This window comes from Colossoma macropomum, unplaced genomic scaffold (assembly GCF_904425465.1).
Source record: "Colossoma macropomum unplaced genomic scaffold, Colossoma_macropomum, whole genome shotgun sequence".
Taxonomy (NCBI): Eukaryota; Metazoa; Chordata; class Actinopteri; order Characiformes; family Serrasalmidae; genus Colossoma; species Colossoma macropomum.
In genome coordinates this window covers 107,885-171,426 of record NW_023495286.1, presented here as the reverse complement: position 1 = coordinate 171,426, position 63,542 = coordinate 107,885, and the positions used below count along the sequence as shown (strand labels likewise).

Below are 63,542 nucleotides of genomic sequence, written 5' to 3'. Positions count from 1 at the left end.
TGAACGTATGAGTAATATATATGGTGTCACAGCAGCTCAGAACAAATCACCATGCCAACCTTGGATAGAATAAGCAGGAAAAACTTTGTATTTACATTTAAGGTTGTTCTTGGGTTGATGACAGAGGCCTAATCAATAGTGTCAGCCTTTGGAAGTTTTTTTTAATTCTGGATCAGATACATATCTGATTTGTGGCCATGTGACCTGAATAAAAACACTCAAATTGCAGAGGTATGTGCATCCATCAACAAGCATGTTCTGCAAAATCCATGAGCCAGTAATCCAAAGACTCAAACACTGGGAAATCCGAACAGAGAAAGACAGTATAACAAACAAAAAAACCAACACTGGATAGGGCAGTGAAAGCTTGCCACATGGTACAATGGGTCATGCTCAAGTTTTAAAACTGACAACTAGAGTGTAAATGGTGCCTGAATAAACTAGTGGAATTCCAACCTGCCTGGACAGATAGCTTTATAGAAACAAAGACAAGTGGCAGCAAAGATGGTGCTCATTGTACTCTCAACTGAAGGTGATCCAAATCCAAATAAAAAAAATCAGAATGTCAAAATAGAACATTTTATGAATGTTTTGGTGTCTTCTAACTAGTCACAAAATGTGAAAAGGTCCACATCATCTACTGTGGCTTTTTGTGGTCTTATTTGGGTTTAATTTAATGCAGCAAAGGTAAACCAAAACAAAAATGACACTGAGGTGTGCAAAGAAAATGAACAGTGCAAGTTCATTAAAATTATTCTTGATTCTGCATGATGCAACAATTTATGAGGCAGATATTAAGTTGAAAAACACATGCCTAGTAATATTTATAAAAAAAGAAACTGCAGGAATAAAGCTCAGAAAATATATACTGCGAATATGTTATACATCAATACATAGTCAGACAATAAGACCTTGATAATCTCTTCTACAACTGAAGCCTGACCAAAATACTAAACCATGTTTTCTTCTATTCAGTGAGAACAGCATAACTCAACTCAATCCATGACTAACACAGAAGTCCAATAACAATTCACCATTTAAGTTTAGAGCAGGCATTCCCAATCACCCTCTCCAGGTTTCCCAGTCATTGCAAACATGAGCACTGAAGTCTCCCAGCAAGACTATGGAGTCTGTAGGTGGGGCCCTTTCCAGAGCCCACCCACTCGCTCCAAGAAGGTTGAATACTCTGAACTGTTGTTTGGTGCCTAGGCACACCCAGTCAAGAGTTTTCCTCCTTGCGATGTTAATTTTTTATTGAGGCGACCCTCTCGTCCATCAGGGCAATTTCGAACTGTACATCAGCCAGCTGGGGACTTGTGAGTATCCCCACACCCACCCACTGCCTCTCACTCTGTGCTACTCCTGTGCTACTTTGTGCAAACTCCCTTATCAAGGAGTTTGGTTCCAGAGCAGGCATTGTGGGTGGAGATGAGCCCAGCGATATCTACTTGGTACCTCTCAACCTTCTGCACAAGCTCTGGCTCCTTCCCCCCGTGAGGTTACATTGCACATGCCAAGAGCCAGTTTCCAGTGCAGGAGTCTGTGCCGCCAAGGTCCTCCTTGCCACCTCCCACCACCTATATGGCACTGCACTGGTCCCCCATGCTGGATCTTGTGGGTGGTGGGCCCACTTGGTCCCCCCCACGTTGCATTTTTGGGCTGAGCCCGGCCAGGTGACGTGGGCTCCCCTGCAACCAGGTGCTTGCCAAGAAGTACTAACCCTAGTCCTGGCTCCGGAGGTAGGTCCATGTAACCCATTTCCCAGGCAGAGTACACAGTCTGTTGTGTCCCTTAATCATAAGAGGACTTTGAAACATCGAATCATGCATGTGTCTTAAAATTTGAAAGTCTGAAGCTCCTCCCACACTGAGCAATGATGCAGTTTCTTTCAGGTGTGAATCCGCTGGTGACTCTTGAGGGCACCACTTTCTCTAAAACTCTTCCCACATTCAAAGCAGTAATACGGTTTCTCTCCTGTGTGAATGCGCTGGTGTCTTTGAAGATTACTCTGTACAGTAAAACTCTTCCCACAATCTGAGCACTGATACGGTTTCTCTCCTGTGTGAATGCGCTGATGTATTTGGAGACTACTTTGTACAGCAAAACTCTTCCCACACTCTGAACAGTAATACGGTTTTTCTCCTGTGTGAATGCGCTGGTGTTTTCTGAGGTCACTACTTTCTCTAAAATTCTGTCCACAGTCTGTGCAGTGATAAGGTTTCTCTCCTGTGTGAATGCGCTGGTGTATTTGGAGATGATTCTGCGTAGTAAAACTCTTCCCACACTCTGAGCAGTAATACGGTTTTTCTCCTGTGTGAATGCGCTGGTGTTTTCGGAGATTACTCTGTATAGCAAAACTCTTCCCACACTCGGAACAGTAATACGGTTTCTCTCTTGTGTGAATGCGCTGGTGTGATTGGAGATGACTCTGTTGACTAAATCTCTTCCCACACTCGGAGCAGTGATACGGTTTCTCTCCTGTGTGAATGCGTTGGTGTTTCTTGAGGGTACCACCTTCTGTGAAACTCTTCCCACACTCTAAACAGTGATACGGTTTCTCTCCTGTGTGAATGCGCTGGTGTGTTCTGAGATGATTCAATAAGGTAAAACTCTTTCCACAGTCTGAGCAGTGATACGGTTTCTCTCCTGTGTGAATGCGCTGGTGTGTTTTGAGACTACCCTGTGTTGTAAAACTTTTCCCACACTCTGAGCAGTAGTGAGCTCTTTTTTTGCCTGTAATCTTTTGTGTTGGTTTGCAAGGTGAGTTCATGTGAAGAGCAGCAGAGGAAGTTTTCTGAATGCTGGAGCTCCTGGACATCATATTCTCACATTCAGCCTTAATTAAGTTTAGCAGCCTCTTCATGTGTTTGTGGATGTTACTTAGATATGTGCAGGAAGGCACTTGGTCATCCGGAGCAGGAGATCATTCTGGAGGAGAACAAGGGTAAAAAAAACACACTGGTTAATCAGAAAGTATAGTAGATCAGGAAAAAATGGACATGTTTGTCTCCAAAACATTTTTTTTACAGAGGTAACAGCATAAGTTATAAGCTTTTTACTGCAAATGACAGCCACAGACATTTTTAAACTGAAGAAGACAATGTATCTTCTCACTGTAGACTGCTATTCCACACATGTGCCATTGACTTGTGTGTGCATGCAGTTGAAATCTTATTACTTCATGGACCACATTACCCACAAACTAACAGAGACAAGCAGAGTGATGAACTCTTTTCCTAATCAGATTTACAGAGAGATGGCCAGGACTGCAAAGTGCAGAGTATCGACAGCAATGAAAACAAATTATTAAATTCTTCAGGTCCTCATTCAGAGCCAAAATTTAAAGAAACAATTTGATGCAATTGAGAAAATAACACATACTGCACTGACCTTGGTCTAAACAGCCAAAGAGAAATCTATATTAGTGGTCAGAGCACAGAAGGCATATTCAAATGTAGATGACAAATGGTCTAAGTTTCCACTGATCAAGGCAGTCAAAACTGCCTAATACAAATACAGAGATACAGCAACTGTCCTCAAATGAAATGTTCCCCCATTTGGAGGCGACTCCCAACCTTTACTAACCACAACTCAAAGTATCAAATACTGCAGCTCCCAAAACAATCTGAAAAACTTACTCAAGATAACCCCCCACCTGTGGCTATTTATGACAAACTTGAATTTCAATCTGAGTATGTTTTTAAGAAAAGTTATTTTTTAAGTTAAAAATGAGTGTATGCTTAAATATATAATATACATTAAATATACTGTATATAATATATACAATACACAAACTTTGAAGTGAGACTGATCGTTAATTAATAACAAATTGTCAAATTATTCAGTGCACCTGAACAAGCTTCTCAACTCCACTCATCTTCTAATTTGTACATTATTGTTTCCAGTAATAAATGTTATAAAGGAAAGAAAAGAATATAGTAAGTAAGACTAACAGTATGCACACTGGTTTAACAGTAAGAGTACTAAAACGATTTATTTATTCCTTCCTTGAAGAAAATACATAAAACACACCAGCTAAAACAATAATGTACATGTACAAAAGTATAAATCTACTTTAAGGGCTGAGAAACAGGATGGCCTCATGATCATGTATTAAGTCAGGCTGATCTTGAAAGATGATAGGTTGTTCTCCACAGGGCTGGGATTGTCAGGTTCTTAACAACACACCAGCTTATTAACTTGTTCATATTAAATGAATGGATGCCTAAATAAATGAGTAGTATTTGCTGTGCACTTGACTTTTTCAACACCTCTGTCATCATACCGGTCCCTAGAAAACAGATCATCTCCAGTCTGGTTGTCTACAGACCAGCTTCCTTGAACTCTGTAGTCATGAAGTGTTTCAGACACTCATACTACAGTGCATTAAAACCTTAACTGACACTCTCCACTCTTAGCTGGTCTCATCTCAAAACAAAGACGAGTTCACATAAGAAGATGAAGTAAGGAATTTGGGGAGCTAACACCTGGAGTCAAACTTATCATGAAAAATAATGTGGTTAATTAGCTCAATCTCACATTATTCAACTAAAATCGATGACCAAATTAGTTGGCAAGTAATTTAGTAGTCGATTGCTCTGTAACATCATTACACGTCTTCCTCACGCTCACTAGGAACCTTTTTACATTACCGCTGGAGAGTTAACAACAGTGTGATGGCTGCCTCAAAAACAAAATCCTCAAAAGTGCAGGAGCTAAACTCAGAAAAAAAGGTTCTCAGTTGTGCTATTCATAAAGTCCACCTTAGCTGGCATGAGAGCACATCCTCCATGCTGGAGCATCTGAAGAGGAAACTTGTTGGCTCACTGGATGAAGAAGATTCATCTTGGTAAGATAAGCCACGTGCCAAACTGCATACTAGCACACTAAATAGTGTGTAAAAATAGTGTATATACCATTAGAAGTGCACTCATTAATGTAGTATGTGAAGTGCAGAAGTGTGTGGTTTGGGATGTTGCAAAAGTTTTGCTAGCAAGTTAGTTAGCTAATGTTAAGTGTTAAATTCCATCCTACTTCATGTTCTGAGCTGAGCCGTAACATTTGTGTTTTTGAAATGCACATTCTCTTGATTCGTTAAAGGAGCTGGAACAGAGAAGCTAGTAGCTATTATTCACAGCGACCCTGTTCACTTTCCAGATAACATTTACATTTGTAAACATTGCATCGTTGTCTTTACGTCTATGGGAGGCAAATCCGGCCAAAAAAAGAAATACAACAATAAAACGTAAACGCAAACCTCTTTTTGCCATTTAATTTTTCAAACATTTGCACAAATATCCTGGCAAAATTGAAAATGAAATTAAATACCTACATTTGCAATTTCGTTTTTCACATGAGCACGAGCCATTTGTGACAAAAAAAAATTAAACTAAAACTGCTATTTGTCATTTCATTTTAGTCATTATTCTGGTATTTCATGATCATATCTAAAATGAAAAAGCGAATAGAAAAAGAAAATCCAAGCTTCACTTTGGCTTTGGCTTTTCTTCATGAAATACAGAATATGTATATATGTATGTGTGTATAAACTAAAATCAAAATGCAAAGTGTATGTTCTTATTTCTTTTTTAGCAATAGGCTGCATATCTAACAAAATGGAAATGCAAAATGGATAAAATCAACAGCAAAGTGACAGTTTGTGATTCAATTTTCAGCGTGGATGCACTTTAAGTGTCAGAATGAAAAGACTAATGCAAACGAACATCGACGCCACCTGCTAGTGATTTACTTTTCATTTGTCACTTTGCTTTTCGTTTTCAAGTTGACCAACATGCAAATATATGTTAATTAGCACTAGGTGGGGCTACATTTTAGGACATCCTCAGACCTCAGAGTCAGAACGGGATCATTCCTCAAGCTAAACGACTTCGGGTCTCGAGAAAAACCATCGTCATGACTCAGATCTGGTGAAACTGAACATCAGACCAAATGGCCTCTGAGAAAAGGTATCAGACCAAACGCAATCCTGGTCGAGCATAGACTGGTTTGTGTAACTTAAACTACTGTGTATTCTCAATATAAATGTCAGTATTTCTGAGGCTGTTTGGTCTGATGTAAAATGCCTTTAGCAAACGGTTAGGACCATAATCAAGTAGTTTAAAACAGCCAGAGCTGTAGCGAACCTACATGAAAGAAAACAACCTCATGGTAAGTACAGCCACACCTCAGTTCAGTACATTGTAGGATCTGTGATGGTTTGAGGGTTTTCATTCCTCCAATGGCCCAAGGGACCCTGTTAGGTGACACTGCCTTATAGACTCTATAAAATACCAAGAGAGTTTAAATGAAAATCTGGCTAAACAGTTTAGCTCTGTTGTTGGCCGCTTGTTTAGCATTTGTAACGGGATAGCCGAGCGCTCGTCACCAGACAGATCAAAATAATCTTCCTTCTTAAATTATGACTATTACAAAAACTGCGGTCGTGCTTTTCCAGCAGATAAAAACAGCTCACCAGACACTTTCTCCCACTCTCCCATGACAGATTTGTGAAATGTTCCACTGTTTGTCGAGGGTTTGTCATGTTCAGACCATAAAGGATAGTTTAAAACAACAATTAATCACCCAGGAGTAAAAATCTGCCTTCAACTTTATCGCGATATGTATCGATATCGAATTATATGAATTTTGTTTAACGTTATAACATTTTTTGCCTTATCGCCCAGCTCTACTTACACATCCTGTACTTGGCCAGGAAAGATTCTGATTCTAAAAGAGGCGTTAAAAGTGGTAATACTGCTTGAGTTCAATAAGCTTAAAGAACAGGGGGGAAAAGGCCTCCCCACCCAAACTAAAGCAGCAGCCCATCACCCAAACTAAACCAGCAGCAACCCCACCCAAACTAAACCACAGTCCCTACCCAAACTAAACCAGTAGCACAACCACCCAAAATAAACCAGAAGACCCACACACAGGCACCTAAAAGCATTCACATAAATGAAATAACTCAAGAAGTAAAACGAGCCTAACAGAAATGCAGTAGCTTTAAAATAAACATGAATATAAGCATGAATTTATCAACTCAATAATTACTTCATTACTGAGAAACTTAACAGAAAATCAGTATAGAATCTAAAGTTTGTTTCTCTCTCTATATTTCTGGAGGAGTGAGTTATACACACATTGTAAATGTAGCCCAGCGTTAAGTGTTCTGAGAGGAAAATTACCTGAAATTTTGAAGGATTTCAGGTAATTCTGCTGTAATAGCAATTAGAGTGACATGTGAGTATAGGAAATACAACCCTATTTCCAAAAAAAGTAGGGACGCCATGCAAAATACAAGTTCACCATGTAAATAAAAATAGAATGCAAATAACGTGACTTACAAATTATATGCAAACCATATATTTTTAAGGAAAATACTACAAAGACAACATATAAAATGTTAAAACTGAGAAATTATTGGGTTTTTTTTTATTGTTTTTTGGCCTTGTTCCTTACATAGAGTTTTCCAATAACTTTACCAATCTTTTACCAATGGCCCTGTCCCAACTTCACTGGAACGTGTTGTTCAAAATGGGCATATATTTTTCAAAAATACAATACAAATGCAATACAATTTCTTACTTTCAACATTCCATATACTGTTTTGTAGTATTATCAAGTAAGTGTAGTCTAAATGACTTGCACATCATTGTATTTTGTTTTTATTTACATTTTACGCAGCGTCCCAACTTTTTTTGGAAATGGGGTTGTAAAATAAAATAAGAAATGAAGGTATAATGTTCTCATAATGAATTCACCTTTCAGGAATATGAAAGACGTGTGAACTACGCTCAGGGAATCTCTTCACACCGTATCTCTGTCAGTTTTCACCTCTAAAGGACCTGTGAGCCCCTCCCCCACCCTCTACCAGCACCATAACACTGAGACCTTTAGCTTATTTTCAGAACAGCTGCTATTAGATTATTACTAAAGTTCAAAATGTCCACACTTTAAAATTTCCATGTAAAGAAAAAAAAGTCATTTGAGGCTTACTGCAAGAAGGTGGAAAAAGAAAAAGACGCATCGCGTCTCTAAAACCAACCTCAACCGCGTGCTGTCCTGCCCGTACGTTTCTATGGAAGCTCTCTGTGTTAGTCTTAAAGCAGCTGTTATAACCAGAAACTGCCGCAAATTCATTACGAGACAGCGCCTATTCAGTAAACACGCTAAGGCTGATTGAGCTACAGCTGGGTTACACAGTGATAAACAGCTCTTTACCTTCAGCAGATCCGCTCCTGTTTCTCTCTGATACCGCAGCGCTCTCCTTCTTCTCCGCTTTTTATTTTTGGAGAGCCACCGTTTTAGCGCCCCCAATTGACGTCATCACTGTGGATATGGGGGGCGTTATTTTTCTAATCCCACCCGTATTCCGATAAACCCCGCCTCCTGCGCTCCGATTGGCTAGAAGTTGAAAGAGAAGCAGCCCGTTTATTTACTGCAGCAGTTATGAATTTACACAAACATGACAAAAAATAGTGGAATAAGGATGACGGAGCTCATTCAATAAATAAATTATAATATAAACAACTACAGGACATTGGTCGGAATTTTGTCAGCAGATTATCAGACACTGTTGGGGGACAGTTTGTATGATTATAGGTGACTGTTGTTTTTATGTCTGTAAACAGCGAAGGATCTGCATTTTAGCTTAAAATAAAATTATTAAAACTAGCATTTATCACAAAACTCTTCAAATGTCTGTATTAATGTGGTGATTTTGGGCTGTCCCACCTCACTGACACTGAACTTCCCTATGAAACATATTCATTATTGCCACTGACACCATAATTACAATGTTATTTAATTCATTTATAAACAATAATGTATAAAGAATTATTTTCTCATTTCCATTTTCTATAAGTTTAATTAATTAAACAAAAATGTCATTTTAACCTTTATTTCACATTTTATGCACAACTCTGTGAACCAAACCTGTTCCCCTACAAAAAAAATGGAACATTATCTATTTATTATAATATAAATAGGAATGTTATCATCTTGTTGTTCTCTTCAGTGACCAGACAGGTCAGTATTCTCATTATATTTTCTCAATTTACACACAAAAACCTATTAGGCTGCATGAGTAAAGGTTGATCATTCAACCCTGACACCAAGGTTGTTGTTGATAAAAGATTATGTATTTATTGTTTATTTATATAAACTATATGGTTATTAGCCTAAGCTAACTGCTAATTTCACTGTTACCCAGTATTAACCTTCTTTTAAATGAAACTGAAAAGAAAACGACTTGAAACAAAATTTTCAGTAAGAACGAATAAAGCAATTTTCAACATTCCCGTCTGCTGTATTTTATATACTTAATATGTTTTTACTGCAATAATATTCCTGTCACTTGCTTCAACCCTATTAGCCAGGCTTCAGCACTGTTATTTGGTCATTTTTGATAAAAATAGTCCTGAAGCATTTATTTTTTTTAGTTTATGATACCAGAAGTGTCAATTTGGTAATGAGAGTCATTAGTTTGAATTAATAACAGAAGAAATCGATCACTGTTTGCGTATTTAAAAAAAAAACACTGAAAACGAAAGAGAACTTTGGGATTTTTATTATTTATTTGAAAAGTTCTGAAAGCATTTAATGAATTTGTATTTCTTGCTAGAAAACAATTAATTGAATTTACTTTTATACTTTTATCATTTATACATCTTCCTGAAATTTTATAACAGGGTTACATCTCTGATTTAACAGCCTGAGGTGGAAAATAACATTTTCTGAAGATTAAGCACTTACTTTGATTAAAACTCTGCCAAAAACACCAAAGTAAAAAGTACATTTTCAAAGAGGTTTGAGGTCTAAAGTGAACTCTATTCACAGAAAGTGCCAAATTCAACCCGACTGTCTCTTATGTCTATACTGTGATTAGGTTTATTCTGTTTCTTCAATAACTGTCAGTAAGTCAGGGTACTTTACGTTTGTTCCGTGTGATGATTTATTTTAGGTAAAAATTTTTTACCTAAAACTTACAGTGGACTAAAGAGATTCTGATTCTGAATTGGTAGTAAAATAAAGAGCACAATACAAATTCAAACTGAAGAGATGTCTAATGTACAGATGTCTAATTTTTGTTTATTTATTTCTTCTTTCATTTGTTACCTTTATTTATTTTACTGGATTAAATATATTATTTTACTCAGTACATATACTCAGATTCTATGTAAATAGCTTGAAAGTGAATGTTTCTCTTCCTGTTTAGTACGTAAATCGTGGCATGCAACTCCAAACACAGCCACAAGAGGGCACAGAGACTCCACTGAGCTCCTGACATGAATGTTGGAAATCTAAAAAACAATTCATTAGTTCATTAAAATTTTAAAATGTTTATAAATTACATTTAATGTTAAGTATGTTTATATTCACATTTATCAATTATCTACCTGGTATTTTCCTGTATGTTATTAAAATACCCAATCTTTAATAAACAGAGTTGTATATCCTCTGTCTGTCATATTTGTAGTGTGATGTCATCCTTCAGTTTCTGCAAGGATGGCTGCATTTGAACTACAGCATGTTGGAGATTAAAAAAAAAAAAAACATTAATTACTTGTTTTTATCTCCATCTCCCATTTTATTTTTATTTCATGCACAATAGATCAATCATAGTGAATATTTGAATAAAATAGTTATGATAAAACAATGAACAAAACAGGGAAATTACAAAAAAAGCATTAAGGGCTTGTACTAGGCAATTTCGCAATTAGATTAATTTACGAAGAGATACATTTTGCGGTTAAACAGATAGAATGAAATGTGAAAAAAAGGATGTAAAAAAATAAAGAACATCATAAGCCAAAATAGACAGAGTGTAGTTGGGGTAACATTAATTAGAATAACGTTCAAAAAAAGATTATTGTGAATTAGGATTTAGCTAGTATTTTGAAGGAATTCAGACTGTTACAAGTTCTCAACTTGGGTGAAAGACAGTTCCAGATACAAGGTCCTCTGTATGAAACTGTATGTTGGCTTAGTGAAGTTCTGAAGAAAGCAGGATGTATGTTGTTGGAAAATATGATGGAATAGTGATGGATTTTTTTGGAGTTATATTGAAAAATATTTTTGAAACAGTCTGAAAGGAAGTTTTTTAGAATGAAGAACAATTTGGCCGATTTGAAAAAGGTTAATTTAATACATATTTAGAATCAAAATCAAGTTCAAAAACAGGGAGCAAGAACAAGCATAATATGAAGAAAATGCCATCATTCTGACATATCACTTTTGAAGTATATGTAAGTGTCTGAGATTTTGATACGTGCCCAGATAATGAATAGTATGACAGGTATGGATAGATCATTGTATAATACTAGTTTCCCTGGTTTAACTTTTTTCATTTCATATTCCACCTTATTTCAGTCCCGTTCTTTCCCTGCTCTAGCCTTACAGTAGTTCATACACTTTCCCTCACCATTTTTATCAGCTAATGCTGCCGTTTACTCTCTTATTGCAATATCAACTTTTGCTAGTTTGGTACATAATATCACCTTTTACATCTTTATTCTAGCAGCAGGTTTATAACATACAATACTTACATAAGCTTCAATACTTCCTGGTCTGAGAAAAAGGCCCAAGCTTGGTTTTAGCTGTCCTTAAATAATGCTTGGGCAAATTCTGACATGCTTAGTAGAACCCTGTTGCAGTGATCCATTTGGAGGGGGGGTTATGGGGTTCATATAGTTATATATGAAATATATATTTTTTAAATTTTATCTTGTTCATTCTGTGGGTTTTTAGCTTCTGATTCAAGTATCCATTTGTGAACAAGCTTTTGTTGGATTCTTCATTTACTTTATAAGTTATTATTGATGGTCATTACTGTCTCCCCCTGCAGAGGAGAAGGATTGGTATGGTAGGGTAGACCAGTGGGAGTCTATTGAAAGAGCTCACTGCATTTCTGTAGAGAGAGAGGATATGGTTGGTTGGTTGTTCTGCCAACGTAGTTTGAGGGAAATTGTTGCTTCCTCAAAGTTTAAAAATATATTCTGTAAATAGTTTTTTTGTTTGTTTTGTTCTTTTTTGTCAACATTTTGGTTTTTTTCCCCACACCTTTCACCAACTAAACACCCTTGCTGTGGATGTGCTATTGTGGTTTGCCATCGCTCTTTCTTACAACCCACAACCTTGTTGGAGCATATCTACCCTCACCTGCAAGCAAGGTGTGACAATGCTGATGTAATATAGATTTAATTTTTCTAATAACACCGCTATTTTTAGCTTTTTTTTGTAATGTTACTGCAATGTGATCTTTTCAGCTGCGTTTCTCATAAAAAACTACATCAAGACATTTAATACAGTGGACATGGGATATATTATTGTTGGACATTGTTCTGACAGGAGAATATCTATTCCTTTTTTGTTTCTTGCAGTAAAGGTGACAACAGTTGACCACTGAGCAAGTTTCAAGTTTATTTGTCATTTGCACAACATGTCAGGACATTCATATATTGAAATGCTTGTGGTGAGGCTCAGATAATCACTCTGCAGAAAGTGAACAAAGTAAAAATAAAAATACAAGAAAATACTGAAACTGACATATATCTATATATATATATATATATACACACATATATATATATATATATATATATATATATATATATATATATATATATTAAATATACACTAAATATACACACAATATAGAGAGAGGAGGGACCTATGTAAGGAAAACAAAAATTCTAAAAATTCTCTCTGCTATGTACAAATATATTTATATTAAACAAGGGATAATCTGTGAAGAATATATACATTTTAAAGTGACAGTGTTATTGTTCATAGCAGTGATATGATATAATAATAATACTGACAAAGTGACTGAGTGAAAAGGTAGTTGGGGAAGGACTCCACAGCTTCCCTGCAACTACAGGTCCTCATCATGATCTTGCCATCTCAATCGAGAACTCTCTGATTGTCCCGTCTGTAGAGGCAAGGTCTTGGTGTGGTTCTGGATGGCCAGTTATCGTTCTTGAGTCACATCACGAACCTGACTCGGTCATGCAGATTTCTCCTGTACAACATCTGGACGATCCGACCCTTTCTCACTCGAGAGGCCACCCAGGTGATAATGGACTCTGTTGTCATCTCAAGGCTTGACTCCTGCAACTCGCTCTTGGCTGGTCTTCCAATGCAGGCCATCAGGCCTCTGCAACTCATCCAGAATGCAGCAGCACGACTCGTCTTCAATCTCCCAAAGTTCAGCCACGTCACCCCACTGCTGCGCTCCCTTCACTGGCTTCCTGTAGCTGCACGCATCAGATTTAAAACCCTTATGCTTGCCTACAAAGCCAAAAATGGACCAGCCCCTCCTGACCTGATGGCAATGGTGAAATCTCGAACTGTACCACGAGCCCTTCGAACTTCGAGTACAGCTCGGCTTGACCCACCATTCTTCAAGGCGCGGAAGACAAGCATCAAGACTGTTCTCTGTGCTGGCACCCAGGTGGTGGAACGAACTCCCACTGGTTGTCCAAATAGCAGAGTCTCTCGCTGTCTTCAAATGCAGACTGAAGACACATCTCTTTATACAGCACTTATATGAGCACTGAATTAAGTATTGATTGTAATGTATTATACTGCACTTATGTATTGTATTGCATTGCACTGTTCTGTGTTCAACTCTGTTCCTTTTTCTCTAGGTATCAACAATGACTTTCTGATTCTAGCAGTCTCTGAGCTCAGGACTAGCTTTCTCTCTAACCTATTGGTAACTAGCAAAGATACTTTCTCTGGATAGACAAAGCACTTTTTGTAAGTTGCTCTGGACAAGAGTGTCTGCTAAATGCTGTAAATGTAAATGTAGATGTCTTCACAGCTTGTTCAGAAGCCTGACAGTTCTATACTCTCTCCACTTTGGCTCCATTAATGAACAGGGGAGAGCGACCACCCCTCTGCAGCTTCCTGTAGTCCACAATCATCTCCTTTGTTTTGCTGATGTTGAGACAGATATTGCTGTCATGGCACCACTCTGACAGAGCGCTGACCTCATCTCTGTAGGCTGCTTCATCTCCATCAGGCCTCCATGAGGCCTAGGATGGTGGTGTCATCAGCAAACTTGAAGATGATGTTAGACGTGTGTTTGGCTACACAGCCATGTGTATACAGGGAGTACAGGAGGGGGCTGAGCACACATCCCTGGGGAGCTCCTGTGCTCAGAGTCAGTGTGGAAGAAAAGCTGACTTTCACCACCTGGGGTCTGCTCATCAGGAAATCCAGTATCCAGTTTTAGAGGTAAGAGTTCAAACCCAAGTCTGTGAGCTTAGGAATGAGTTTGGCAGGGATGATTGTGTTGAATGCTGAACTGTAATTTATGAAACAGCATTGTTACATATGTGTTCTTTCTGTCCAGATGTGTAAGAGCAGTGTGTATTGTTAGTGCAGTGGCGTCGTCTGTGGATCTGTTGGACCAGTATGCAAGTTGGTGAGGGTCCATGGTAGCTGGAAGTGTTGAGCAGATGTGAGCTTTGACCAGCCGCTTGAAGCAGTTCATGACTGTTGATGTCAGTGCAACAGGGCGGTAGTCATTCAGGCAGGTGATAGCCGGTTTCTTGGGGACTGGAACAATTATGGTTCCCTTAAAGCACATCAGCCAGCTGGTTGGCACATGCTTTAGGTACACGAAAGTGGACGCCATCAGGACCGGGTGCCTTGCATGGGTGAACTGCCCTGAAGGATCTCACCACCTCATCCAGGAGAATGACTAGAGCACAGCTCTCCTCATCTACTGGGAGTTTCTCAGCAGGTGAGGTGTTAGTTGCTTCAAAATGAGCATAATGAGCATTAAGTTCATCTGCAAGTGAGGAGGAAGAGCTCCCATCACAGATCACACCTTCTTTGTAGTCAGTGATGGTGCGCAGTCCACTCCACATACGTCTGAGATCTTAGTTTGGCTTGAACCTCAGCATTGATCCAGGCTTTCTGGTTGGGAAAAGTTCTGACATTGATTTTTACAATGTTTTCAGTGCATTTATTGATGTAGCTTGTGATGGAGTCAGTGTATTCATTGATGTCTGTGCCAGCTGCATCACGGAACATCCTCCAGTCTGTGGATTCAAAGCAGCCCTGAAGTGTGAAGATGGCCTCCTCACTCCTTTAATAGACTGATCTGAGAACCGGTTTCACCTGTTTAAGTCTTTGTTTGTATGCGGGCAGGAGAAGAATGGAGGTGTGATCAGCTTTGCTGAAGGCAGGGCAGGGGAGGGGTTTGTAGCTGTCCTTGAGTGCAGTGTAGCAGTGGTCAAGAGTCTGTTCTCCTCGGGTGGGAAATTTAATGTGCTGGTAGTATTTGGGCAGAACCATCTTCAGGTTTGCCCTGTTAAAATCCCTAACCACAATAAAAACAGCCTCAGGGTGAATATTCTCAAGTCCATTAATGGTTTTGTACAAAACCTCCAATGCACATGACTTATCTGCCTGAGGTGGGATGTAGACTGTGATGAGAATGACTGAACTAAAGTCCATGGGCAGAAAAAAAGGTCAAACATTGACTGTTATGAGTTCAATGTCTGGAGAGCTGTGACTGGCTAGAGCTGCTACATCTGTTCCCCATCGAGAGTTCACCATAACACATACCCCGCTGCCTCTGCCCTTACCAGAGTCCAGAGTTCTGTCCTGATGGTAGATGGAGAAACCGGCCGGTGTGATGCCTTTGTTTGGTATTGCCACGGATAACCACATCTCTGTGAGCGCTAAAACGCAGCAGCTCTCGATGTCGCGCTGAAACTTTATCCGTGTGTTCAGTTCATCAATTTTGTTCTCCAGCGATTGAACATTTGCAAGCAAAATACTTGAAAGCGGAGAGTTGAAGCACATTTTCCTCGTCCTGCATAATATCCCGGCTGGTTGGGAAATATACTGGAGGTTAAGGACTGGTTCATAATTTGAAGTAAAAGCTCAGATATGTATCGGAAGCATTTCTTCAAGTTTCAGCTCATCAAGCCCTGCCTTTGTGCTTGAAAGTGAGTTATTATGTCTCTCACTTCTTCTAATGTATACCTTCCCATAATGTCTTATTTCACCAATTTTTTTTTCTGGTATAAGTACATTATAGCTTAATTCAAATAATTGAATGAAACTTCTTTTTCTATCGACTTCCCTTGGTTTACCTATGTTTGTTATATACTGAGTGAGACCAATGAAAACAAAGGAAAAAAGATGTGAATGAGTGTGAACTGCTGCTGGGGAAGGACCATTCCTCATCAGAGCAAGACCCCCCACTTCCAATTTGGAAAATATACAAATCTATATAATTCATGTGTAAAGCATATTCATCATTAAAAATTAAAATGACAAATTTCAGTAAAATACAACACACAATGTATAAGTGTTCACTGCTGATCACATATATATTAACTATAACAGTGTTTATCATTAAATATCTAATTCACAGAAAGATCAACTGAATGTCTCCAGTTTACAGGTTGAACTTCTCAGTCCAGCAGAGAGAAGCTCCACTCCTAAATCCTGCAGGATATTGTTCCCAAGGTCCAGCTCTTTCTGGGAGGAGCCTGCTGATTATAGACCTGATCCCACATTTTCACAAGCTTTCCCCCCAAGAAGACAGAGAGCTAGTCTGCCAAGAAACAGAAAGTCTAGCAGATTATACAAATAGAAATCTATGATCTAGTTTACATCCACATTTGTTCCACTCAACTGAGACTGTGTCTGTTCCCCAAATGAAAAAATAGTTCAGAAAAGTTTGCTCTGTTAATCTAATCAACATCAGCCTAGTTCTATCAATGTGTGGTTCACACACTCTTAACTTCATTTTAATCTTTGGTGTAAACACAGATCTTTTAGCCATTCACCACCAGAGCACAGCAGTCTTAAGTGTTTAACTGATCTCCTACAAAATCCACTTCAGTTGTAAAATATGTTTGTTCTCACACTATCATGTCAAGCATACAAGAACATTCTTCACAGCTAGTAGCTTTATTGAAACCTTGTCAGCTGTCTATCTGAACCTTCAAATTAAATATTATGCCTGAATGCTTTTTTTCGTTCTCCTCTACATAATAAGGATCCACCAAAAAGTAAAGGAACAAGACAGAAAAAGCTTCTCCCATGGTACAATGATCATACCCAAGCTTTAAAACATCTTATCAGACAATGAAATCATAAATAGCACCTGAATAATCCAGAAGTATTCTAATCTGCCTGGAAGTATAGTCTCATAGACTACCAAAATGTATTTACTGCATTTCTTTCTGCATCCTTGGATCACAGAAACATATCTTTGCTGGTTCTGCTTTATCTTAGTGCTGCATTTGATAAGATATGATGATTTGATATGATAGACCACTCTATCTTACTGGACAGGCTAGAAAACCTTGTTCCAATCTTAACTGGTTTCAATCTTTCCTTGTTTCGATATTACCTGAATGATTGCTGTCAATTAGTGAATGTAAATGGTGAATCATCTGTTAGTATAAAAAGTATGGTGTTTCACAAAGCTCTGTTTTAGGACTTCAGAAATTTCAACTGCTATGTTGATGATACATAATTATTTATTTCAGCCAAACACATGATAAATTTCAACTCGGATTGAGGACTGCACACAAGACATAAAAGATTGGATGTTGAGTAATTTCCTACTGCACAACTTGGACAAAATAGAGGTTCTTCTTCTTGGTCCAAAAACTGCTAGAAACAAACTGTCTAATTTAATGCTTAATCTTAATAGCTTCCCAGGTGCATCAGATAAATCAGTAAAAAACCTTAGTTTCACAATCAATTTTGATATGTCCTTTGATGAATATATAAATATTATTACTAGAAAATCTTCCCTTTATCACACCCCTTCCCTTGAGTCACACCTTTACTAAATCTGGGTATGGCTGGGAAATAAAACGATAACGATAATTATCACAATATAATTTTCCTTGATAGAAATATAAGAAATGTTAGTAATGTGAGTATTCTCACACTTCCACATTCTAGCGTCAGCCCTGGTGGCATTTTCTACTGCAAGGAAAGCTACACTACTATCTTCTAAGCCGCTTCTCCCTCAGGGTCGCGGGGGGTGCTGGAGCCTATCCCAGCTGTCATCGGGCATCGGGCGGAAGGCAGGATACATCCTGGACATGTCGCCCAGTCCATCCGAATGCTGTGTAAAGAACAGAAAATTGGAGAAAACCAGATGCTAGCTGGTGTTTGAATACCATGATACGCACTGACATGGATGTAGTAGGAGTGATGGCAGTAAGCCAGTGTGATCCATCACTGATATACCGAGCCAGCTAATGTATGCTGTTCATATTAAGCTGACGTTGTTGACGTTGACTGTTTGGCAAGTGTTTGTCATGTTCTGACCACAAAGGATAGTTTAAACCGCATTTAACTACTGAGAAGCAAAAACCAGCCTTTAAACGTGACAGAAATGACATTTATCATGATATGTATCGATATCGACTGATGAAATTTTTATCATGATAACATTTTTGGCCATATCGCCCAGCGCTACCTCAGGGTTGGATTACTGTAATGCCCTACTGTTTGGATGTTCTGGGAAAAGCTTTACCAAGCTGCATTTAGTCCAGAATGCTGCAGCATCCCTAACAGTCCTTATAAGAACTAGAAAGTTTAACCATATCAGCCCAGTTTTATCAGCTCTACTTTAGTTGCCATTTAAATTCAGCATTGAGTACAAAATACTTATAATGACATATGAAGCTTATTATGTACCATCACACCCGCTTAGATCACAGTGTGCTAGCTTACTATTAGTACCTAGAATTAATAGCATACACCAAGAGTACAGCTTTGGGATAACCTTCCAGTCAGTGTTCAGGACTCAGACACAGCGTCAGTCTTTAAGTGTATGCTAAAAACCTACTTGTTTAGTCAAGCCTTTGGTAATTAGTTTTGCTTGTGAAATAAAAGGTGCAGATCTGGAGGTTCATGGTCATAGAGTATTATGGTAAATTGAGAATGTTGAGGCTGTCACCCTGCTCCTCTCATGCGTTCACTCAACTTTGTTCATGGTGGAGCAGAGTGTGCTGACATCTCAAGGAGCCCTCAAAGAGCCTGGCCTGCTGGAGTTACTGCTGCACTCTGTTAACACTGTATACTGTAATCAGTCTCTCTTAACAGAACTAACTGTCTGCATGTTCTTTGCTGATCTGAACAACTGCCCACCCTGTGAGGTTTGATACTGTTGCTTCATCTGCCTTGATTGGGTAACCCTGCTCACCCACCCTCTGGACCAGTTTGACCACCTGGAGCCTCCTGCTGTCCAATGCTGTGCAGAATGTCCCACCTTCATACCACTCACCCTCCTGATAATATTGCTCCCTGCACAGACTTAATTATTTAATAGACATTTCTTCCCCTGCCTTACAAACTATTTACTTATATACATTGGTTCACCTGCCTCACAAATTATTTAATCATACACATTGCTTCCCCTGCCTCTCAATATTCTATAGCTTTTCATATTTTTGTACTGACAGTCATTAGGTTCATATGAATAGATCTATGCAATGACAGGTGGCTTTCTTTTTTTCCTTTTCTCCTATATATTTACCATTCTAATCGATATAATTATGTTCATATTACTTTTGTGTTTTTTTTTTTTTGCTATTTGGTGTAGACCAGTGGAAGATGGGTTCTTGGGAGTCTTGGCTCCTCTCAAAATTTCTTGAACACCTGTTGTATAAAGTGCTATATAAATAAATTTGACAACTTGTTTAATTTAATTTCATTTTTATTCTTGTTTCTCTTGTTATTCCTGAAGTTCTTTTCTCATAGTTCGGAAAATAAAAGTATTCCATTTATGACAGTTTATGAACTGAAAATAATTGGCTAAACTGTTCTTGAATTGATCTCCTGAATATGTTTGGACAGTACACTCTCAAAAAAGACTTTATGGCTGCATCTCAAATTTCCTGACTCTTGTAATTCACAAGGAAAAAAGATTCACAGCATATGATAACATGTACAGCGGTAAGAGACCCAATTTTCTTTATCATCCTTGCAGGCAATAGATGGAAGGGGGCTCTTGGACGTTTATCTAGAAATCAAAGAGAGCTGGACCTGCATTCTAGAACATCCAGGAGAGTTTATACCCACAGGCTTTTAAAGTTTGTCAAAAATACTGGTTTTGTGCAGAAATACCAGAGAGCTGGACCTGCATTCTAGAATATTCAGGAGGGTTTATACCCCCAGGCTTTTGAAGTTTGTCAGAAATACTATTTTACTAGAGTCAGGAGGCTTTGAGCTTGCTCTGGGATTTTTATTAGCTTCATTTTTGATTGCTGGCACCAGTGGGGTACCTTTTGTACATAAGCTACCCCTGGAGATAAATGCAACAAAAAGCAGCTGCTACAATGCTTACAAGTCACTGCAGCAGCTATCTACAGTATTGACATTAAAGTGCTTCTTATTGTAGTTAAACCTCTGAATGGCCTTAGAGCAAAATACTCTGCTGAACTGCTTAAAGTATACAAATCCAATAGACCTTTCAGATCACTCAGGACCAGTCAGTTAGTAGTGCCTAAAATCGGAACCAATGAGGCTGAGGCAGCATTCAGTCATTATGCTATTAACTGTTGGAACAAACTACCAGATGAGGTCAGATCTGCTCCACTCCTGATTCCTGCAGGTTATTGTTACTGAGGTCCAGCTCTTTCAAGGTGGAGAATGCTGATTGTAGAGCCGATCTCAGAATTTCACAATTTTTTCTCCCAAGATTACAGATAGCTAGTCTGTCAATAAAGTGAAATTTTAACAGAATATACAAAAACAATCATATATGATGTTTACATCCACTTTTGTTCCACTCAATTGAAACTGTTTGTTTCCTAAATTAAACAAAACTTGAAAACATTGAAATGTTTGTTTTCTTATCTAATCAACATCAATCTAGTTCAATCAATGTGCAGTTCACACATTCTTGACTTCATTATAATCTTTGGTGCAAGCACAGATCAATTAGCCATTCATCCCCAGAGCACAGCAGTCTTAAATCATCACCCCATGTCATATGAAATCCACTTAATCCTAATATATGTTCATCTTGATGCTATCGTGTGAAGTCTGATATAACATGCTCCATATCTAGTAGCTTTATTGAAACCTCCCAGAGCTACCAGCTTCTATCATCTGTCCAACCTACTGAATTAGATATCATGACCGATTGCTTAGAGGATACTTTTCATTCTACTATAGATAAGGTGGCTCCATTAAAAAGTAAAAGAATAAGGCAGTAAAAGCTTACCACATAGTACAATGGATCATACTCAAGCTTTAAAACAGACAACTAGAGTGTAAATGGTGCCTGACTAACCTAGAAGTATTCCAATCTGCTTGGACAGATAACCTTATAGAATATAGAAAGGCATTTAACTGCAGCACGCTCAATTTATCTCTCTGATAAAAACAGCTACTGAACTCCAAATACAATCAGCCTACAGCAGCAATGATTCCATGATTTGTCTTGTCCATAGTCATATTAAACACAATTATTTATATGATAAAATTCTTGTTTAGCCATAATCTTGAAACATAATGATTTTTGCAAATAAATAAATAAAATGAAAAAAGTTTCTATACGTTACGATTTCTAATTAAAGTTTACTTTAAAAGCAAAACATTTTGTAAGTAAACACATAATACTTAATAATATAACAATAATTTAAGCAGATATATGTATGCGCACCCTCCAGGAGAAAACATGTAAAAATGTCACAATACTGTTATTTCCCAAAAGGTTATTACAGTCAGTGAATAGTCAGTTATGAGAGAGAGAGAAACACAGACATACTAGTAAAGTTTAAAACACTGATTTCAATAAAAGACAGACATATTCATTTTAGTTGATTACAACTGAAAAATGAGTGTAAACAAACCAGCAACATGTCAAAGAAAGAGAGGTAAATAAAAGTTGCTTTCATACCTGAGGAATGCTGATGGTAGATGTAGAACACATATAGGTAACCACAAAAAGAGCAGATACTTGAATAAGTCTTAAAATATTGACATGAAGAGAAGAGAGAACAGAGATTTCACAAACTTTAGCCTGATATAGAATGTTTAGCTAAGTATGATGGCTTGGCAGCTAGTAACCAAATCGCAGCTTAGTTCAACTCATTAACCTACTGTTTTAACTGTACCAGTATCAATCTCTCCCCCAGATTTCTGTTTTTATCCTCTAAAATCATGTGGGGGAAGCATCAAATCTGCTCTATGGTGTGTGAGCCTATTAACAGCCCCACACATCACAGAGCCTAGTTTCCGCTTTTCGGTCACTCCAACATCAGTCACTCTATGTCTCCCATTCAGATTTGAGCCTTTATTCATTATGGGTTAGCACAGGTTAGCTGAAATGAACTGGTCTTCCAGCAGAGCTATTAACTTAGCCTAAGCTTACACGTATGGAGCTAGGTTAATTAGCTAGTTCACTAGCTAGTTACCTAGCAACTCTAAGTGTACGCACCAGACACCACACATTACACCAGAAATTCAACACAGTCACACTTTAAAAAAGTACTTTTGTACGAGCAAACAGTCATCTAAAAAGAAGTGACTTGCTAACGTTACCCTACCCAAATTTTATATGATGGCTCGATAACTTAACTGTTAGCAATTGATGCTTATTTTTGTTTTTAGAGTTAGAGAGTTCAACACTCAGAAATTATAGGATTTAGGCTTGAGTAAGTATCCAATTGAAAACAATTGCTACGTCAAATAAACTAATAATTTACTTACCAAATGCATTTTGAATCCTTCTGAAGTTTCCAGAAGCGGCTCTAGGTGCACAGTTCCCACCTCCATGGTGAAACGTTGGTCACAGCATGGACCTCAGAATGGGTGGAACCTATTCTCCTCAGAACGGGTGGGACCTGCTCGTAATTTTTTGCCACACATCAAATACCGAGCCTCACTCATACCCGGGCTGATTCTGATGTGCCAATGTCAACTCTTTGCTGTGTCTGCTGCACAGCAGCCAAGTTTGAGCCGACTGTGTAGCCAATGTGCAGTTTTTATTTTCTCCATTATGTGGCGCCATTTTTATAGAGAATCAGTTACGCTACTGGGTTTGCTCAACAGCTGCCCCGCCTAAGTACTTGAGCGCGCATGTGCGACTCCTGTAAAATGTTAGATCAACTTTAAATAGTTCAGGCAGCGTGCCTGCAATGAGATGGCATAAACACAGCAAAGGTGTTGAGTCGATAAAATTTTCATGAGAAAGTTGGACCAACTGTATTTTTCAAATTTGCCTAACATTTAGTAAGTTGGATTTTTTTAGTGTTTATTTTCTCTGGGTTAGGTTTCTCTGTGATGCTATTACCTGCCAGAGAAATAGCCACATATATTAATTAAGATCCACAATATATTAGCCACATATATTAATTAAGATGCATAATGAACAATCTGCAGTCAGGGCGGCACGGTGGCACAGTGGGTAGCGCTGTCGCCTCACAGCAAGAATGGCCTGGGTTCGATTCCCGGCTGGGTGACCAGGGTCATTTGTGTGGAGTTTGCATGTTCTCCCCGTGTCTGCGTGGGTTTCCTCCGGGTACTCCGGTTTCCTCCCACAGTCCAAAAACATGCAGTCAGGCTGATTGGACATGCTAAATTGCCCCTAGGTGTGAGTGAGTGTGTGAATGTGTATGTCTGTCTGTCTGCCCTGCGATGGACTGGCGACCTGTCCAGGGTGTATCCTGCCTTCCGCCCAATGACAGCTGGGATAGGCTCCAGCACCCCACCGCGACCCAGAAGGATAAGCGGTTTAGATGATGGATGGATGGAATCTGCAGTCAGTATTCATGATTTTTTGTCTGAAAAAGTGCTCACATGGTGTACTGTTTATGTAATGTAATTGATATTAGCCTTGAATGTATTTCTATCAGAAATCATCTTGTGTATACAGACCTACTTTTGGTGTGAAACAAACTAAGACTGAAGGAAAAATGATACTGTGATGAGTTCTCCATCCTCAGATATTTTCAGAACATACAGCTGAATAAACATCAGAGTGTTCTTTAAATGAGATGGGTATGCCAGGTTGAAGACAAAATGCAGCAAGAGCACCTTCATCCACACCGCTAGCTCGACAAACCTCCAGCCCATCCACTTTGACCACTGCAGTGACCACTTTTAGGGAAAATAGATGTCCACTCAGCGACTTCTGGTACCTGACCTGTTGGATATGGTGACGATGGCTCATCCTAAACAACAAACAAACATTGTAATACTTTTTCAGTCAAACACATACTAAAATAATAAACTATTACTGAGCAATCAGATTTTTATTGACAGTACCAATCATAAGTTTGGTCACAGATACTCTTTGGTCACACTTTTCCTCATTTCAAATATTATCCCACATTTTGAGTGAGATTAGATGATAAGATCTAACCTGGGAGATCCTCAATGAGAATCCTCCTCTTGCCTCTTTGTGCAGTTTTGCTAAGGGTGATTTCCCTTGAGCCACTCTCAGGACACTGGACGAAATGGGTTCAGAGCCAACTTGAAAGCAGCAGCATATGTTCATGGCTTTATGTAGGTGACCAATTTCCTGATGTAACTGTAACTAAAAAAAAAACATGTTAGTTAACTTAGTTTTAATGTGCTATATATGAAATGTTTTAATTTTCACAATAAAAAATACATAATGTACATGTAAAATAAATTCAGACTAACCTCATATGGACTATTAAAAAATGGATGTTTACAGCATCCTCAGTCATCCCACCAGCAATCTCCTTCCTTCTCCAGGCAATGTCCTTCTCATTCACTCTTCCACAATGTGACCATCTGGTTATGTCTTTTTGTATTGGTCCTGCAGGATTTTTACATGTGTGTCTGTTGAGATTGCATCCTGCCCAATGACATTTATTTCCTAGTACACAGACAGAAATAAAAGAATTGACACAAAGGCAATGTCACAGACAATATTCTTCTGCACACTGAAAACCAAAGGTTTTGTACTTTATCTTTTGCATTGAGATCAATTATTATTACTTAATTCATATAAATTATTATTAACTATTAATTATTAATATCAATTATTATTACTAGTATTATTGCATTATGCAGTACTCATATTTGCATGGTCTATTACTGCACTATTTATATTTGCACCAACAATTACTGTACAAGTTTACTCTGCATATTTTTACATATGGTCCTCCCACAGGACACACTAGGACATACTACCTTCATTGTATGCTCTCCACTCACTCTGTATATATGTATATTATATTTATACTTGCGTATCTATATACGTTTTTAACCACTATACCGTCGTTCTGCACTTTATATGTAAATAATACTTTATTTTGCACTTGGTTAGATGCTAACTGCATTTCATTGGCTCTGTACTTGTACTCTCCACAATGACAATAAAGTTAAATCTAATCTAATCTAATCTAATTACAAAATCACAAATTTTTGTCTGAGCCTGAGTTGAGTCTCAAGTCACTGGTGTGCAAGTCTGAGATGAGCCTTGAGTCTTTACCAGACAACCAGCCATAGAAAATCCTTCAGTCTGAATCCCTGCATGCAGTAAATGCAGTGTTTAAGTGTTTTAAAGAAAATAGAACAAACAACAAAACAGTTGGTTAGTCAGTAGTTTATATAGCTCATAAGCTAGCTGGCTAACACAACAACTAATCCAAATACAATTTTACAAATTTTTCCAGGAATGTGATCTGTAACTTACTAAAACTTCAGCTAGATCCAATGACAACTTCAAGTTTTCTTCAAACAATTCTATTACTGCATGTAGCACTTCATTCTTTTGTCAATCATGCAATTCATTTAAGGACAAGTCCAAGTCCCGAGTCAGTCAACATGCAACTCAAATCCAAGACACTGATTCAAGTCCCCACCTCTGGTATATTATGTGAGAGATAACATACAAAACACTGGCAACATGTGTACACTTGTTAGTTTCTATTAAAGGCAACCAAGAACATAGAGCTCTCACTAAGGGCCTCAGTTCAAGTGCTTGCCTCAGGTTGATGGGGCCAAACTTCTGTTTAATTCTTTTCACCTCTTCATCATCTGCCAGTGGAGCCAACTCAAATTTGAACTTCTGTTTCAGAGACATGTGCCAGGTGTGCTGTAGGAAAAGAAAATAATGTGGTACCAAATTGAATTACACAAAAACAAGAAAAAAGCAAAGGTACAAATGTTGAATGTTAAAACAATCTTTGCCTATATAGTTTATGCTAAAATACCTACATACTGTATTTAGCCATACTTTCATACAGTGTTCTTATGATCATGAGGCGATTTGAAGACAAAATCTTCCATGACTGTTTTTTGTCCAGTTGTCTGAACAACTCTAGGGAATTTTGGAACAACAAATTGCTGTTGGACTGTCGTGACTGTAATGAATAACAGAATTACAGATAAATCACACTTTAGATCTGCACATGGAGACCACCAATACATCTGAGAATAATGACAATAATTATCATGATAAATTATGTCACAATACAAATATCTGAGCATATTGTAGATATCACAAGTCTTTAAAAACACTGTCTTAAACATGTATGTTGGATTACAAAGGGACCATAATTAGATCTGTTTTATTGGACTTATTGCAGTGTAATTTTTGTAATTTTAAATATAAATAATTGCATTCATAGTTTTTGTTAGAATTTTTTAAAAATGTAGAACTACTTTGTTGTTTCAAAATTATTGTGACCATGTGCATTGTGAAAGTTTCATGAAGTATCTTGATATTGCATTTTTGATATATTTCCCACCTCTAACCACTAATAAATATGTTGCATGACTTAATTTGTTATTACTGTCACAAAATATGTCACAATTTAAGAAAAAAAAAATCTTTATTATTATTACAGATTATAGTGTCCTTGTTGTTAAGGAAGGAAACACGTCCTTGCTTTTTGAATGATCCTGAAAGTGGTATGAAATCATTGATACTATGAGACCACAATCCACTGCTTCTTCATTTATGTCATTGTCTAAAATGTAAAAAAAAAGTAACACAGAAAACCTTAATTACTTCCCTACGGTGACAGCATGAATAAACAATTCACAAAGAGTGACCAAAATGCTATTTCAGGGTATTTGCTAAGGTCTACAAAATTAAACACACACATATACTCACATGAAAACATATACTAGGTAATGTAACATGATTAAAAAAGACTAATATTTGATAGGTGACATCTGATCAAGGGCTAGGCTATAATATGGCAGGGATTTGAGGCAGCTCGAGCAGACTATAGGACAAGGATTATGGAGCAGTTTACTCATTGAGTAAATCGTTATTACAGGTCATAACTTTATCAAAGTTAACCCTTATTAACTACTTAACTATATTTGTAAATAACTAAGCTTTCAATATTTGGAGACCATTCAAGACGCAGTTGTGTTCCAGTCAATTCCTCTCACTGGGGCTGCCAGAATGGAATCAAATAGCATTATCCACGAAACTAAACTCACTTTAATAATATACACATAGCATATTGCTTCACAACCTGCATCGCCAGGACCTAGTGCATTACCCACAGCGGACCACAGATGTTTTAAAACGTTCCCATATTTTTCAGATGTTATAGGACTATACTATGAGTATTTCCTGTTAAACTCCAGTCTTTAATTTGGTTAGACATAAGCAGTTAACAGTGCACTGACCATTGGCTTGATGTATTTGTAACAGCTAAATAAAGACTTCTGGCTGCTGTTTGGTGCCAAAACAGCCTCCAGGATGCTTGAGAAGTGGGAGACAGTATTCAAGCCCAAGGTTATTGAAGAGGCCAAACACCTGACTCAGTCAACCAATCTGCTGAGAAACTTGCAGAGAACGACAGTGATAGATTATATGCTTGGTTTATATTCTAAATAGCTATTGTTATTTCATTTGTGCATCCGAAGTAGATACTAATGACTTGTTTTTCCTCCTGATAGATTGGGACAGTGACGTGGCTTCTCTGCTGCTCCTTCTCTATCTCTTGCCACCCACAGCTGGACGAAAGATAATTAAAGTAAGTCCCAGTGATAGTGGATAAACTGGTGCACTTTCACAAGGTATATATGTCTCAACTCTTAGAATCCCATGTGCCAGTTTTTCAGTTATATTAAACACCCTGCAAAGGCATTTCTTTACCCCAGAGATGTAAGCTTGCAAAAACATTGTTTTCCTTCTAAACGAATGGAGAGAGACATTCATTTGGGACAAACATACTGCCAGTAAAGTGCATGTTCTTGCTCTGAGTGGTCCAACTGGAGGATCTATTACACTGAAGCATGGAGCAGCAAATACCACTGTATGGATAAGAATCTGAGGTAGCGCTTTAAGGTGTTAACGTAATTGTTCTGTTTTTCAGTCATGCTGCAACATCAATGAACATCTGTGAGGAAGAGAGGGTAACCAAGCATGAATCCTTGCTGTGGGCCAAACCCAGCACAGAATTGATACTTTGTACATTTTTGCAGACAAACAGCTCATCAACTGCCAAGCCACCAGCTTGTTGGGATGCTTTTGATGAACTGTTTAAAAGTCACTACATGTTCAACCTGTCTTATGATGAGTCCCTGGTCCAGCTTTACACTTTCTTGCAGACAACACTCTGTAACATTGATGTGAACATTTTCAAGTCTACCAAGTAATTGAAGTAACTCAAAGGGTGCTTAAGGTGGAGATGAGACCTGAATAAAAAGTTCAATGATGGTTTGTTTTAGTGATATATTATACTTGTTCACTTAAGTCTTGAGGGTCAACATATTATGTAAACCTATGTAAATACAGAGAATAATAAGATTTACACATGATAAATGTTCATCCTGATTTTCTGTAGCCTTGCAGGAGAGTCTAGAAACATTCATGGTGGAAGTGCAGTGCATACATTAATATGTAGGTAAACCCTTTAAAAATACTTTTAATTTTAAATTTATGTGTCATAAAAAACATCATGAATGTTAGAAATTAACACTCCTAGTGAAATGGAATGACACAATTTAGTATTAAAAGTACTCTTTTACATGTCATAAGACAACACTGTGGGTGTCAGGAATTAACACTTCTAGTGAAAGGGAATGACACAATTCAGTGTTAAAAGTACTCTTTTATGTGTCATAAAACAACACTGTGAGAGTAAGAAATTTAACAATATTAATGAGTTGAAATATTCACACTATCCAAAGTGTAATTTTAACTGCAAACTGGTGAGAATTATGTAAACACTGGGATAGTGTTAATTTTAACACTAAGCAAGTGAAGTTAACACTGAGGATTGTGCAGTGTAGAGTTTAGCTGTCAGTGTAACAATGAAAGGATATTATTTATATCTATTTAGTAAATTACTAGTACTATGAGTTAAAAATGTAATTATATGTATTGTTACTTGCATAACATTGAAAACAATGTACTTATCGATCTCCAAACTAAAATGCGCTTGATCTTATTCAGTAATGAAGAGCACGGCAGATGACAATAAAATTTAAGGTTGTCTTTAATGTACAGTAAATAGAAGTTGTCATCATAACAACACAGTAATTTATAATAATTTAATTTATAATTTTCGTAGTAGTGTAATACAAACCATCTCCAGCTGCTGTCTAAAGCTAATTTCTATGACACAGACTTATATACCTTCAGTTTGTGTGCATGTGTGTGTGTGTGGGGGGGTGCACACATAAATGTTTATAAAATATTTGGTTAAGAAAGCTCCAGCTGCCAACTGCAAGTTAAAACTTCCCTGCTGCTGACCTCAGGTTGAACTAAGCATGTGTGTGTCTGAAGTGTGCAAGAATCAAATGATCTTTCACATGCAACTCATTTCTAATTGTACCCAACTAAACCCTTCCAATTCCCTGACTTTCTAAATAAGTCACACCATATTTGAAGTAGACAAATTTTACAAATACAGAACACGTATTTTACACATATAGAAGAACACAACATCTCATCATCTAACACTAAACACTGATTACTGATTATACATTTTCATGAAAATAAATGAAAACAATCAACAAAGAAAATGAAAGAAGCCTACATTCGAATAAATGATGGGTTGTTAAAAGATAAAATCAAACAACAATGAATCATAAACATAAAAATGGACAAACTATTGTTAAAATATGCTTGTATATAAGGTTGATCAGAAATCAAGGCTAGAATATTATCTTTCAACAAGAACATCCGCAAATGGCTCATCCAACCATGGAGTAACCAGTGGAGGTGTTGGCTTAGGTGAGCGAGGTGGCGGAGGTGTTGGTTCAAGTGAAGGAGGTGGCAGAGGTGGTGGTTTGGATGAGGGAGGTGGCGGAGGTGTTTGTTCGGGGGTGCCACTGACATGTAGAAAGGCACAGAAATAAGGGATGGCAATAGTACTATGGGCAATAGTTGAATGTATTCACAGTTATTCTTCACGGGCACCAATATTAGTAGTATTTGGTAAATGTTTATGCAAATCTATACATACACAAGGAGGTTTTGGGGGCAACAGGTTCAGAAGGTTGAGTTGGGAGGGAATTATTGTATCCGTCTAGGTTTAATAGATGTACCAGAGTCAATTGTATCATATTTCATAAGTCACTGAAGGGCCAAAACGATGTTCAAATGAGTTCCAATGCTCTAGTATTTTGAGCCATTTTGAGTACTCACACCAGTGTCTGTGCTGATGCCCACATGCTCTTTGCTAACTACACTCATCACGGCTACCTTGAAGCACCCATTCCTCATTCCAGGTATGAAGTGGTACAAGTGCCACCCAAACAGCTTGGTCTTCAAATCTTCCAGACATAGTCCTGAAGAGAATCACTAAGAAACTTCAAATATTGTCTCATATTCTGCCTTTAAAATCGCTTTTGTTTTCTTTTTCTCAAAAGTCTGAATAATTAAATCCAAAGCTGTGATTTGCTCATCATATTGACTGTCTGCTTTTCACCTGCTAAACATGTTGATTTTTTTAAGCTACTTTGCTACTGCAGCTTCCTTTTTTCCTGAATTTTTCTCTCCAATTTTGTCATATCCAATTCCACCCACTAGTTAGGACACCCCCAATCACACAATACCACCTGCACTAGGAGGGCAAAGGCTAGCATAGGCTTCCTCCGAGACCTATGAAGCGGCACCGCATCTTTTCAAACTTCCGCTCACACAACGTCATTGGACAGCCGAACGCACTTGGAGTTCTGTTACATTAGATAACAGACACCTGCGCTGACTAGCATCGCGCTGAGTGATGGGGGTGACAGTGGGCCATACTACCCGCCCAGAGAGTGAGACCAGTTGTGCCCTCTTGGACTTCCAGCCACAGATTGCTGTAGCATCACCAGGGATCGAACTGGTGATCTTCTGACAATAGGGCCAATGCCTAGACGGTTGCGCCCCTGTAGCTTCTTGTTTTAAGCACAAACTCAAACTCAGCTTCAGCACAGCTGAAACTTAAACTAAATGAAACAAAAATCTTTAAAAAAAAATCAATAAAAAGCTTAAAGAAAAAACTTCAATATCACTCACAAACATTTCCCAAAGCTCATACATTTAAATTAAACTGAAACAATAAATGCAGATTCAACCATAAGTTCATTAAGAATAATCAAGAGAGGACATTTTTATTAGACTGCCAGAAACATTACAGACAAAGCTAAAACCACAGTTTTATAAGCAAATATATGTAATATGCAAAACGCAGTTAATATATCAGTCTCTAAGTAGAAACAGCTCTCTCAGAGAGATGCTTGACTTCAAACCTTCTACTAGTTTTGTTATAAAATAACTGTTTCAAGGTTGTACCTTTGGACATTTGGTCATCTAATAATCAATCACTGAAATTAGATACTCCCAATGGTGTTAAATTTTATACATTAAATGTTACATTAAAATTTTAATTTGCATATGTAATTAAACATTAATAAATTCAAATGACAGCAACATAGGCTGTATGATCATCAGTCACGTATTAGCTGAGCCCCCAAAACATCAACCTTAGTTTGGACCACTACATCGACCTTCAAACTAACAGGGCATCATACCCACAGGTAGAATCTAAGAACCCCATTCTGTCCTCAATTCTGCTGCCAACAACTACGCCTGGCTACATAATGGTGTGTGTTCGTGCTGTTTTAGTTTTTACTCCAGGATTCAGGAGGTCATTCTATCTCACAGAAACGCACTGAGCCTTTATAAACTCTAATCCCAGCATAGAGCGGCTCAGTGAATGTGGTGGTGAATGTGTGTAGGTGGGTCAGTGTGTGTGTGTCAGGAGAGATCCTGTAGAAGGACAGAGTGCCGGACTCCCAGTCCAGATACACTCCTATTCTGTTATAGGGGGTGATGGGGTCAGATGGGACCCTAAATCCATTGTAGGTAGTTTTCTGATTATTGTGTCTAAAGGTGTATTTGTTAAAACTGTGCTGCAGACTCCAGGACTGATTATTATTTCCAAACAGACAGTCAGTACTGATACCTTTCCTCCTGATTCCTTGGTATGACACCGATATATCACCCCCCCACTTCCAGGTATACTCAGCCTCCCAGTAACAGCGTCCAGTCAGACTCTCCACACTCAGAATCTGCTGATAGTAATCAAATCTGTGTGGATGATCTGGATACAACTGATCCTCTGTCACCCACTTTACCTTTCTGTTCCCCTCAGACAGAGAGAGGAGTCTGTTCATTGTGTTTGAATCCAGAGTGAGATCAACAGCATCTGAACACACACACACACACACACAGATTAGAGGGTACACAAACAGAGTGTGTGTGTGTGTGTGTGTGTGTGTGTGTGTGTGTGTGTGTGTGTGTTTATCTTACATTTCTTCAGTCCTGGTTTCATCCTAAGCTCCCCTCCATGATCCACCCTGAAAAACAAACACACACACACACCCACACACACACACACACAACTCAGTAGTAGTAAGCAGTAGTAATATGAGTCATTTCCAGCCCATACACACATACAAACACACACATTTTTAACTCAGTAGTAATAAGCAGTGGAAGTAAGTCATCAGTGTCTAGTACACACACATACACACAGACACACACACGCACACTTGTAACTCAGTACTAATAAGCAGTAGTAGTAAGTCAGTAATAAGCAGTGGTAGTAATTCAGTAATGTCCAGCACACACCCACCCACACACACACACACACACACACACTTGTAACTTAGTAGCACCTCCTGGTTTTGCCAAGCCATGACTGTCCTGAGGGCAACAACTTTGATGAAGGCCCAGGGCCAACAAAACACACCAGCCAATCAAAATCTCTTAACATCTGTGATATCATCAATGTGAGACTGTCATCTTTCCAAAAGAAATTTGAAAGAAGGATCTAAGCTAACTGACCTGCCAGTTTCCAACCTTAAGGTAGGCACAATTTTATCAGACTTTTACTTGTTTAGCCTTGTGTAGCCTTTCTGCTACTTTAATACAACTATCACCATGGCAGCTAGCAAATGTCAGCTAGCTAGCTAGATTAGTGGTTAGCTGTGTTAGCAGCTAGCTTGTCTTACAATGAAGCTTAGCAAATGTTGGCTACCTAGAGCAGCAATTAGCAAGCTCCCCAATGCATAGTAATGATGTATTACTTGTGAATTTGTAAATTATTTGCAGGTTTTTTTTTAGGTGTATATCTATGGTAATGTAGCTAATCTATGTAATGTATTTGTTTTGTGAGTTTAGCTTAGAAAGTTTAGCTCTTTCTAATTTGTGTTCTCCATCAGATAAGTCCATCATTATCATATTTCTTGTCCTGAATTCATCATCATCATTATCATCATCATCGTCATCATCGTTACGTGCCCATGATGCATGAATGTTTTATTTTTATTTTTTTATTTTTCCCTCTTTGTCTCTGTCTCCCCTTTCACCCAACCAGATCACTGTACAGGTGTGCAATGGACCAATGTGGATGTCGCTGATGCTTGGCTGTGTTCTTCTCTCCACCAATCAGGATGGCTGCTGTCTGCTGAAGGGTGGGTCTTGGCAGATAAAAGGACTCGCCTGAGAGGAGTCATGTGTGGGAGCATTTAGTGTGCGTGAGACTTGGTGTCGGCAGTAATGTCAAGCTGTGCTACCCCTGGCTGTGAATATGTAGCCAGTAAATGATAGTCTCCTGTGCTCCCTCTCTATCTCTCTCTTTCTCTTGATTTTCTCTCCCAGGCACGATGTGTGGACAGGCAAGTTGGGTGCGCCTATCCATACACAGTAGTTGTCTGATTGTTTAGACACAACAGGTAAGGGGCGAGTGCCACCCGCTGTATTTTGTTGAAGATTAGACTTGGCTAGACAGATTATATTTTGGTTTGTTTGTTTCATTTCTTCGGTACCGTCCTCCGTCCACCTTTGCGGTTGGTTGGGTCCCATTAGTCAATGTTCTTAGGTAACCAATCATTAATGAACTCTTTTTCTATTAACCATATACTCATTCTCAGCTCAGCTCATTGTATCATCCCTCTTTCATTGTAAATATTATTCTTGTATCATACACTTTAGCAAGTGGGAAGCAAAGTAAAGAAAAAGCATTGACTGAAATCGCAACTACTGTGTACTTGTGTCCTTCTCTTCCGTCTCCCATCACATGCCATGTTATTTCCTCTCTGCCCCTAGCTACATTTGAGGGGAATGTAACAATCATCATCATGTGTGTTGAGTCCCTGATTGTCATGATAAGTCCATTATGTTAATGTCCTGAGTCCATCATCTTCATCATGTGTTTTCCTGAAACCAACATCATCATGATCATGAAGTCCATCATCATCATCATCATCATCATCATCATCATCATGTGGATTATTCTTAGTTTGTGATCATCATGTGTGTTTTCCTGAGTCCATAATCTTCATCGTGTGATGTCCTGAATCTATCATGATCATCATATATCTTCTGCTGAGTCAATCATCATCATCGTATGTGTTCTTCGGAGTCCATCATCATCATTATTATATAAACATCAGCTAATTTTTAATTTTAGTAGTGATCCTCTGCCAAAAGCTCCAAACTAAATTGGACGATGATGATGGTCTCAGGGCAACATAAATTATGATAATTAACATGACAATGATGGAAACAGGAAAACAATGATGATAATGGATTAGAACAACACATAATGACAGTGATGGAGTCAGGACAACACATGATGATAGAGGACTTAGGACAACACATAATGACAATGAAGGAAAACAATGATGATGGACTTAGTACAACATAAGATGTCAGTGATGATGGATTCAGGACAAAACACTTGATGACAGACTCAGGATAACACATAATGATGATGATAGACTCTGGAAAACACATAATGATAGTGATAGACTCAGGGCAACACAGGTTATGATGATGATGGATTAAGGACAACAAACACAGTGATGATGATTGACTCTAGACAAAACACATGGTGATTACAATGGACTCAGAAAAACACAACGATGATGATAGACTCAGGAAAACATATGATGAAGTTTGAGTCAACACATGATGACTACAGTGATACAGCAATACACATGATGATAGGCTCAGGATAAGACAAATGATGATGATAGGCTCAGGACAACACACGATGACAATAATGCATTCATGAAAACATACAATGACGATGATGGACTCAGGACAACACACACAATGATGACGATGAACTCAGGAAAACACACATGATGATGATGAAGATGATGATGGCGATGGACTCAAGACAAAAATATGATGAAAATGATGATGGACTCACAACAACAAACATGATCATGATGATGGACTCAGGACAGCACACAACCAGTATGATGGACTCAGGAAAACATGTGATGATGGACTCAGGACAACACACATGATGATGGACTCAGGATAACACAAATGATGATAATGCACTTAGCACAACACATAATGACAATGAAGGACTCAGGAAAACAATGATGAGGATGGACTCAGGAAAACACACATGATGATGATGATGATGATGACGATGGACTCAATACAAGAAATATGATGATAATGATGATGGACTCAGGACAACAAACCTATGATGATGTTGGATTCAGGACAATACATGATGATGACAATGATGGACTCAGGACAACACACATGATGATGGACTCAGGATAGCACAAATGATAATGATGGACTCAGAACACCACATATGATGATAATGGACTTAGCACAACACATAATGACCATGAAGAGCTCAGGAAAACACAATGATGAGGATGATGATGGACTTAGGATGACACAAATCTCAATATATGAAAATGACAACATACTGTTTATGAAAAGATGCTTTATTGTAGCCTAATTATCTGAAGTTAGCATAGCACTGTCTACATATGGAACAAAGTGTCTTAAGGGGAAACATGAACATAATGGACCAAATTACAAAATAAGATCTCATTTATCTGATGGAGAACACAAATTAGAAAGAGCTAAACTTTCTAAGCTAAACTCACAAAAACAAGTACATTACATAGATTAGCTACATTACCATAGATATACACCTAAAAAAAAACCTGCAAATAATTTACAAATTCACAAGTAATACATCATTACTATGCATTGGGGAGCTTGCTAATTGCTGCTCTAGGTAGCCAACATTTGCTAAGCTTCATTGTAAGACAAGCTAGCTGCTAACACAGCTAACCACTAATCTAGCTAGCTTGCTGACATTTGCTAGCTGCCATGGTGATAGTTGTATTAAAGTAGCAGAAAGCCTACACAAATCTATCCCTAACCATCAATTTTGCTGAAAAAAACAAGTAAAAGTCTTATAAAATTGTGCCTACCTTAAGGTTGGAAACTGGCAGGTCAGTTAGCTTAGATCCTTCTTTCAAATTTCTTTTGGAAAGATGACAGGCTCACATTGATGATATCACAGATGTTAAGAGATTTTGACTGGCTGGTGTGTTTTGTTGGCCCTGGGCCTTCATCAAAGTCATTGCCCCCTGGACAGTCACAGCTTGGCAAAACCAGGAGGTGCTAACTTAGTAGTATTAAGCAGTATTAGTAAGTAAGTAATAAGTAGTATTAAGTCAGTAATGTCCAGCATGCATGCATGCGCACATATACACACACACATACACACACACACACACACACACACACACACAAACACACACACCAGTAAGTAAATCTGTAATGAGCAGTAGTAGTAAGTCTGTAAAGAGCAGAAGTAGTAAATCAGTAATAAGCAGCAGCATTAAGTCAGTAATAAACAGCAGTATCATTTCAGTCTTAAGCAGCAGCAGTAAGTCAGTAATAAACAGTAGTAGTAAGTCAGTAATACGCAACAGCAGTAAGTCAGTAGTGAGCAGTAGTAGTAAGTCAGTTATATGCAGTAGCATTAGGTCAGTAATAAACCATAGTAGTAACTCAGTAGTAAGCAGTAGTAGAAAGTCAGTAATAAACAGTAGTGGTAAGTCAATAGTAAGCAACAGGAGTAAGTCAGTAATAAGTAGTAGCAGTAATTTAGTAATAAGTAGCAGTAGTGAGTAATAAGCAGTAGTAGTAAATCTGCAATAAGCAGTAGTATTAAATCAGTAATAAGCAGTAGTAGTAAGTCAGTAATAATCAGTAACAGTAAGTCAGTAATAAGCAGCAGCAGTATGCCAGTAATAAGCAGTAGCATTAGGTCAGTGATAAACAGTAGTAGTAAGTGAGTAGTAAGCAGTAGTAAATCTGTAATGAGCTGTAGTAGTAAGTCTGTAAAGAGCAGAAGTAGTAAATCAGTAATAAGCAGCAGCATTAAGTCAGTAATAAACAGCAGTATCATTTCAGTCTTAAGCAGCAGCAGTAAGTCAGTAATAAACAGTAGTAGTAAGTCAGTAATACGCAACAGCAGTAAGTCAGTAGTGAGCAGTAGTAGTAAGTCAGTTATATGCAGTAGCATTAGGTCAGTAATAAACCATAGTAGTAACTCAGTAGTAAGCAGTAGTAGAAAGTCAGTAATAAACAGTAGCAGTATGCCAGTAATAAGCAGTAGCATTAGGTCAGTGATAAACAGTAGTAGTAAGTGAGTAGTAAGCAGTAGTAGTAAGTCAGTAATAACAATAGTAGTAAGTCAGTAGTAAGCAGTACTAGTAAGTCCGTAATGAGCAATAGTAGTGAGTCAGTAATAAGCAGTAATAGTAAGTCAGTAATGAGCAATAGTAGTAATCAGTAATAAACAGTAGTAGTGAGTCAGTAATAAGCAGTAGCATTAGATCACTAATAAACAGCAGTAGTAAGTCAGTGATAAGCAGTAGCATTAGGTCAGTAATAAACAGTAGTAGTAAGTCAGTAGTAAGCAGTAACAGGTCAGTAATGAGCAGTAGTAGTAAGTCAGTAGTAAGCAGTATTAGTAAGTCAATAATGAGCAGTGGTAGTCAGTAATGAGCAGTAGTAATAAGTCAGTAATAACAGTAGTAGTAAGTCAGTAGTATGTTAAAGAACTGAATGCGTTACGTAACTAACTGTGTTCAGGGTCAGTAATTTACTGTCTGTATCCAATATCAGAGAACATTATTAGACTGAAGTCTACCTTCACTTCTTCTTTGGAAAGAAAATAAAATAAAAGAACACAAAAGTATAAAATACAGTAGTAGTAAGTTAAATTAGGGATGCACTGACATAAAATCATGTATGCATAATGCATGGTGCTATATGGCACATATATTATAATGCCTGACATAAACTTGTTTAATTGTATATAACAATTTTTGAATGCATTTATAATGCATAATCAATACCAGATTCATCGGAACTGTTATTGAATTTTAATTTCAGTACTGAATACCTTATAGAGCATTATAAGTGCTCTTTATGATCTTTAAATGAAATTAGATAATCACGCCTAACTGGTAATACAGAATATATAGCTCAGTAATTTGTTTATTCAGAAATACATCGTTTGTTGTAATGTCTCACATCCTGTTTTCAACATTTTGAGAGAAATGCTCACAGCATAATGTGAAGTAAAATCCTTACAACACTAAAAGCAAAATGTCTAGTGTGGGAAAGTCAATCTGCAGTGCATGCTATCAATGGGTCTGTCTTACACATGGAGTATCAGATGTGAAGATATCGATCTGCTCCATCTGCCAATGCAAGAACTGTTTAAGGCTTCAATTAGCAAATCTAGCTTAAACCCCTTGCCAACATTAGCTAGATTCATAAACAAGGCAGGAGTAATTTATTGTTTCTATCCACTGACTAACATAAAAGCAGTTCTCTGTGCTGCTAATGGTATCAGTCTACCACCTGTAGCCAACTAGCCTAGCAGTACAGTTTCCAGTTAGCTAAAGATAAACAAACTATCAAATTCAGATTACATGAAGTTATGCTTTTTAAAATAATTTGAAGCAGTGCCTAGGCCACCAAAAAACAGCTCTTATTCTCTCAGTCCATACAGAATCTTCTCCCATAGCTCTGGGGCAACTCAACAAATATTTACCTGGATGTATGCCAGGCTCTGTCATGATGCATAAAATATACCAGAACTTATTATCTGCTCCACCTGCCTGTAGCTCCACCCTCTCATTTGTGCCAGGTGTTTCTCATTTCCCCTCAGTGTATTTATACCCCTGTGTTTGTTCAGTCTCCTTGTCTTGCATTGTGGGCATTACGAATACAGGATTAATTGGAAGTATTACTTCCAATGACCTTGTAATCACAGATTTAATGATGATTCCCATTCTTTTAGATAATCTTTGATCTAGTTCATTAGTCACTGGTTTTTATTTTGCCAACTTGCTGCTGCACTAGTCCAACTTTGACCCAGTTTGACAATGATCTTTACAAAGCACAGCCAATGAAAGGAATTGTTGTGTATGACGTGATATATGAACACTTTCTTTTTCACTGGGACTTTGTCTTCTCAACTTAATGACCACAATCAGAGCCTTTTTGTTTTTTAAACTGACAGTGATTTTGAAACTGATCTAGTGTGCATATGTACTGATGATATAACACCACTCAAACCCGGGAGTGAGCAAAGTGGCAGTATGTGCACAACCTCAAAGGTGCCACATCTGAAAGCACCTTTACTGTCACTGTTGTATTACTGTTTTGCTATCTGGTGTCTGCCACAGTCAGCTTCCCTTTTTGAGTCTTGGTTCCTCTGACGGTTTTTTTCCTCATGCATTTAGGGAGTTTTTCCTTTTCACTGTCACCTTTGTCTTGCTCACTTGTAGCTTGGACCAGAATATCTGTAAAGCTGCTTTATGACAACACCCAATGTAAAAAGTGGCAAATACATTTGAATTTGAATGTATTCTCTTAGCATACCACTCAAGAGAAGCAGTAAAAAACCTGACTTTCATAAGTGCATGATTGTTACTTTTATAAAAATGACCATTTAAGGTGGTATATTTGAATGACACAAAGCCTAAACATTATTGGTAAAAGCATGCCAGTAAGGTACCAGGTTTTAGGAGTGACACACACACACACACACACACCCACACACACACACACACACACACACCTGAGTTTCCAGTGTGGATCCTCCAGTAGATCAGACAGCAGCTTCACTCCAGACTCTCCTGGGTGATTATAGCTCAGATCCAGTTCTCTCAGATGGGAGAGGTTTGATTTCAGAGCCGATGCCAAAAAAGAACAGCCTTCAGCTGTAACCATACAACCAGACAGTCTACAGAAAGGAAAGAAAGAGAAGAACAGATGACATTTACACAGAGCTTAAATCAGCTGCAGTTCAGACAAAACACAGCAAGAACCAAATTCTGTGAAATCAAGATAGATAGATAGATAGATAGATAGACAGACAGATAGATAGATAAATAGATAGATAGATAGATTGATAGATAGATAGATAGATAGACAGATAGATAGATAGATCACTTTATTAATCCCAGAGGGAAGTTTTTCTATTGCAGCAGTACCACATGGGGTGCACTCCTGTATAAAAGGTCACCAAGCCACCATCTCAAGAGATGTTCAGGGCTCTTTTCCCTTTGACATGACCTGGAAGAACACATGTCCAGACCCAGCACTATTCACAACAGTCTTTGCTTTGCTTTGTTTGTAAAGTAAAGTGTTTTTTAGACTGTGTGCAACTTTCTGTGAACACTGGAAAAGTAGAGGATGGGCACCATTTTGTTTTGGTTACCGTTTCTCCAAGTTTTAAAGCAGAGAGATATGGTAGCCCTTTGTATTTTGTTTTGTTTTGCTTTCAGGTTTAGTTCTTTTTTTGTCATCATTAGCAGTTTTGTTTGTTATTTTGGTATATGCTTGTTTAGCTGCTTGCAAACTTGCATACTTTTACCAAAGCTCAAACAAACCTGCAGTTTGCTGATTTAAATGGTGTCTGGTGTGTGGTCTGGCAGGTGGTCTGGGGAGAGAGCCCACTCTCATTCTCTGTTACAGTCTGACCCTAGACTGGGTTGTAACAATTATGTATTACAGACTTGTAACAATTTAAAGCAAAATCCTCCATAAATGTGTGGAAAATATAACCAGTTCAAATGCTTCCACACTGGTGTACTGCATGATACAATTAAGCTGTTACCATCATACCATGCTCTGTGGCATGTACAAAAATGCTTGATTTTGGATCTAGATTAACAAGAGGAAAACATTTAAGTGATTTTGAAACAGGATTCATTACTGGGGCACAGATGACAGGAGTTACAAAGACTGCTCCCCAGTGTTTCAACGGGAATGGCACATAAAGTCACCTCTGCATTTAGACATCTGGGAGACCAGTACACAGGGCTGGAGATTGTGGTGAAAAGTGCACATTCAGTGAGTGTGATGCTTGTGCATTAGTACAGTATGTAAGAGCAGCTGTTCCTCATGTGGTTGAGAATGATCTCAGAGGTCAGTGCTGCAAAAACCACCATGGTATGCCACTAGAGGGCCTTCGGTGGACCAGAGCAAGTGGCAGTCACCACGTAGAACATTTAAGGGAGTAAAGCAGGCTCCTGGCTTTTGCCAAATGCATGCCACTGTAAGTAAGCTGCTCAGCACGAGGGGCCATTTGAGAGAAACTGTCTGTTCACTTCCATTCATTTCAGGTTGATTTCAGTCCAATAATATAGGCACATGTGAGCCAATTTAGATCACCTCATTGACTTGTTCTCTTCTACAGAGACCAGACTGTCTGTCTTTTTATCCAAAGGCCTGTGAAACATTGTATAACTTCAAAATAAAAGCTTTAGTGTGACTACTGAAAATGATGTGATAAAGCTGCGACTTCAAACACTGCACTGTAATGTCTGAAGTAGATGCTCCTCAAAGATATAAAGAATGGTCATTAAACCTGATATACAGGAGCATATCAACACCCTTTCACCACCCTAGAGGGTGGGACCTAATTTAGAATAAAACCTAACGAATCTTAATTCAAAAAAGAAAAAAAAAAAACTTGCTTAAAGATGCAAGTTCCGCTAGAAAAACCTAGACTAGAAAAAGTTTGAATGTTTTATTTTATAGATCTGTGAAATTAAGTTTTTTTTTTAATCTAAGTAACCATATTTAATTTGTCTTTGTGATAGTTGTAATTTGCTCACTACTAGAATTAGTAGTATTCGGAAGTTGCACCATTTTGGCCAGTGGTAACTTCATGTTAAAATCTTCTTTTAAATTAATCCTGAAACCAGACACACAGGGAACAACTTCACACTGAAATGGAAGCTTTAGCAAAAGTTCTGCCAGGAAGACTCTAATGCTACATCATTCATTCATTGGTCCTGACCACTCATGGGCCGACACCTGTCTTTAAAATGACTCGACTTGTGCACCTATGTTGCTGCTTGCAGGTGCCTACATTTTGACGTTCCCCTCCTTCCTACCCACCACCACCAGTTGGGTCCCTGTCTGGTTGTCCGGGGGTAGGCTCCATCCTGCCGTCTCTATCTGGCAGGATCAGCGAGGGTCTCAATGCTCCAAGATCTGGATGAGGCTTACACCAGAGACTCTTTAATTTCTACTGAATTGTAATCTTTCAACTTCAAATATTCCATTGAGAATATAAAAATTGTCCTCCTTCACTCTGCCACACCGCCTGAGTCTTTCTGGCAGAACTTTTGGGCTTTTTGGAGGAGGTCAGCCTCATAGCCAAGCAAGTGAAGGATGCCTTTGACCTAACTAACCCTGATCTGTGACACTCCTCATGAGCCCATCCAAGCCCATGTTGCCTTTAACTAATAAGGTGAGCTCTGGTCTGACACACACCATAGTCCGGCTCTCTCACCAATCAACAAAATTGTAGCCTCCAGATGGACCAAGGGACCTGATCTTCCCAGCACATTGTAACTGACCCCCCTTGGCTGCTCACTGCTGCATCAGGGTAAGGCTGACACTTCCTTTGTATGCTTAAGGTTCAGTGCTATTAACTCACTGTGTGTTTGGGCTGTAGATTAAATGCATATTAGGGAATTTCAGCTCATTTGCACCCTGGTTGCTCAACAATCTTATCCATTCACGTGTATCCGTTCTTATCCGTTCAAGTGTAGCTACCTTCAATTCTCTGCCTTCTATGCATACCTATTAGTTAAATCCGCCATTAAATGCATTATTTCCCTTGTTATCCATAGCCAATCAATAAATAAGCCCTTCAGTCAGGCTATCCTTTGTGTGGGGAACCATTTTCAACCACCAGGTAATTAATGGTCCCAAAATTTTAAGACTGAATCAAGTTGTGTTTAATGTACAAGAGTAAAGTACGTAAAAACTGCTGTTACTACTATGCCCAGCAAAAATCCTCACTTACCTGTGCTTGATTAAAAAAACAAAACTGAAATATTTCAATCCTATGCAAAGTATTCATTTGAACTCATATTTTATGGAAACATGGCTCCATGCTGCAATGCAGGACTTGGTATATATCATTGATAACTTTGTATTTTATGGAGAGTTAGGAATGTTAACTGGGAAAAAGCAGAGGATGGGAGGTCTGTTATGTGAACGAGTGATACCCTCAGTACACAATTAAAGTGAGTTAATACTATTCTATTTGCCCCAAGAATTTGGTTGAATACTTTTGCTTGTTGTATATGCCCCACTCACCCCAGTGGATGTGCATACTGTAGCTATACATTATGTATACTTAGGCCCAATCCCATTTCACCCCTTGCCCCTACCACTTCGCCCTTAGCCCTCTGTTTTGCGCATTCACGTCTAGGGTTAGGGTGTCCCAATTTTTGTTGAGATGGAGGGGTAGGGCAAAGGGTTAGGGCTACATGGCCCTAAACGGAGTGTTATCAGAAAAAAAGAAAAACCGGCAAGATGGCTGCACAAGCGACCAAAGAAACACACAAATGTGAGAATTTTCTCTGTTAAAAATTACAATAACTGTCGTATTATCTTAGTTTAATGTTGTTTCAATGTATTATGGTCATTTTCTTCATAACAAGCATAAAAAATCGCTAATAGCATGCTAATGTTTCGGTAGCTATCTAGCTAACTTCCCGTTCCACCTTAAATAGTCTAGCAGTGTTGACGCCTGAAGCGCCAGAATGTAACTGCTGCACCATTTAAGGTGGAACGGGAAAATTCAAACAAGAAGCTGGCGAATAGTTCACTTCAGCTTCGTATCACCAAAGAATTAGTGGTGGGCGATAAAAAACAATTGTCTTAAACCCCCTCTTTAAAAGCATATGATGCCCTAAATGTAACTAAAGCCCAGCAGCGAGGTTGCTGAACTTTTCCCTTCTCTGCTATCACTGAAGACGGTCTGGGTCACCTATTGAACAGCGCTAGTAGTTGTTAACAAAGCAATGTTTTATTTTTTTTATTTGAGGGTCCCATTTCGTAGGGCAAGATTTCAACCACTACCCCTTGTTACTCAGTTCAAAGGGGTTAGGGTGACACTCGAAAACAAGGGGTAGGGGTAAAAAGAAGAAATGGGATTGGGCCTTAAAGTAGTCCAGTGGTTTGACATAAACTCCTTTATCTTTAACTCCCTCAAAATAAAGGAGACCCAGGAGGTCCCAGTGACTATCCATAATCAATCCATTAAACAAACATCATCTTTTAAATAGTTGGCCATGTATGAGGATAGGTCATTGATTTGAACTTGGACTATGTTTGTGGTAAAATACAACAAAGAATTTATTTCTTAAGATGGCTTAGATCTTTTGGAACCTGTAGGGAAATGCTCACTTTTTTCTTTTGTTCTTCCATTCAAATTATTTTCCTCCTATTCCTTCATTTGACCAGATCGATGGACAAGCGCATACAAACTGAAGATTGTTTACTGGGCAGTTGAAAAGGAGACCCCCAAACTCAAAGTTGACAGTTTTCATCTTGTCAGTTTCCTGAGGCATGACCACAAACAAGAGTTTCTCAAAGTTAATGTCTCTATACCCAAACCCGTTAACTAGCCAGTTAACACCTATAGCTGTTTAAATGGCTGGTTGTTTTAGCCTCTATTCTTCTTTAGCCTGCTGTTATCCTGATTTATATAGCCAGATTTATTTTCTCTTCTCTTGATGCCCCCTAATTTTACACAAAGTTCAGCTCATTTAGGAAACAAAGGATGAAAACTGTTTTAGAAGAGGAGACTGAGATGGGCTGTTGATGAACTCAAGTGCTTCTAGGACAGAATGAGTGAGGCATCTAGCAGACTATAAACATAATGGCTACATAAACATTAATTTTCAAAGGCTTAACATATGAACAACAGATGAAACCACAGATATAATAAAGATCCATAGACAGATAGATAAATAGATAAAAAAGAGATATATAGACATATCGGACTATATATATATATATATATATATATATATATATATATATATATATATATATATAGATAGATAGATAGATAGATACACTATATTACCAAAAGTATTCATTTCCATTCTTAAACCATAGGGTTTAATATGATGTCAGCTCACCCTTTGCAGCTATAACAGCTTCAACTCCTCTGGAAAGGCTTTCCACAAGGTTTAGGAGTGTGTTTATGGGAATTTTTGACCATTCTTCCAGAAGCGCATTCGTGAGGTCAGAAAGCATTAAGAGTTCCCTTCACTGGAACTAAGGGGCTGAGCCCAACTCCTGAAAAACAACCCCACACCATAATCCCCCCTTCACCAAACTTTACACTTGGCAAATTGCAGTCAGACAAGTACTGTTCTCCTGGCAACTGCCAAACCCAGACTCATCCATCGGATTGCCAGACGGAGAGGCATGATTCGTCACTCCAGAGAACACGTCTCCACTGCTCTAGAGTTCAGTGGTGCGTGCTTTACACCACTGCATTCAACACTTTGCACTGTGCTTGGTGATGTAAGGCTTGGATGCAGCTGCTTGGCCATGGAAACCCATTCCATGAAGCTCTCTATGCACTGTTCTTGAGCTAATCTGAAGGCCACATGAAGTTGGGAGGTCTGTAGCAATTGACTCTGTAGAAAGTTGGTGACCTCTGCGCACTATGTGCCTAAACATCTGCTGACCCCGCTCTGTCATTTTATGTGGCCCACCACTTTGAGTTGCTGTCGTTCCCAATCGCTTCCACTTTGTTATAATACCACTGATAGTTGACTGTGGAATATTTAGTAGCAAGAAAATTTCATGACTGGACTTTGCACAGGTGGCATCCTATCACAGTACCATGCTGGAATTCACTGAGCTCCTGAGAGCGACCCATTCTTTCACAAATGTTTGTAGAAGCAGTCTGCATGCCTAGGTCCTTGGTCTTATATACTTGTGGCCATGGAAGTGATTGGAACACCTGAATTCAATGATTTGGATGGGTGAGTGAATACTTTTGGCAATATAGTGTAGATATCCGCCCTGATGATACTCTTGTTATAAAGTAGACTCTGTAACTTAATCAGACAGCTCACAACATACAACTAGTTGCATAGACACATCGTTGTTTAAAGTCTGCCTTTGACTGGATGACAAAAACATCTAGAACCCCTCTCTCATACTGCAGGAGTAGCTATTGCCCTCAATAAAGAATTTTAGGACTGCTGAATCTGAACACAAAGAACAATGATGGTTAGAATAATAAAAAAAAAACATGTACAACATATTCACACCTAAACATCAGTACAACAATGACATTGGAGCATAAAAGACTTAAAAAACTGTTCATGAGAACTAGTGAAAAAGAGGACAAATAAAAAATGATTAAGAGAAAACAACAGTAGTTACACCTTCTATGCTACAATATCTATAATAGTTAACACTGAGTGTTTCTATTGTTTATATGACTGTGATTATTAAGAACTGTTTATCATTTGTCAATAAAGCACTGTGTAAATACAACTAGTGGAATATATATATATATATATATATATATATATATATATATATATATATATATATATATATTGCAATTTAAATAAAATCAAAATCAAAATATCAACATTTACAACAAATTACATTGGCTGATATTATCAGGTATTGGAATTTTTTGCTTCTTAGTACTGATATGGGCCATGAAATTTTCATTCAATTAAATTTTATTGTCATTATACATATATGCTAGAATTTGCTAGTACAGTATAATGAAATTTTCTGTTGGCTGAACTTCTACTTCTGAAGGGATGTACTGCTGTGTAATGTTTTAATGCTGTGTTATATGTTATTATATTCAGTATTGTGTGTGCATGTGCTGTGATTGTATGTAGAACATTCTCTTCTGCCATTTTTCCCTAGATAGTCTTGTCTGTCACACCTGTCACTTGTCATGTATAGGCTGGGCCTAAGCTTAACATAAGTCCAGCTCATAAAATTGTGTCAGTCCACTGTTTTACGGGCTGGCTAAATGTTTGGCACCTCCGCACAAGGAATAAAACATCAATTCTCCAGACATATGGCTGCTCCCTGGTTTATAAGTACAAGTTTGGACTCTTCACTTGTCAGGGATATGTGATTTGACAGGACCTTTATATCTCCACAGCAGTGCTGCTGGAGTTTTTAAACACTCACTGTCCACTCACTGTCCACTCTATAAGACACTCCTATCTTGTTGATCCATGTTGAAGATGTAAGGTCATTGACAATAGCTCATCTGTTTCTGTGCAGCGTAACACACACTAACATGCCACCACCATGTCAGCATCACTGCAGTGCTGAGAATGATCCACCACCCAAAAAATACTTGCTCTGTGGTGGTGCAGGACAAGGTGAAAGGGGGCTAAAAAAGTATGCAGAGAAACAGATGGACTAGAGTCTGTAACTGTAAAACTACAAAGCTCTATATTTAACCTATAGGTCAAGTGGATCTAAAAAATGGACAATAAGGGTAGATAGTAGGAGGTGTACTTAATGAAGTGGCCAGTCAGGTATGTCATGGCATTGTTGTATGCTTGATTTTATGTACCTATTAGCTATGGGTGTGGCTGAAATAGCTGAAACTCTTCATTAGAAGTGATGTTAACATACACATACAAGACTGCCAGAGTCATAATTGTCCACAGAAATTTGCAGCATCAGCAAGTACTAACCTGTATCTCTTTTTCCTTTAAAAAATCCTTGAATGCTCTGCCTATAATCAGTTATCACTCTCACTCAGTATCAGCTCCAGGATCCCAACCATTCTAGCATCAAACTGGCACACTGCAGTTTGGCATTGTAGATGGCAGCCCTCACCTGAATCTAAAGCCGAGCAAGATGAAGCTGCTGCGTATCCCTGGAAAAAAAGGTCCTCACTCTGATCTCCTTTGAGAACTCCTTGGTCATTCCATCAGAAGATGCACAATGTTTTGGTGTAGTCCTAGACAATCACTTTTTTAATATGTTACAAACCTGTTTTGGTCATACACATTTCTTGTCTATGACATCCAGAAGAATAGACCCTTTTCCCCCAAGGAGGCAACCCCATGAACTTCCCTGTCTTTAAATGCAAACTGAAGACCCATCTCCTCAAAATGCACTTAAATGATTACTAATCTTGCAGTAATTAAAAAACTCAAAACTTTTCATAATGTTTGTGTATTGGGCATTTTGCATCTAGGTAGCAGTATATGCCTCTGTAATGTACTTTTGGCCATGTACTGAATAAATATAGAATACATCACTAAAGATCTCTCACAGACAATTAATGCCTCCAATCTTGTTAAAAAGGTTTCTTCCTGAGGAGGCTGAAGAATGTTTGTCCTAAGATGCCTGTCCTGATCCTGGTCATTAACATAGCCACACCTCATGAGCATCTAGAGGCCAGTGCTACCAGTAGTGGGTCACTACAATATTTATAGTTTAAAATCAAATTTACAGAATTCTCACCTGAGTTTCTCCAGTTTACAGTGTGAACTCTTCAGTCCAACAGAGATCAGCTGGACACCTGAAACTTGCAGGTCATTGTTACTGAGGTCTAGTACTTTCAGCGAGGATTTTGCAGATTGTAGAGCTGATCCCAGATTTTCACAAGTTGTTCTCCCAATTTTACAGACAGCCATTCTGAATAGAAAGATATATTGCAATGTAATTTAGAATATATGTAAAGTTTTCTTAATGGAATAAGAAAAAAGCTACATCATGATGTTAAACAACACAAATGTGTGGTTTAGATTACTTGGGTGAACTGAGTGATATGGGAGAATTCTAAAATCACATAAATGAGAATATCATTAAAAAAGACCTTAATATTTAGAGTTTACAGTTTACTCTGCCATCAGAGCTTTTTTACAGAAAATTCACCTTAGTGTCTCCAGTTTACAGTGTGAACTCTTTAGTCCAGCAGAGAACAGCTCCACTCGTGAATCCTGCAGATTATTGTTACTGAGGTCCAGTTCTTTCAGGTGAGAGTTTGTTGATTGTAGAGCTGAGCAAAGAGTTTCACATGAATCTTTTGTGAGATTACAGCCAGCTAGACTGCAATGGAATAATACACACAGCACATAGAACAGTTAAAATGGGTTAGGGAGATCAAGTGTCAAAGGAGTTAAGAGCTTTTCTTTACTGATTTGATTTTTGAGTTATGAACGTTGGGACAGATTCATCAAACTCAGCAGAAACCACACCATACACCACAAAATTTGCTGTTAATTAGCGCACCAGTCTCTCCATACCATTGCTGTATTTTTGCATTCTAGGTAAAACCCAGTCAAAATCGACAAGCTAATAAGCTAATGCATATTAATGACTAATGTTCAATACCTGATTGGGAACCAAAATAGACATGCTTTGAAAAACAAAGATTTAAAAACAAAATCAAATTTAATTCTTACACATTCACAGTCAAAAGAAGTAAACATAAAAGATACAATTTACAGTTGTTTCTTACCAGAGATGGGTACTGTTTTTTATAATGCCAAAAATATTCATTGACATGTGGACAATTGTTTAATCATCAATTTTCAAATATTATTCATGTAGATAAAATACTCACTGAGCTTTTCTGCAGACAGTCACAGCTGGGATCAGTCTCCTATAACCCTCCTCTGATGTGTTGTATTTCTTCAGGTCCAGCTCATCCAGAACATCCTCTGAGCTCAGAATGATATAGGCTAGAGCTGAACACTGTGCAGGAGAGAGTTTCACCTCTGAGTGTCTCTCTGAGTTTAGATACTCCTGAATCTCTCTGGAGAGAGACTGGTCATTCATTTCAGACAGACAGAGGAACAGATTGATGGATCTCTCAGTCGAGAAGGGATATTGTTCATCTTTATCATCATCATCATCATCATCACTACGATCATAATAATAATCACCTTCACCATCATCATCATCATCATCATCATCATCATCATAAACATCATCATCATCATCATCATCGTAATTATCTCCTTTGATTAATCTCTTGATGTACTGTCTGGTTCTCTCTGAGCTGCTCTGTGTTGGGGTCAGTAGACCCTGTAGAAGTTTCTGATTGGACTGCACTGAGATGCCCAGCAGGAAACGGAGGAAAAGATCCAGGTGTCCATTCTGACTCATTACAGATTTATACACTGCTCCCATCAGCAGCTCATCCAGTGAAATATAATTAGATTGACCATTGTGCTTATCTGTCTCAGGGCTGCTTCTGTACTCAAAGCTCTCACTGTCACTCTCTCTGTCACTGCCACTACCCTCACTGTATTTTCTCTCGTCACTGCCCTCACTGTATCTTCTCTCATTGTCACTACCCTCACTGTATCTCCTCTTACTGTCACTACCCTCATTGTACCTTCTCTCACTGTCACTATCCTCATTGTATCTTCTCTCATTGTTGCCACCCTCATTGTATCTTCTCTCACTGTCACTACCCTCACAGCATCTTCTCTCATTGTCGCTATCCTCACTGTATCTTCTCTCATTGTCACCAACCTCATTGTATCTTCTCTCACTGTCACTACCCTCACAGTATTTTCTCTCATTGTCACTACCCTCACTGTATTTTCTCTCACTGTCACTAGCCTCACTGGATCTTCTCTCACTGTCACTACCCTCACTGTATCTTCTCTCATTGTCGGCACCCTCACTGTATCTTCTCTCACTGTCACTACTCTCATTATCATGATGATCTTCTTGCAGAAAAATCTGCAGTGCTTCCATGTTCTTGTTCTCATAGCAATGAAAGACATACACAGCAGCCAGGAATTCCTGAAAGCTCAGATGAACAAAGCAGTAGACCTTCCTCTGGTAAAGCACACATTCCTCCCTAAAGATCTCAGTGAAAATCCCAGAATACACTGAGGCCTCAGTGACATCAATGCTGCTCTCTCTCAGTTCTTCTTCATAGAACATCACATTGCCCTTCATCAGCTGACTGAAAGCCAGTTTAGCCAGTTTCAGAAGAATGGCTCTATTGGACTCCAGCAGGTTCTTTGGGTCTCTCTCGTCTTTCTCCTCATACTTCTCGTTCTTTATGTTGGTCTGAGTGATCAGGAAGTGTGAGTACATTTCAGTCAGAGTTTTAGGGATTTCTGTATGACACTGTTTCATGATTTGTTGAAGAACAGTGGCTGAGATCCAGCAGAAGACTGGAATGTGGCACATGATGTGGAGGCTCCTTGCTGTCTTAATGTGTGAGATGATTCTCTGGGCTTGGTCTTCATCACTGATCCTCTTCCTGAAGTACTCCTCCTTCTGTAGGTCACTGAATCCCTGAACTTCTGTCACACGATTGATGTATTTAGGAGGGATCTGATTGGCTGCTGCTGGTCGGGAGGTGATCCAGATCATGGCAGAGGGAAGCAGATCTCCTTTGATGAGGTTTGTCATCAACACACCCACTGATGATGTCATGGTGATGTCAGATACTTTCTCACACTGTTCAAAGTTCAGCTGAATTCTGCTTTCATCCAGACCGTCAAATATAAACACAGCTTTGATCTGATCATAAATCTTTGGGTCCAGATCTTTGAGCTCAGGATGGAAGTCACACAGAAGTCCATGAAGACTGTATTGATCATCTTTAATCAGGTTCACCTCCCGGAACGGAAGCACAAACATGAAATCTACATCCTGATTGGCTTTTCCTTCAGCCCAGTCCAGAATGAACTTCTGCACAGAGACAGTTTTTCCAATTCCAGCGATGCCTTTAGTCAGAACACTTCTGAGCTCTTCTGGTCTGTTATCTTCTTTTCTTTCTTTCTGTACAAAGTGAGTTTTTCTAAAGCCTTTAGTCAGCAAAGTTCGGAGCTTATTCACTTTTGGTTCTTTGCTTTTTTTTCTTTCTTTTTTTCTTTTTTTGACACTGAGATCTTTAAATTTGAAAACAGCTTTTGATTCTTGACCTGCTTTCTGTCTGATACTTTCAGCCATCACAGTTCTAATGTTTGCTTCTTCCATGTATTGTTTGGAACCTTGTAGAGGTTTAAAGATGTCTAAGCAGTTGATCGGAGAGTCTTGTAAGTGTCTCCTGGATTTTTTCTCCATCTGTAGAACCTCATGTTCTTCATTCACTCCTTCACTCTCCCCCTCTATGATGTAGAGCTGAGTGTAAATCCTGTTCAGGAGGGTTTTATTCTCTTCTGTTCTGATTCCCTCAAATAAGCTCTCGTACTTGTTCTTCATGCTCATTTTGTGTCTCTGTAAGACTCTGTGTAGAAAATCATCCACTGGTTGGTAAGAATCCTGATTCAAGTCTCCAGTTTCCTCCAACAGAGTGTTTATCTGCAGTGCAGTTTCTGTGGAGCTCTGCCTGATGGGGTCAAACATAGTACACAAACATCAACACAAGTAACCAGAATAACAGCTCACAATGCAGCTCACTGATAAAACTACTTGTCATATGTAATATTTTCATGTAATTATAATGTCATTATAGCTTAGTATAATTTGTGCTTAACTGAATAGCTCCCATGATGAACTTCATGTCTTCCATCAAGAAACAAACTGTGTTCAAAATGCTTAAGGCTGGGTCAGCACATATTCATTTAGGCACTGCTGGGAGGCCTAAAATGTAATATATAAAATATATTATATATGTATTGAAGTGTTTTCACATATTTAACAACTGCAGAATTTAACAGTTCATGGGAGCTAAGAAATTCTGACTGGACGTCTGTCTGATCATTTTGATTTTGTGTTAAAGAGATTGTTACTGCGGTTACATCCCAATGACGTATATTTTTTGTTTGTGTTTTCTCTATCTCTTTCTCGCTTTCACTTACTTTCTTTTTCCCTCTCTGTCTCTTACATCAGTGATGAGCAAAATGTGGAAATTGATTGGATTGTCTAAGCTGAAGTCTGTGGTCAGAGGTTTCCCTCCATATTGGGTCTGAGGTGACTCTCCATGCAGCTTTGTTTGTTTTAGAGAAAATCACCCTGGTCATCATACCTGTGCTTTTAGAGCAGAGCCTACTGAACCTTATAACACAACTGAGCGTAGAGACCATCTACACCTATCAAACTTATTTACAATGATTAACAGCCTGGGTGTAGAGGTGGGTGCCATTTCTTTTGAATGTACTTTTTATCCTGTTTTTGATTCAGTTATGGAGACAGGGAAGAGTTGGCTTTTTGTTCTTTTGTTATTTGGCTTACCTGACCTGAATTAGTTAGATTTAAGTTTTGTTTATTGTGTTAGCTCTCCCTGACATCTTTCCTGTGCTAAGGTAAGAGACAAAATAGCTCTCTTCATAGCTCTTTGTCTCTTTTTCTTTTTTTCTCATGTTGTGACCTCAGTAAACCCCTAGACAAACAGTTTACAGGCCGCAACACTACAAAACATTTATATTATGACTACTTCTAGTCTGGAACATTAATAGCATTAATAATAGTTTTTCATATATCCATAAATAAATGATAAAGGATTATGGTCAGAGCATGAACAGTGGTTGCCTAACACTCAATGCCCTTATGCCACAATGCCACACAATTAGCCTTATTCATCAAAGTTGCATAAAATGTGAAATAACCAAAATGTTTGTGTTTTTAAGACAGTAGAAAGATGTGATTGTGCAGAGTGATTATTTTCCTAAAATGCTGTATTACTGCAGTGCATGGGAAGCTTCTGCATTAGCTGTTGCTGTTTATTTTGTGGGCAAAGACAGTTGTATAAAGCAAAAGTGCAATATGTCTTTAAATGGAACATGGAATAGTTGCAGCATTTGCTTATACGAATGTGCTTGTAAAATAAGTGCATCCACTTTTGTACTGAATTGCAATGCATATTAATGTATTACTGTTATTTTCTATTCTTATTCTTATTTTTGGTATTATAGATGTCATTTCTAATAGTCCTGGTTAGTTCACTGCAAATCAAGTATGTTTCAGGTTATTAAACTATTATGCTGAAATTTACACACTTCTACCAGATGTGAGCTTGACTGTAGATTGTAAAGCTATCAGTAAAATTTGATTGTGTTCATTTTACAATCAAATTATGACTGTATGTTTTATTTACGTTCTAAAAATTCTACAGATTATTGATAAATGTGATCATCACACACAATGCTGGACTGTGCTTCTCCACTGCTGAGATTTAAAGTCACAGTCATGGAAGAACTGGAAGTGTGTGCACTCTATTCTAAACTGTTCACTGTTCAGAGTTATGGTAGGTTCTCAATAAAAACATGTTTGACTATGGAACTCAAACAAACATGTTTTTAACAACAAACTAAAAACCATTCAATGTTTTTTTGATATTCTACAGTAACAGGACAACAAGAAGCAGCCTAAAGTCAATGGCTGCATGTTTCCATTTCAGCACAGTGTGAAAATTAACAAATACTGCTGCCATTTTTACTGTGCTGTCCAGATCTACTTTCTCCATTAAAGCTAAATGGACAAGTCATGTGCAAAACCTCTTTCTGAGAGACTACAGTGAGGGACAATAACTCACTCTGGGTCAGAGAGTACAGATAGGGACCAGTCACTCTTCATATACACACGGCTGGATTCTCCTCCTCCACTGCTGAATTTACGAGGCTCAGGTAGGGACTGGTCACTCTTCATAGACACAGAGCTGGGTTCTCCTCCTCCTCTGCTGAATTTAGGAGGCTCAGGTAGGGACCGGTCACTCTTGAAAGACACACAGCTGGGTTCTCCTCCTCCTCTGCTGAATTTAGGAGGCTCAGGTAGGGACCGGTCACTCTTCATAGACACACAGCTGGGTTCTTGAGATCCTATACACTTTAACCTGACAGCATGATCAGAGTATAGAGTTGAATCACTGCTCTATTTACTAAACCTCACTTATTCTGAACACAACTGAGATTTTTTTAAGTAGTATTTTTCATTTGTTCTTTTTTTATAAGAAGTGCTCACTTCTAAAAAGTTTACTTACTTTGAGTCAGAGGTTCCTCCTCCTCTGCTGGAGTGATGAACACCCATCATGGAGCTGTTACTCTGGATTTCTCCCTGAGATCTATTCAGACACACAAAATATACACAGGATGTTGAACACACTCACTGTAAGATCATGAGTTTGCTGTCATTGCAGCATCAAGCATACTTCAAAATAAATAAATTAAACTACAAATAAAATTACAACATTTTAAGTGAACATGTAGTAAGAGTGGTTATGTATTAAGGGTCATATTCAGAGTTGAGTTCTGTTCACACAGTGAGGAGAAAACACTGAAATCACACACATCTGTATTCAGACTTCAGATTTATCTATCCAGTTACATGGATTCAAGGATTGAAGGGATGGATTTCCCTGCAATTTTGGAATGCATAATTCTATACCAACTCACCTAAAATCTAGCAAAATCCTTTATTTAATTTCTGAAAACAAGCAAACTTTTTAGCTCAGTTAGATCAGCTTTATTGGTTACTAGGTCTTGAATCACATCTTAAATATTGAGTTTAACTGCTTACAGAATGACTGAACTGAGTTGGTTTCTCAAAAGCATCTCAGCACAACGGGGTTTCTTAAATGGTAGAGCAAGCATCACACTGAACATTCTCTCTCCCAGTTAAGATAATATTATACAGTTCCTGGCCAAAAAAAGTTGCCATTTGGATTTAAATAAGCAAGTACCTAAAAGCCTTTGATTGTATAATTACTGTAGTGATCAATATGTTTTAGCTGGCAACTTTAACCCTAATTTATGCAGTAAGTAGCTTCTCGTCTCTTAAACAGTCACATCAGAAGACATACCCATGGTCATGGAAAGATGTTACTGTGTCAGGTCAAAGGTCAAATTATTGGCCTGTATCAATTAAAGAAAACACCTAAGCAGATTGCTGAAATTACTGGAATTGGGTGAAGAACTGTCCAATGCATTATTAAAACCTGGAAGTATAGTAGTGAAAAGTCAACTTTGTGGAAGAAATGTGGTCGGAAAGTCACCGTGAATGACGGTGATCAGAGATCACTTAAACGCTTGATGAAGTCGATTCATAAAAAAATCTACAGTAGTAATCTACAAATGGCTATGGCTATACTTAATATTTAATAGTGAAAGTACAAGCATTTTTACACACAATGTAACAAGACCTCACAGGATTGGGACTAAACAGCTAACCATAAGGAAACCACTTGTTAGTGAGATTAATCAGAAAAAAAAAATTGCAAGGAAGCATAAAGACTAGAGCAATGGAAAAAGGTCATGTGGTTTGATGAGTCCAGACTGACCCTATTCTAGAATGATGAGTGCGTCAGGGTAAGAAGGAAAGCACATGAAGCATTGCACTCATCATGCATAGTGCCCACTGCCTCTGAAGCCTGTGTTATGACACACATCCAGTGAGCGGTAGTTCTGCAGACAGAAATGCCTTGTTGATGAGAGAGGTCAGTGAAGAATGGTCAGGCTGGTTCCAAATGACAGAAAGGCTACTGTATCTCAGATAACCACTCTGCACGATTGCGCTGAGCAGAAAGGCGTCTCAGAATGCACAACACATTGAACGTTGAGGTGGATGGGCTACAACAACAGAAGACCATGTCAGGTTTCACTTCTGTCAGCCAAGAATGGAAAGCTGGGGCTGCAGTGGACATAGGCTCATCAAAACTGGACAGGTGAAAACTAGAGAAACATATCCTGGGCTGATGGATGTTGATTTCTGCTGAGGATGATGGTGGGGTCAGAATTTGGCAGCAACAGCATGAATCCATGGACCCAACCTGCCTTGTGTCAGCAGTCCAGGCTGGTGGAGGTGGTGTAATGGGGTGGGGGATGTTTTCTTGGCACACTTTGAGCCCATTAATACCAATCAATCATCACTCGAATGCCACTGCCTATTTGAGTATTGTTACTGACTATGTGCATCCCCTTGTGGCCACAATTTATGTCACACAGCAAAAGTCGTCTCCAGCTGATTTTATAAACAAATCAAATCAAATCAGATTTATTGTCACATCACAAGAGTACAGGGACACAGGTGAGTGAAAAACTTGAGTGCGAGTTCCACAAATTATGCAGAGAACAGTATTTACACATAGATAAACAAAACTATAGATAGGATAGAAGAATAGATAAAACCAATTTAACTAAAATATATACATATAATCTTACACAATAACTTAAAAATAATAATATTGCACCGAGACATATAATATTGCACTGGGAATGTAGAGTGAGTGTAATCAACTATATACTATATATAGTAATGGATATTACAATGCTATGTAGATGTGCAAATAATCACACTAGGTGTGGAGGTAGAAGATGGTACAGTAGGTGGCAGAGTATTTAGTAAAGTGCAAGGTACAGGAAGTTAAGTGGAAGCGCAGGGGGAGAGTATTGTCTTTGGATAAGTATTCAAAGTCCAGCTATGCAAGTAAAGTGCGGGAGTACAGTGGGTGCACGTACGTGTAATGGGAAGGGTTGGGCTGGGCAGAGCAGTGATTACTGGCTGTTCAATAGCCTGGTTGCATGGGGGAAGAAGCTGTCTTTGAGCCGACTGGTTCTGGCTTTTAAGCTTCTGAGCCTCCTACCACTCGGCAGCTGAGAGAACAGACAGTGACTAGGATGGGAGGGGTCCTTCATAATCCTTCTGGATTTCCTCAGGCAGCGACTGGTGTATAAATCCAATAGGTTAGGGAGCTGAACCCCGGTGATGGACTGTGCTGTCCGCACCACCCTCTGCAGAGATTTCCTCTCACGAACAGTACAGTTCCCGTACCAGGTGGTGATGCTGCCCGTCAGGATGCTTTCCACAGTGCAGGTGTAGAAGGTCTTAAGAATGCTGGGGTTCAGGCCAAACCTCCTCAGCCTTCTGAGGAAGTAGAGGCGCTGGTGGGCCTTCTTCACCACCTGTGAGGTGTGCACTGCCCATGTCAGGTCCTCGCTGATGTGAACACCGAGAAACTTAAAGCTGCTGACCCTCTCTACCGCAGTCCCATTGATGGAAATCGATGGGTGTACTGTCTCCTGCTTCCTGAAGTCCACGATCAGCTCCTTGGTCTTACTGATGTTTAGAGAGAGGTTATTCTCCTGGCACCAGTTTTCCAGGATTTTAACCTCCTCTCTGTAGGCCGATTCATCGTTGTTGGAGATCAGGCCCACAACTGTTGTGTCGTCAGCAAACTTTATGATGACGTTGGAGCTGTGTCTAGCAGTGCAGTCATGGGTGTACAGGGAGTACAGGAGCGGGCTGAGCACACAACCCTGGGGGGCTCCGATGTTGAGGGTCAAAGAGGAGGATGTGATACTTCCCATCCTTACCACCTGCCGTCGGTCCGTCAGGAAGTTCAGGATCCAGCTGCACAGTGTGCTGTTCAGACCCAGATCCCGGAGCTTGCAGTCGAGCCTCGAAGGAACGATTGTGTTGAATGCTGAACTGTAGTCTACAAACAGCATTCTCACATACGTGTCCTTCTTTTCCAGGTGGGAGAGGGCAGTGTGCAGGGTCAGGGCGATTGCATCGTCGGTGGATCTATTCCGCCTATATGCAAATTGCAGTGGGTCCAGGGTGGCAGGCAGTGAGGAACAGATGATATCTCTGACCAGCCTCTCAAAGCATTTGCTTACGATGGAGGTCAGGGCAACAGGTCGCCAGTCGTTCAGACAGGTAATACTAGCTGTCTTTGGAACTGGCACAATGGTGGCTAGTTTGAAACTAGCTGGCACGACCGAGAGAGACAGTGAGGTGTTATAGATGTCTGCAAAAACTCCTGCTAGTTCCCTGTAGCAGGCTTTAAGCACTCTCCCGGGAATGCCATCTGGTCCTGCTGACTTGCGTGGGTTCACCCTCTTGAAGGCTTTGCACACATCAGCTACGGAGACGGAGGGGGCGTTGGGATCAGCGGTGGGCGGGGCGCTCTCCAGTGGTGCTGCGGGAATTCCGTCGAAGCGAGCGTAGAAGTTATTAAGCTCGTCCGGCAGATCAGCGCTGGTACTGGGCAGAGTGCGAGAGGCAGTTTTATAGTCAGAGATTGTATTTAACCCCTGCCATAAGCTTCGTGTGTTGGCTGTGTTGAACTGTGCTTCCACTTTCATTCTGTACGCACGTTTAGCTGCTCTGATGGATTTACGGCGAGCGTAGTTGGATTGCTTGTACTCCGTATTTCCCGCTCTGAATGCAGCGCTGCGTGCGCTGAGGGCGGAGCGAACCTCACAGTTCAGCCAGGGCTTCTGATTGGGGTAAACGCGGACTTGTCTGCAGGGCACTACGTCATCAACACACTTGCGTATGAAGGCGGTGACTGTGTCTGCGTACTCGTCCACGCTGCCCGACGAATCACGGAACATTTCCCAGTCCACATGATCAAAACAATCCTGCAGCATAGCGTCTGATTGGTCAGACCAGCGGTGCACCTCCCTGGTAGTGACCGGCCCCCGTTTCAAACATGACAATGTGTTTATTGTTCTTCAGTGTCCTTCAGTGATGTGGTAGAAAAGGATGATTCACTGCTTGGAAGTGCACCTCAAAAATTCGAAATGCATGATGCAATCATGTCAACATGGACCAGAATCTAAAAAGTTTCCATCATCTTGTAGATCCATGCTACAAAGAATTGAGACTGTTCTAAGAGCAAAGGGAGGCCCTACCCAGTATTAATAAAATGTTCCTAATAAAGTGATTGGTGAGCATATATTGCTATAGTTATTCAGTTCATTTGTAAAAACAGAAACTTTCAAACTTGTAAATGTTGTTCTCTTCTATACTGGATATTTCATGTTTTCATGGATTTGGGTTTATAGACTGGTTCTGAACATGTTATTGTTACAGTTAAGCATTAATGGGCATGTTTATATTTTAAAGAGGGACAAATGCCCAGAGGTGGAAGACGTGGGAGACATTTTACACTCTATCAAGTTCTTTTCATTGTTTCTATGGAGTAACACACGCTGCAACTGAAAAGCACTTCTGTAGCACACTTTACATTTTTAAACTGTACTTTTAAGATGAAAAGCTATCAACATTTAACATTTTTAACTTTGAATAATAAGAAAATGTAAAGTATGATTTTGACAGTCTAATGCCAGGTTTAATACAAAATCTCTGATCTTTAAATCTTTACTTTCATCCTGAAATTGTGAAAATGTTTTCTGCACAAACTCTTTCTGTAATAAGTCCAAATTACTGCAGTCCACGTCCTCCCTCTGCTGGCTGAACAGCGCTACTGCACATGAACATGTATTTTACTGTCTGTGCTTTAATCAACATTTTGTTTACAAATTCCTACTTAAGAAACCCAAATAAAACATTAATGTACTTAAAGTCAATCAAATGAACCATTTCTCAGGATAAAATATAAAAATATGTTAATATAAACGGATGTGAAGTCTATTGATATCACATATCTGGAAGGACCTGAAACCTTCTCACTTATTCAGGATTGTCCTGTAATTTGTCACCCATCTGTATATGTGACAGAAAATTCACTGTTTTCCTCTTTGTAAAAACAGAAAGAAATTGTTTTCAGTGAACTTCACTATATTCTAGTAGAACACCTTTTCAGATAATCATGCTTTTCATGCATTTTACTGTAGGAATTTGAGGTAAAGTGAGTTCATCACCACTAGGATGGCAACAGAGCATCAAAATCTTCTAAAAGGAGAAAATTCCATTATTCTATATCTCTATACCTATATGTGTGTGAGTCATGAGTACCTGAGCAGGTGTTCTTCAGTAATATAGTGGAGTTTGTCAAAAACAGTTTGACTTAATTATTATTTAATGGAATTTTATAAAGTAGCAATTATAACTGAATGGCAATCCTGAAAGATTTTGCCATTTCACTATTTCAAACAGTAAAATGTTACATATAAAATCAATGCTTTGAGTAAGGTGAAGCTGTTGTTTATGAATCTCAACTGAATAATATACTCAAAGTTTTGTGCTTTGTCTTATCACGCTCACCTGACTCAACTAATAAACTAATTAACCACCACGCTGGCTGGGTCAGGTGTGTAGAAAAGATTTGTTGCTTTAAATTCAGGTCTTACAGAACACAGACGTGTTCCCTGATCTAGAAGTGTCTCTGCTGGACATCCTCAGTTTAGTTCTTAACTGTGAAACACCCACATACACGTTCTTTCTTTAATCTACACATCAGTCTTGTATATATGTGTTTATTATAAACTTACCATGTGTAATAAAGTCCCTGTTGCTGTGTAATTTCTCTCTCTCTCTCTCTCTCTTTCTCCGTCTTCTCCTACAGCACTGCTGCTCTATTGTACTCTCAGGTTACATTCAGGAAGTGCTACAGTAAATAACTCCTGAACCAGGACACTGTCTTCTCTGGAGTTATTCCAGAGATATTCCAGCTCAGTAAAAAACCCATTTCAGTCTCTAAAGTGCAGATTAAGATCAGGACTAAAAGAGTTTTAATAAAGAATTCACACTTTCCATCAAATTCAGGCTCACATTAATAGATTCATAGAAAACTAGAAAAATAGGAATATAAATCTAATATATAAATAATAAATATAAAAACTTTATATTACTGTTGCAGTTTTACTCAGGAATTAAAGTTGGATTTATCAATTAAATTTGCTATTATATGGAGATCTCAGCATTAATATCATTTATATTTCATTAAATTCAATTTTTTTATTTATTTATACAAGAGGTGAAACAGGCATGCTAACAGTAACAATAAAGACATACCAACATAATGCAAAACAAACCAAATTATACAGTGGTATGTAAAAGTTTGTGCACCCCTGGCCAAGTTCCATGTTGCAGTTTATTTTCTAAGTGTGAATAAATTAACACATCCTCTACAGAGACCACACTGCTGCAAATTTTAATGTACAATTACTGTTTATATACTGAATTTAACATACTTAACAAAAAATAAAACATAAAATATGGCCTGTGCAATATTTATGGCACGTTTTATATTTTGTATGGATTTTATATGCGTTTTATTTTAAAATCCATATTTAAGTGTGTTCTCCATATTTTGTGTTGGGGTGGCTCTGGGCTGGGCATTTCTTTTGCATTTTCTGTGGCTGTTGAAGTGCCTGCTTAAGAATAAAAGAGCATTTGCATATGCGCCATGTTGTCAGAGTCTTCTGTGCTAATGTTACAGTAGCTAAGGTCTGAATACTTAATTGTTTTTTTTAATAGTTTTTTAATAACGTTCATTTATAAAACATTTATAAGCGTTTAATTCATAATTAACTAATCGTGAACTAATTATATATTTAGAGCTATAAATCATTAATTAATATATTAACAACACTTAAAGACACATAAGCTCTTCATGATTAACAAATGATGAATAGATGAGGAATTCAGTAGTTGTTCATCAATTATGTACATACTATAATAAAAATTCATAGTAGCATAATTTACAAACTTTAAAGTTTAGGTGTTCTTTAGCCTCTCAAAATTAAACATCTATAAACTTCTACTTTATGATTTATTAATCATGAACTAATCAAGTTCTTAAGAGTTGTTCTTCACTGTTTCACACATTAATGGCAGTGGTGGCATTTGAGCACTACAGTCTACAATGTGTCTTCTTTACAAGATATCAGGGTTTTATAATGGCCCATATATAATAATATGTAGAACTGTTATCACACCTCCCTGGAGAACTCCTTATTCTCTGTCTGCATATGTATGAAGACCTGGTGTTGTTGATGACTGTTTACTGTCACTGCAAACTTGTCATGCAAGCTTCTCCACTACAGCATCTGGACGATTTGATCCTTTCTCTCCAGCAAGGTCACCAAAGTGCTTGTCCAGTGCCTTGTAATCTCAAGGCTTGATTACAGTCAGGCCCTTACAAGTGATCGAACAGTTTACTTACATCACACCCCTGCTGCGTTCTTTTCACTGGGGTCCAGTAACTGTTCACATCAGATTTAAACTGCCTACAAAGCCAAAAAATGGACCAGCTCCTTCCTACCTGATGACCTAGAGCAATTTAAGCTTCAAGTACAGCCCA

At 38.5% G+C, this 63,542-nt stretch overlaps 2 protein-coding genes across 2 annotated transcripts in view; both read right to left on the bottom strand.

Moving 5' to 3' along the window:
• LOC118801601 (zinc finger protein 239-like) overlaps positions 1 to 8,337 on the bottom strand; it is an 8,957-nt gene extending 620 nt beyond the window's left edge. Inside the window, exons 1-2 of the mRNA XM_036561959.1 lie at positions 8,221 to 8,337; positions 1 to 2,928 (exon numbers count right to left, since the gene is read on the bottom strand). The exon at positions 1 to 2,928 is cut by the window's left edge and continues 620 nt beyond it. Of these exons, the coding sequence (XP_036417852.1) occupies positions 1,889 to 2,863 (975 nt within the window). The 5' untranslated portion in view covers positions 2,864 to 2,928; positions 8,221 to 8,337 and the 3' untranslated portion in view covers positions 1 to 1,888. The remainder of the gene's footprint in view (positions 2,929 to 8,220) is intronic.
• A 21,899-nt stretch (positions 8,338 to 30,236) lies between these two features.
• LOC118801602 lies at positions 30,237 to 61,835 on the bottom strand. Its single transcript, XM_036561960.1, has 9 exons — positions 61,729 to 61,835; positions 55,533 to 55,613; positions 55,089 to 55,385; positions 50,208 to 52,943; positions 49,517 to 49,690; positions 49,103 to 49,276; positions 40,380 to 40,550; positions 32,756 to 32,802; positions 30,237 to 32,651 (listed from the first exon to the last, which is right to left on the bottom strand). The coding sequence occupies exons 2-9, from the start codon at positions 55,580 to 55,582 to the stop codon at positions 32,092 to 32,094; spliced, it is 4,209 nt and encodes a 1,402-aa protein (XP_036417853.1). The 5' UTR covers positions 55,583 to 55,613; positions 61,729 to 61,835; the 3' UTR covers positions 30,237 to 32,091.
• Positions 61,836 to 63,542: the final 1,707 nt, after the last annotated feature.

What these genes read in the sequence shown, in the direction of transcription:
- LOC118801602 (XM_036561960.1), bottom strand. Translation starts at nt 55,582, where the DNA reads ATGATGGGTGTTCATCACTCCAGCAGAGGAGGAGGAACCTCTGACTCA. An exon ending in ACTGTCTGCAGAAAAGCTCA is followed by an intron (nt 49,691 to 50,207) that starts GTGAGTATTTTA and finishes ATTCCATTGCAG; the next exon opens with TCTAGCTGGCTGTAATCTCA. An exon ending in CACTGGAAACTCAGGTGTGT is followed by an intron (nt 32,803 to 40,379) that starts GTGTGTGTGTGT and finishes TTTGTTTTTCAG; the next exon opens with GGTGGATCATGGAGGGGAGC.